The 71,737-nt window shown below is 38.6% G+C and overlaps 5 protein-coding genes across 12 annotated transcripts; 4 read left to right on the plus strand and 1 right to left on the minus strand.

Moving 5' to 3' along the window:
- Positions 1 to 3,509: 3,509 nt before the first annotated feature.
- On the plus strand, positions 3,510 to 7,229 carry LOC122650352 (chaperone protein dnaJ 49-like). 4 transcript variants are annotated; one of them, XM_043843759.1, is made up of 3 exons: positions 3,510 to 3,575; positions 3,768 to 4,993; positions 6,935 to 7,229. In XM_043843759.1, the coding sequence occupies exon 2, from the start codon at positions 3,898 to 3,900 to the stop codon at positions 4,978 to 4,980; it is 1,083 nt and encodes a 360-aa protein (XP_043699694.1). In that variant the 5' UTR covers positions 3,510 to 3,575; positions 3,768 to 3,897; the 3' UTR covers positions 4,981 to 4,993; positions 6,935 to 7,229. The 4 variants fall into 4 exon arrangements, with proteins under 4 accessions (XP_043699694.1, XP_043699696.1, XP_043699693.1 ...); XM_043843761.1 differs by lacking the exon at positions 6,935 to 7,229 and adding an exon at positions 5,214 to 5,297; XM_043843758.1 differs by lacking the exon at positions 6,935 to 7,229 and having other exon boundaries at positions 3,768 to 5,297.
- A 4,511-nt stretch (positions 7,230 to 11,740) lies between these two features.
- Positions 11,741 to 26,610, plus strand: LOC122652979 (4-hydroxybenzoate polyprenyltransferase, mitochondrial). 5 transcript variants are annotated; one of them, XM_043846880.1, is made up of 9 exons: positions 11,743 to 12,295; positions 13,302 to 13,437; positions 15,662 to 15,783; positions 16,463 to 16,532; positions 16,647 to 16,796; positions 17,217 to 17,352; positions 17,437 to 17,533; positions 25,954 to 26,026; positions 26,317 to 26,604. In XM_043846880.1, the coding sequence occupies exons 1-8, from the start codon at positions 11,850 to 11,852 to the stop codon at positions 26,021 to 26,023; spliced, it is 1,227 nt and encodes a 408-aa protein (XP_043702815.1). In that variant the 5' UTR covers positions 11,743 to 11,849; the 3' UTR covers positions 26,024 to 26,026; positions 26,317 to 26,604. The 5 variants fall into 5 exon arrangements, with proteins under 5 accessions (XP_043702812.1, XP_043702811.1, XP_043702814.1 ...); XM_043846877.1 differs by having other exon boundaries at positions 11,741 to 12,295; positions 17,217 to 17,533; positions 26,323 to 26,610; XM_043846876.1 differs by having other exon boundaries at positions 11,741 to 12,295; positions 17,217 to 17,533; positions 26,317 to 26,609.
- A 5,509-nt stretch (positions 26,611 to 32,119) lies between these two features.
- On the plus strand, positions 32,120 to 34,065 carry LOC122649792 (pentatricopeptide repeat-containing protein At4g21065-like). Its single transcript, XM_043843031.1, has one exon. It carries the CDS (start codon positions 32,151 to 32,153, stop codon positions 33,939 to 33,941), a length of 1,791 nt encoding a protein of 596 aa, XP_043698966.1. The 5' UTR covers positions 32,120 to 32,150; the 3' UTR covers positions 33,942 to 34,065.
- Positions 34,066 to 37,064: 2,999 nt separating this feature from the next.
- Positions 37,065 to 53,592, minus strand: LOC122652951 (signal peptidase complex catalytic subunit SEC11A). Its single transcript, XM_043846838.1, has 8 exons — positions 53,398 to 53,592; positions 51,679 to 51,791; positions 42,249 to 42,320; positions 40,506 to 40,541; positions 39,592 to 39,637; positions 39,124 to 39,211; positions 38,403 to 38,460; positions 37,065 to 37,347 (listed from the first exon to the last, which is right to left on the minus strand). The coding sequence occupies exons 1-8, from the start codon at positions 53,474 to 53,476 to the stop codon at positions 37,297 to 37,299; spliced, it is 543 nt and encodes a 180-aa protein (XP_043702773.1). The 5' UTR covers positions 53,477 to 53,592; the 3' UTR covers positions 37,065 to 37,296.
- Positions 53,593 to 63,847: 10,255 nt separating this feature from the next.
- On the plus strand, positions 63,848 to 67,196 carry LOC122653078 (pentatricopeptide repeat-containing protein At5g65560). The gene has a single exon (XM_043847009.1). It carries the CDS (start codon positions 63,959 to 63,961, stop codon positions 66,689 to 66,691), a length of 2,733 nt encoding a protein of 910 aa, XP_043702944.1. The 5' UTR covers positions 63,848 to 63,958; the 3' UTR covers positions 66,692 to 67,196.
- The last annotated feature ends 4,541 nt before the right edge of the window (positions 67,197 to 71,737 follow it).

Consider the following 71,737-nt stretch of genomic DNA (forward strand, 5'->3'; position numbering starts at 1 on the left):
GAAATTAAACTTTCAAAATATGTTAGAAGGTCCAAAAGGCTAAGGCAACAAACCCAAAAGAAGAAGCCCAAGACAAGAACCAAGCCCAGTCCAAAAAAAGTTAGACAGGAAGGGGGGAAAATTTTCTTCGCCATGTTAGGGAAATATATGAGCCGTAGTCTTCTTCATTTGTTCGGATACATAGATCCATAACATAGAGATTGGAACAAATCCATGGATTTTAGATTGAAACTTGTCTCCATACACAAACCTAGAACAAGAATGCATAGATCCATAATGTAGATATTGGATGTATCTTTCACCTTTCGTATATTGATGATGATTGGGCTATCGAATCCCTTGTCATAACAATGTGAACCATGCTTAGACTTGAGTCTTCCCCAGCCTTTCGTCACCCTACGAGTCTCTTCTTTGTGGGAGAAAAAGGAAAAAATATGACGAAGGCTGCAGGGACCCAAGACAAGTAATATATAATACTGTCCCAACCCTAAACTCAGTTCTACAGTGAATTGTGTTGGCCTATCTCAGTATGTAACGAATCGAACCGGTTTATGTGTAGACTATTACTAATTGACTAACCCAGTAATTAATTAAGCCCACACAAAAAACTTGTAACATAGTGAACTTCTAGTTGTGCACAACAAATCACCCAAGAGATATTCAACAACAGTTCTTAGTCAAATATAGTGTTCTTGGTCTCTTTCCTTGAACCACTAGTTCTCCATCCTTTATTTCTTCTTCATTTTATGTTTTATATTTCATATATGTTTTGAGTATTAACAATGTTTTTGGTCTTCTTCATTTGAACCACTAGTGTTCCTTTTGCTCTCTATGAGTTGAAATAGCTACTTCAATTTCTATACATGTATACTTGGATAGTTGTATGTGTGTTTACGTTGGTGTATTTTGGGTGGTATTAGTTCAAATTTGAATCTTAGAGAGAGTGTTCTTAAATTTGTAAAAGTGAATGGTATATTGATAAAATTATAGCTTGGAGTTTCAATCCTTCGAGTTGTGCATGCCTCTCCACTTTTGGAATTTTGGGTATTTTGATCCTTATGTAACCCTAGGTTACTTATTTTGACTTCAATTGGTTTGAATAATATTTCTTTTAATTTAGGATGTGAAGCTAGAGGCATCTCATTTTGTCACTTCATAAGCATGCACAACAATATTGATCGAATGCCTTTCGATAGTGGGTGGGATCTCGTTTATAGTTTTGGAGGTATTGTGTGACTCCCAATTCCCAACTAATGATTTCGGGTTCTCTATTGTAACCCCTAAATAGGATTCTTTTCACCTTTCCCTCATGGTTTGTACGCTATTGATCATTAAGGAAAACTATCTTAAAGTAGATGCGAAATTGTTATTAAAAATTATCAAAATACCCTTAGAAATGTTGACCGGACCATGTAAGTGTCAAACAACCACGCTACAAACTTCATGATTAGGTGACTTTTATCATTTAAATTCTTGTATTAAAAAATGGTTTTCAAACAACTTCATCATTTATGTAAGATTTAATTTTTAGTGTCGTAAGATCCACTTTCAAATGGACTTTTCAACATAATTTTTGGCTAAAAAGATTTATACTTTTCAAACCAGCGGATAGTAATTAAAAAAAAAAAGCCTGAAAAATGTGTGGAATGACCCAGACTAGGTTCGGGTCAACCCAATTGCCCTTCATACGGGATAGTTTGCAGCCCATCTGATCTGACACGGAGCAAGCCCATATTGGCGCCGGCTAAGACCCCTATGACGTTGGCCCAAGCCTGCTCCAGGATGTGCTAAACCCATCGGACTCTGGCCCAAAACATATTATTCCACATTTCTTCATTGTTTTGGTTGGTTTTTGGGATTTCTAGAGCTCCGTTTGAGCTCAAATTAGACTCTTTGCAACCATTTTTTAACCTGGAATGAATACTGAACTCTTAGGAAGGTTTTTTGATTGGGTTTTACGTGTTTAAGCATGATCAAACCTCCCTTGGACCCAATTGAACACATCATGCTATGTTTTGAGTCATTGATCTTATATTGGTCTTATCACATCCAATATCCAACAGATTCGGATGAGTTTGGTATCAAAATGAAGCTGGAAGGATAAGATACCTCCTTAGCTATAAAAACCCAAATCCTTACCAAGTTTTGGGGCATCTAAAAATATAGGGAAAGAGATTGCTACCCGGTCACGCAGTGCACACCGCCCCCGCACCCTGACACAGGGACGCACAAAATGATCGTTGCACCCCAAGGAACCCTGGAAATGACCAGAGGTGCGGCGATCATTTCATGAGTTTTTTTTTTTTTTTAAATGCAAATTCTCAAGATTGAGTTGTGCATACTCTCGAGACCACCATACTATCTTGTTTTAAAGCTCTTATGATCATAAATCATAAACATGTCATCAATTATCTATGAATTTCAATTTTTTTAAACTTATATTTACAAAAAATAAGGTGAGAAAATAAAAATATCAGTTGCTTTTTAATAAAATAATTTATATTTTATCATATTAAACATCTAAAGAAATATAAAGAAATCATAACAATAGAAATATAAATCCTCCCAACAATAACCATCCTAAGAGTTTAGCCTTTGAAAAACTAACATTGCATGCTTTAGGAGGTCATCGATTCTACTCCCCTGTCTTCACCCTGTGCCTTTAGTCACACCCTTTTTCCCTGATTCTCCCTCTCAAAAAGAAAAGAAAAAAAAAATCCCATTACTTCCTCCCCACTCTCTAGGGGTTATCAAAGGGATTTTTATCCTCTCAAGTGCAGTTCACTGCCCAGTGCATCTAGGGACCTTTATCCCCTGAGGTTCATTGATCGGTATGGTTGTGCGATTTCTCTCATAGGGGGTGCTGAAATGATCATTCCATCCCTTGACCGAACACATTGTCCGGGTAGGGTCCACTCTCCTCTTGTGAGAGGCACTAGAAAATCACAGACGATAAAAATGGGTGCACCTAGACGATGCACCACACAAGAAGAGTGATGGATTTTTATCCTCTCAAGTGTTGTGTACTACCCAATGGGCCACGTAGGTGCACTAGACCGCACTTGAGACAATAAAGATCCTTGTCAAAGTACCATGGAGCTTTTTATTTTGGGAGAAACCCCCCCCCCCACCCCCCCCACAAAAAAAAAAAAAAAAAAAAAAAAAGAAAAGAAAAGAAAAGGGAAGAAGAAAGTGAAAGGCAATCTGACCAGGCCAGGTCTGAACCCGATGACTTTGATTCTGTCTCAACCAGACCAAAACTGGACTGGACTTGATGCCTGGAGGGCGAGTTGAGGAGTCGCTTTCCTGTCCAACTCTTCTGAATAAAAAAATCTGGGTTTTACAACCCATCTTAACTATAAGTAGTGGGACTTGAGGCAATTCCGATATTTAGCACACCGGCACACCTTCCCCCTATCGCTCGTTTGGGCCTTTTGAGGACTTTTCTGGATTTCTTCCACTGGGACAAATTGGTTGACAAGGTAATCAGCCCTAATCGGTCGATCGATCGATCTATCGTGAAGACGGAGGAGTTCTGGGAGAAGAACCTCGTGGAATCTCCCAGTTCGATTTCGGTAATATTTTTGTCTCTAATTTTATTTTCACCAGTTTTTTTTCTCTTCAATTTCTTATTTGGGAATTTTTGAGTTTTGCTTTCTCGTCAAACTGTACTGAGTCAATAGATCGATTGATTATTGCAAATTTTTGTTGGAAATTTTAGTATTTTTCCCACAATTAACTGGAAATTCTCATTCTATTTTTTTTAGGGCAAATTTTCCCTGTTTCCTTGAAGAGAATCCGAGTCGATCGCTTCGATGACCAAAACCTAGTAATATATATGTTTTGTTAGGGTTTTTGTAGTGCTTAGTTCTCTTTCATTGTTGCAATTGTCTTGCAATGGACGGGAACAAAGACGAGGCTTTGAAGTGCCTGAAAATTGGACAAGAAGCTCTGGAACTCGGTGATCGAACTCGTGCGCTGAAATTTATCACGAAAGCTCGCCGGTTGGATCCGACTCTTCCTGTTGATGATCTCTTATCGAAGCTAGAAGGTAAATCTGGTGATGCTCCGGCTCCGGATTCATCTTCCCCAAATGGTGTTTTCCCGGAAGAAGCAAAGCCTCCGGCTAATTCTTCGGTTAGGCATAGAGGCTCTTCAAACGGGTCTTCGTCGACTTCTTCTGTGTCATACACAGAGGAGCAGATCTCGATAGTCAGACAGATAAAGAGGAAGAAGGAATACTATGATATTTTGGGGGTAGAAAAAGAATGCTCTGTTGAAGACGTCAGGAAGGCATATCGGAAACTGTCTCTGAAAGTTCATCCTGATAAAAACAAAGCTCCTGGTGCTGAGGAAGCATTTAAGGCGGTTTCAAAAGCATTTCAGTGCCTTAGTGATGAAGAGAGCAGGAAAAGGTATGATCTTGTTGGTTCGGATGAAGCCGTGTATGATAGACCCGCAGCTAGGCGAGCACCACAAGGTTTCAACGGTTTCTATGAGGCAGACGTCGATGCAGAGGAGATCTTCAGGAATTTCTTCTTTGGTGGGATGCCTCGGGCAACCACCCAGTTTGGTGGGTTTACTTTTGGTACCGGCACGGGACCAAGTGTACACACGGCCGATCACGGCTCTGGAAACTTCAATATCAGGGCGCTTCTTCAGTTACTGCCCATTCTTCTCCTGCTTCTGCTGAACTTCCTCCCATCTTCAGACCCCATTTATGCTCTATCCCAGTCTTACGCTTATGAACACCGGTTTGTCACTCAAAAGGGTGTCAATTATTTTGTTAGGACGGCAAAATTTGATCAAGAGTACCCTCCTAATAGCCCAGGACGTGTGGAGATAGAACAACAAGTTGAGAGAACCTACAGGTCGAGTCTTTCTCAATATTGCCAAGTTGAGTTGCAGCGGCGCCAGTGGGGTTTCACGATTGAGACACCACATTGTGACAGGTTGAGAGAGTTTCAGGCAATGGCTTGATGTACTTTTCAAGGTCCGGTCCAGTCTTGACTTATTTCTTCCGTTGGGCATTATTACATTTCTTTTCAATGAGTTTAATGAATAACAGCTATTACACAATGTTAACACATTTTGTGGTTTATTTTTGTTATTTTGATCCCTCTGTCCTCTTCCCCCCTTTCATTCTTTTGGGTGCATGGTCGAGAAGAAGAAAATTTTATTTGATTACAGCAACCATCATATCACTGTTTTAGTGCACCCATCTTTGCTGTGCATGGATATGGTGTAGAATTTATGCTTAATGGATCTGTGGATTGCTAAACATCTTATGTTGATTTTGATGAACTGAAACTATGAAGATTGGACATGAAACTTTAGTGTATTATATTCTGTAAAAATATTACATAATAGTGTATCTTGAATGTTGCCTAATGTTACACTCATTCCACTGCTTTCTGGGGCTTTTTTACTGTATATCTTCTTTTGGCATGTTGTACATAGCATGAAGGATGAGCATTGATTTTAGAATCCAAAAAGAAAGGCACTGACATCCATAGATTAGAAAAATTGAAATGGTTACATGGAAAATGTTCCTTTTTCCTTATTTTTTTTTCCCTTTAATCAGTCAACATGACATGAAATATATGAATTAGATAATCAAGGAAAACTCGTCAGGCCGGTTGTGGAGGGTTGCATCTACCAGTTTGGGGTACCCTTTATGGGAGATGCGTCTCTTGTAGACAAGATCATGCCCCTTCATTGAATGGTGTTGGGTCTGAAAATTGATTGGACCAAAAAATCATAGAATGCTTTGAAAAACATATATGGTTTAGACATACATCCATAATAGCTAAGAAATCATAGGTTATATGAACACATAGAACACATGTTGCTTCCAAATGAACATTGGAAACTATACCTAAATAGAAACAGATATCAGTAAAGAACCTCAAGGTAACTTTAAAATTATTGGGATTGACCATTGTATATAGCTAATGCCTTGGCATTAATTGGGAGGTAGGGCCACTGTAAGGTAAGCTTTTGTTGTTCAATGTTGGGCAGTAAAGAAAAAAAAAAACATTTAAATTAACTTAATCTGGCTGAAATGAGGATGTTCCTGTGGATGAGTGGTAAAACTAGAAAAGATAAAATAAAGAATAAACAAATTAGAGCAAAACTTGGTGTTTGTCTGAGGTAGCATGGACATGTGCACGGAGGCCTTTGAATGCTAAAGTACAGAGTAGTGATTGAAGGATCTGAAAGAGCTAGAGGTAGGCCTAAAATAATCATATAATAAGTGGCGAGGAAGGAATGTATAGCTTAGGATTGGAATCTTGTATGGCTTTGAATAGAACTGATTGAAGAAATGGCATCCATCTAGCTGACCCCATTTAGTTGGTATAAGGCTTTGTTGAGTTGAGTTGAAGCAGAAGAAGATTGATTATCACTTTTTATAGGTTATTTTATTTTATTTGCCATTTACCTGTTTGATGGAAGAGACCTTGCAAATACAAGATATTTATGTTTTTAGTTTTTTATGTGTTATTTTGGCTTCAACACTAACATTATATGGAATGGTTGTATGATTTGTGAACATTCTGGACTTGGGTACAGAACTAGAAAGGAATACTTCTGATACTTTTCTCATGGTGCCTTCTTCTCCTAAGAATTGTCATCGGTTTGTCATATGCTTATAAGTTTTCGATATATCATGCCATCTGTATTTTGTGGCTTTGAAGGGGGCTGATTATTTGGTGTCTCCTTTTCCATAAGCCACCATATTACTCGGCATTATACTCTCTTCTATGCTGAATGGTCTTTGTTCTGTTTACCCGAGGAAATCCAATCAAAATGCATTTTGATAATTGTCTGCAATTGTGAGATCAGAGATTTTCCTTTCAACACTCAACTTGTTTAATCAAGAACTTGCTTTCTTTCATGAGTTTAGGGTTTATGCTGTTTCTCTATTTTGCAGATTGATTGAATACTATTTATTTCGAAGACTTGCATTATTAAGATACCATTTGATGTGTGATCAAACTGAAGGAATGAAGAGGAAAGCAAGTTGTTTGATTGCAGAATACACCCCCTTCCTTTTGTGACCTGGTTCTTTTCCCCCTTTTTCCCCTTGAACTCCAGTCGTTATTTATAGGATAGGAAAATTTCTGTTACATATACGATGACTATGGACTATGTACAATAGTTTGTGAATTTCATGTTGCATTGTGGGAAAACATGAATTTATCACCAGTTTAGGTCTTTTCAATTTACATTTCATGCTTTCAGATTTAAATCGGTGCTTGTCGATTACTATTTTATTAGAGAGAGGGGTATTCATTTTGCCTCATTAGAATCTTTGAAAAAACTCCCATTACAATGACAGTATGAGAACCCAAATGAGCAACTTCAAGGTATTGATCACGAGATAAAGATTAAAGATGCATCTGAAACCGCCACATCAAGGTAAGGTGTAGATTATTAGCCCTGCGATTAATATTGTTCATGATCTTAAGAGCATCAATATGACAATGGAAAAAAAAAAGATACTAATTCCTTGAATGCCATAGAAAATAACAGGTGATGGCAAATATGAAAATTTATTACTGAAAAAAAAACAGATAGCTAATATGGAGATGAAGAGCAACTTATATCTCGGTTAATTCAGATGAGAGCAACATATTATTTGTAAAGAGATTAGGAAAACGTCACTGTCCCCAATCTCCAAAACCACATACTAATAGAATACAATTTCACAAAGATTTCTTTTGGAAATAAAAAACATGACATTAAATAGGTCGGAATAGAACCTAAGGCAGATTTAATAAGAATGGATTGACCAGCTTGGGATAGGAGAGGCAGGTTTCAACAAGCAAGTTTTTGTTGAAATCTATGGACAACACCAGTTTTAGTTTTGCATTTTGCTCAATTAACTAATGGGTGGGGGAGGAAAGAGATCCCAAATACGTTTAAGACAAAGGTATTTCTTTCATCCCTAAGGAACAGAAGATATCATGCCTAAGACCTGCAGGGGTATTTTTACTGAAAAAAAAGCCACTTTTTCTTTGATTTACTTGCTGACAAGCAATGACATGAAACAAATGTAGAACCGCTTGGAAAATATTGAGATCATCCAAGTTTAGCACGACAAATAATAAAAGTGTCATCTGCAAAAGGCAGATGAGTAATTTTAGAGGTTGCCCAAGCAATCTTAATCCTCTTAAACAAATTGAGATCTTTATTCACGACAAGGAGTTGTGATAAGTCCTCCATTACTAGGATAAACATGTATGGACTCAAATGACACCCTTGTATAGTAGAAGAAAAATATTAGGCCGGTTTCCATACAAAACCGTGTATGAACATGGTCCAACCATATTGATGGGCAAAAATGGTATTGCGCAATCACCACGTCATACCTTTCCAGTGGCTGAAGTGACGAATGTGTACAAAAATTTTTTCTAAAATAAATTTAATATAAATTAAAAGAAAAGAGAAAAACTCATTTGAACATCTCAGCTTTGATAGAAGTCTACCGACGTGGCCCATCTTCATTGTGCCATATTGAATTATAATTTGGCAATTCTGATCGTTGGATGTATATCATGGTGTGAATTAGCTATATCTCAAATGTCAAACTTTTAGACTAATAGGTTGTATGTTACGTCAAATGCGACCTTATAATTCAATCACATTTTTTTGTTCAATTGTTGTTTTTGTTTCTATATTCCTGATTTATCCACAATTAAGAGATTCATTTGAGCAACACATGGACTAATTGAAGTAATGAGCACCCAACAAGCAAGTTTTTGCTAAACCTTACAATGCAATCGCATTTTCTGGTCTAACTTGTATTTTTGTGATGTATCTTTTCGATTTGGATTTCCTCATTATTAAGTATGAGTTTTACTTATTCGAGATGGTTAATTTTTCAATTGTAAATTTTTTTCAAAGGATTTTTGAGGGATCTTTGTAATCTATATGCTTTTCAAGCATTATTAAGTAGGAGAACACGAGAATCCAATGCTTGATTTTCTGAAATATAGTGCAAGGGTTTTTAACTATGCTTTCACCCGAATCCATCCCCTTTCTTAAAAATTATATTTTTTTGCAATTAAATATTTAAAATTTTTTATTTTCTTTTGGAACCAAACAATAAGAAATTAAGTTTTTTTTTTTAATATTTTTTTATTTTCTCAGCATCCAAACACAACCTTAAGTGTGTGAAATTACATGCCCCTCAATTCAAGTAAAAACATGTTATGTTTGGGGACAATGAAAGTCCAGTTACAAATTCTATTTGTAAGGTCCCATAAATATATTATTGGGAAACACATTCTCTATCCGGAAGTGCGATCCCTATGCTAGTGCGAGGACCAATAAGAGTGTGCGTCGAAGTATCAGGGGGCAGGTCGATCATTTTGTCCCATCCTGTGTCTGGTCGTGGGCGTAGGAGCTCCATTCCCGGACATAGTTCTTTACTTCTTTTTCCCATGTATTATTATGTGGCGTGGTTATTGTTTCTTATTCTAGGAGCCTTAAGATGTTTCAAAGTAAGGGTGTCAATTTGGAACCGAAATCGAAACCGATCGTTTGAAATCGTACTATATCGAACTGAAGGAGAATCTGTATGATTTCGATATTCAAAAATACATCTTCCTCAGTTCGATATGGTATCGATTTCTAAGGCAAAATCGTTCGGTATAATACCGAACCGTACCAAATTATCTGTTTTTAACCGAACCAAGAATACCAACTACACATGTATATTCCGCAAAAATCAAAATCCAGAGTCCTAGAGACCTAACGTTCTAACCATTCTAATCCTATACGTGACTGATAAATAGGACCAAAATTTAATATGGGTTGAGATGCATCTGTGCTTTTTTGCCTTGTGGGCTAGGACCGTATTAAAAATAGTAAGATACTAAGATAATGCCTACTAACGAATTGAATCCAAGCCGAATATGGAAACGTATGTATACTGAATCGAAACTATACCAAGTCCGTTAGATATTGGCATTGGAAAACACAATGATGTTCTCGGTATGATATGGTTTCAGTATCTATATGACTCTCATGGTGATGATTATAACTGTCAAACACCATTCCGAATTTAGTTAGTAAGTTTGCAGATTATACGTGTACGTGAATATATATTTAAAAAGAATTCCGTATTAATCCATTAATACACTTTTATACGTGGATTTTAATGTACAGACTATAGAGTATTAAACGTTAATTATGTGCGGACGTTTTTTAAGAAAAAAAAAAAAAACTATGGATTGATTCACCATACGAAACTAAGCACTTGCAGATCACAGAACCTAGCCGTTCATTATTCGAAACCAGCCTTGCCCCCTTCTTCTCCGGCTCCATTCCCGGATGATTGAAGCTCCACTGCTCTAGATTGTAGAACTCCATCGGCAATTGCAACGGCTGGAAGGTGATTCACTGCTCTTCTCCGTCAAGCCCCTGCCCCGTTGCCCCCTTTTTCTTCTCTTTCTTCATCAAGTCAATCAGGGCCTCTCTCCTGTAAGTTTTTTCTCAGATGGATGTATCCTCTCTCTCTCTCTCTCTCTGACCAGCGATGCTCTATGCTCAGTTTTGCAGAGCCTTATATTTTTTAGAGTTGCTACTCTCTTTGTCAGTTTTGGTGAATGGATGAAAACTCCATGAATTTATTTGTTGGTTTCTCACTCTCTGTTATATATTAGTTAGAAAAAAAAAAAAAAAAAAAACAATTCATAGGTGATTGCAGAGGGGGACAATCTCTGTTCCTCTTCTTCTTCTCCGTCTCCGTTAGTCAAACTGTTGCAACGGCCATATACGGTGGTGAGAACTGGGAACACTCCATTTGATGCTCTTCCTTCTCCGTCTTCATCCAAAAGTCGTTTCTGCCTTTATGATCTTCTTGTTTTTTTCTCTCTGTTTACTCTTATTTGATATAGAGAACATTGAGGAAGGAATAGAAGGTTGAAATGGGATTCTATTCCTTGGATTTGTGATTAAAGCAAAGAACCCATTTGTGATACATCAGTGAATCTAACTGAGAATAATGTAATTGAAATAGGATTTTGTTGATTAAGGCAACGCCTATCTGTTAGATTCGCTGATGTATCAGGCAAAGAATGCTATTCTTTTTTCTGAGTTGATGGCATTGAATTCCGTTCTACAAAGTTGGAGATTATATCAATTTTGCTAAGTTGGAAATTTTATTTTCTTTATGTTGCTGTTGAATTCCATGGAATTAAGAAATCATATAGATTTGTTTTTTTTTTTTTTTTTGGTGAACAGAAATCATATAGATTCATTGATGTATTATTGCGTCTATTTCTGTGTTTTCTCTGTTTCCTTTTGAATTTATGGAATTTTCATGGTTTTAGAACATATTATGTCTTATTTTTTTTATATTTAATGAGAGATATTTTGATATGTTAAAAGATAATCTTAAGAAATGTAATAAGGTTTTTTTTTTTTTTTTAAATATAAAATTATTATCTATATGCCATTATATTGTTTATTAGGTAGTAAATGTCTATTAATAATAAATATATACCCGCATTTTTGCTTATAGAACGATTGTATTAAACATGTACTGTATCATTGTCATACACATTTTATTATGCTGAATTTTAAAAAATTATAATTGCCGTCTGATCTGTTTAATTCTTATATTTATCCGTACCCGTTTGATTGCTGTTGCCGAACTGTCTAAGATTAAAATTTGACTGCCAGGTGGACTGTCACGTGATAGATTTATGGGCAGGCCGTTTGTTCTGCTACCGCCGACTCAAATTCCAACCCCTTGACGGTGTTTTTGGTTCTTCATTCCTGTAGATTCCGGGTGCTGAAACTTTCAGAATTCGCGGGAGATTCAATTCCCAGAAGAGATGGCGGCGTTTTGGATCAGCCGTAGTTCTCGAAGGTTACGATCCTCTCCCTTGTCTTACTCACTCATTAAATCCTTTTCCGATCCCATCTCTTCGACAACTTCACTCATAAATCCCATTCCATCAGAACCCTTCCATGAACCTTCAGTCTTTCCTAGAACCCTAGAAACCAGATACAAGGGCTACATCGGTTCTGGATTTCACACGTGGAAATTCAACTGTTTCAATTCGAATCTTACCAATTTATCCATTGCTACTATTTGTACATCTTCTGGTGTAGTAGAGGGCACGAAAAATGGCGGGAATTGTCCCGGCGAGCGGGAAGGATCAAAATCCCAGGTGTCATGGATCGATTTGTATCTTCCTAAGGCTGTGCGTCCCTATGCTCACCTTGCTCGATTGGACAAGCCGATTGGGACCTGGTTACTTGCTTGGCCATGTATGTGGTAAGCTTGTCGTTCTTAATAGCTGTGTTTATGGTTCTGATTCTCAATTTAGCTTTGCCATTTTGAATCCAAGTTTTTTGAGGAATAAGTGCAGCTATTTTCAAATTTCATTGCTTTTATTGTTGTACTCTCGAGGATACATAGGATCTCATTATAGTGATTTAGGTGGGATATCGAGACATCAGCAGACTTATTGGTTTGTCACCCAAAGTGATAGGGCTTCTCAAGAGTCAAAATATCAAGTTCTGCAAGCGGACAGTGATTGGAGTATTGGACTGAACAAATAGTCGAAGCTTTAGTTTATATTACTGGTAGAATAGGACAAGTTGGTTGCAGAGGTTGTGTCCAAGATTGGAACATTCTATAGACTATCTGATCTCCAAGCTGGGTTTTAATAGGAACATGGAAAGGTCATGTGAACAACATGTTGCTATCTAGATAATGTAGACAACTAGGCATAGACACAAGTTCCAGACTTGGACAAAGTTGTGTGGTGTCAGATGCAGTAATTCTACTTACCTGATATACTGACAACAATACTCGAATTATATGTTGTTATGAGCGATATGTTTTCATAAAAAGCAAATTTTATCTTTGGAGGGCATATATCTCTTATTGTGCTTATCTGAAGTGGAGTTGTTGCATCATCTATTACTCCACTTGGTGCATCTTGCAGTCTTTACCGCTCACTGTTTTGTGGTCTATCCTAGCTTCAAAAAATTTGGGCAGATCATTTGGAACTTCATCTCCATTGGCTACTTTCAAATTTGCAACATTCGTAAGCAGATGAAATAGTTTTTTATGAATCTTGGAATTTTCTGTACAGCCTTTGCCCTTCTGACTTTATGCACTCATAGATAAAGTAGTAGACTAGTAATCCCACCATTTTCTGTATGGAGGCTCTCAACTCATTGTAGCCATGTATCATTTGAATCTATGATTGCATAATTTAGGGTTATAACTCCTATTTCAGTGCTTCTCAAGAACTTTTTAATCATCATTTTAGGTCAATTACCTTGGCAGCATCCCCTGGGAGCCTTCCCGATTTTAAGATGATGTCACTGTTTGGTTGTGGGGCCTTGCTTTTGAGAGGTGCTGGATGTACAGTCAACGACCTTCTCGACTCTGATATTGACAAAAAGGCACGTTATGCTGCTATCTGATCCCTCATGTCACGATGTGCATTTATTTATTTATTTTTGAATGATAAAATTGCAATTTTGCATATTTTATGCTTCGTTTTTTGATAGTTGGGCCCCAAGGAGAATTGAACTCGTGACCTCTTCTTTGTGAGGTGTTGGTCTTTGCCAACTGAACAACCCCCTTGAGGTCCTAGCTGTTTGTGGGTGGTCTATTTTATGCTTTCTCTAGAGTTTCCAATGATAAAGTGTTCCTGGTAATTGTTAAGCTCATAATGGAGGATGTCAATATGTAATAGATTGCATTTAGTGGAGTACTTCATGAGTTTTGGATGTCATAAGCTACAATATTGTGTATTATCCATATCTCACTTTTTTCTTTTTTCAATGATGGTAACTAACTAGGTCTTATTGTTTTTCACTATTTTTTTTCTTCTTTAAGGGGTGGAAGTTCAACTTGTCTGCAGCTAGTGAAGGACATAAATGTGATGTTTATTATATTAAAAAGCATATTGTTTGTTATTTGTTCAAATTTCTTCCTCATACTTTTCTTCTTTTAGTCATGTTCTTATGTTTTTCCCGTTGTTTGGGTGATATTTTTAGGCCTTCAAATATGTTAAGCACACAAACTGCCAAAAAAGATTGAACAAAATTATCCTCAAAATAATTTGTTGCTCCCCCCCACCCCCCTCCCCCCCAAAAAAAAACACACTAATGTAGAAGAAGGGGTTCAATTAAGAACTATTCTACAGTAGGATCGATAATAGTTGCAGCAGATCATCAATAAGGGAAGCAAATCAGAATTAGAAGGTAAACACCAAAATTGAAGGTAACAAATACTAGGCAAACCAGCAGTGGGAATGGGATCCAAAGCTGATCGAATGGAGTAGGCAGTGAGGAGAATCTTTGCTGAAAATCTTAGCCAATTCCAATGGCTAACTTGTGAGATATGAAGAAGATCCCAAAATAGAAGCTTAGGAGAGAACTTGCAAACCAGAGAGAATCTGGGCTTCAAGTCAGGGATCAAATGTAGCCTTTGATGGTGTGATTCAGCCCTCCAAATCTCAATTGATTTCAGCGGCTGGTTGGGGAGATATTCAAGCCTGAAATCTGCCGCAAATCCTGGGCAGAACAGCAGAGCCGCAGTGCATTTAAAGTCTCCCTTTGAATTGATGCAACAGAAACAGATCAGATCTTGATTGGGACTTGATTCTGATCTTCCAGAGGTCTTCACAGCACTTGCAGCAATCTCAGAGAAGCAGGAGGTTAAGGAAATCGAGTGGGGTAATAAGAGAAGATAGAAGAAGAAATGGAAAGGGATAAGGAGATTCGGCTCTCAACAGCCCTTCATGTCACACACTTGGACAGGAAACTTGCTCAAATCAATATTCAACATCATTAAAATCGTGGGTGGGGCCTCTAAGGGCATTACATATTTACATATTTATGGGCAGCTATGCTTGCCTTACAAGTAAATAGAAAATTAGAAACTTGCAAGAAAAAGGAAACAAACTAAAATTAGAAACTTCTAAATAAAAGCTAAACATACTTTCTAAATCTGAAATTAGAAACAAAACTGAGCTAAGGTTGCTTAATAGACAACCACAAAATATCTAAGAGAATAATTCTGAAAATAGAAACTAAACTCCTAAATCCCCATGCATAGACAAAATGGACCCTTCTAAAAAAGTCTTTACATGATCTGGTCTTGGGCCCCACAGGATCTTCTAGTAGCATTCACACCAGGGCAATATAGGGGCTGTGACACTGTTCAAGGGAACAGTATTTTGGCCTCTTTTTCCTCATGTTTTGTCCTACATCACTCACCCAACCATCACCCTTTCTTTGGAGGGTAAAACCTGCATTGGCTGCGACTAGAGGTCATTTCATGCAAATATCCATCTTGAATGCAATTTTTCTACTTATATAAATCAGACATCAGTTAAACATTTTTTTTTCATGATTCTAATTTTTGGTTGGTCAAGTCGTTTGCATCTCATACAAATATATGACACAATACTTGTGTAACAGTAGGGATCTCAATCTCCTCACATTTTCATGAATATGTCTTGTTGTCAACATCTGTTGGGGTCGGCATGTTAAACATTAATTCTTTTTATTATTTTCCCCAACATTTTGTCCTTTGATTTCTTTGCTTTCCTTAGATGCTCAAGGGTGCATTGGATATTGATTGCTTAATAATATAAATAAATCTTCTACACTGCAGGTTGAGCGCACAAAGTTGAGACCAGTTGCTAGTGGCTGTTTGACACCATTTCAGGGGCTTAGCTTTCTTGGTTTTCAACTTCTGTTGGGTCTCGGAATTCTCCTTCAATTGAATAATTATAGGTGAATGTCTTGATGTTTGGACAGTCTTATGAAAAGATACTGGCCTACCAATCTCATATGTCGATTCTCATTTTTTTTTTCTTTCCTTTTTTGGTGCTACTAATCAATACTCAATTGCTATATCTATTTTCGAAAATTATATTGTATCATCAGTCATTAGTTGATATAGTACCACTTCAGAGTTAGCTGTTGGATATGGAAACAATGGTGGAAAGCACTCGTGATATCAGTTTCATCAGTTACCATGAAAAGGACTTTCCATTTATTTTATTCACAACTCTATGATGAATTTCAGTTAACCTCTTCTTATGCTATCTGTCTTAGCCATATGTTTCTTTTTGATTAGTGGCAGTTAGATTCTATTGACTTGTAGAGGCAACAATAACAACTTCTTTATTCTTTTCAAATAGGACAGTTGCAGAATACCATCTGGTTTGTGACTTCTACATGTGATAGTAGGTGTATTAGTTTCGAGTTGGCCTACACATTTTTCTTGTTAATGCTACAAAATGGTGTTCAGTATTGTTCGAGTCTACTTTATCCATGAATTACTATTATTATTTTTTTTAATATATGATGAAGACTATGATCTGGCTGTACCAATTTTCAGCTCCCATGTCTTGCTGCTGCTTCTTTATGTCATTCTTTGGAGTTAAATGGCTTAACTATCATGCTACAGTATTGTTCTGGGGGCATCATCTTTGCTGCTAGTTTTCTCATATCCCCTTATGAAGAGGCTGACCTTTTGGGTAATGGCTTTTTGAATTTTTTTTTTGGGTACCTTCAGTTTTTGTTGTCCTTATTTTTACCTGAAGCATTTCCATTAGCAAGTTTACTGACGTTTGTTTCACATCTTTATGAAGCCTCAAGCATATTTAGGTCTAACCTTTAACTGGGGAGCTTTATTAGGATGGACTGCAGTCAAAGGAAGTTTAGATCCAGCTATTGCCTTCCCATTGTATATTTCTGGAGTCTTTTGGACACTTGTTTACGATACAATTTATGCACATCAGGTATGATTATTAATATGATGATACTGGTAAAGGCTTTTCTCTTATCCTCTAGGGGATCTTTTGACAGCAATAAACTTTCGGAGAAGTGAAGCATACTTAATCCATTTGCTTGGAAAACCTTGAGGCCTCCTTCAAATTTCTGGTTCCTTCCTTTTTTTAAAAAAAAAAAGTTAAAACTTAAAAAGATATGGAAAAATCAACACTGAGATCATGCAACATAGATGTCTTCTTATGAACTCAAATTCTTGTAATGTCTTAAATCTCTTTTAAAACTAATCTTATTGCATCACTAATGTTTTTGCAAAGCATTTTGATTTGAAAGGATAAAAAGAAAATGTTAGACATTACCTATCAGGGTAACATTGAAATGGGCATTCTTTCTTTGTTATTTTCTGAAATATATTGATGTAATTTCCTCAGGATAAAGAAGATGACTTGAAAGTGGGTGTTAAATCCACAGCGTTGAGGTTTGGGGATTCGACGAAGAACTGGGTTTCTGGATTTGCGATTGCATCTATTAGCAGTCTTGCTCTTTGTGGATTTAATGCAGATTTGGGTATTTTCTTGTTTTTGGCCTTCCATGTTTGCCAGCCTTGGCTGATAATGATTCTGACTTCCATAAATATATTTTGTTGTACAGGATGGCCTTACTATGCCTCTCTGATGGCTGCATCTGGACAATTAGCATGGCAGATTTGGACAGTTGACTTGTCAAGTCGTGATGACTGCAATAGGAAGTGAGTACACGTGTTAGAGTAAAATGTACTACTGCTACAGAGGTTTTGCAGGTTTTGACTGTTATCCTTACCTGTCGCTCAAGTTTACAGTTCGAGATGGCAATGGGAGTGGATAGAAGTGGTGCTCCATTCCTAGTTGTTTGGGTATAATATGTCCCTTACCAAGTAAGGGCCGGGTATGGTGTTTGAAAAAAATGTGTTCACCTGACCTTCCCCATCTCACCCTAGTTCTACTTGCCCTAATTACCTTGTTAAATTAGTGAGCCCCATGCATGATTTTCAGGGTAGGCCTATTATCGGAAATATCTTGAAAGGATTGGGTATGTTATGGGTACCCACCCCGTTGGCATCGCTATTGATGATGCATCTAGGCCTGCGCTTTAATCAGTGATTCACATTTTGAGTGGATGGTGGACCTTGGCTAAAAGATTACAACGACCTGAAAATATTTTTCTAGTCAAATCAATCAAGAACATGCATAGAAAACTGATGACAGTATGTAGCTTGTTGCTCGACATCTTCTTTCATATGTGCTTGCCTTGAATAGGATCCATTAATTCTTCTTGATACTGAATGCCTTCCAGTTAACTCGGGAAAGGCTTATTCTCGGTTGTTTAGCACTTCCATCTCTCATTTAAGTTTCACGGCTTAATTACATACAGTAATGACAGCATAGAGTTGAAAAATCATATCTTCTGGAATATGTCGAAAGAAACAATAAAATCAATTTGCAGTTCCTTTTTATTTGAAGTTAGAAAACTAATAACAGATGATGCATCTGGTTAGAGATCTGACCTGCTGGTAAGAACTTCCACATGATGGAGAAGCATGATAATGTTGCTTTACCCATCTTCAGTATAACTACAATACACCCAAATTTGTTGGTCTTGAAGGGAAGAATTTAAGAGAGATCCTATTCTAAACAGAGGTTTATGTCATATCTGTTTGCCCTCTAATATTTATTGGTAAGCTTTAATTTTATTAGTTAAAAGAAACAGTGAATTTTCTACTTTTATTGTTATATATTATCTCTTGTAGGTTTAGATTTTCTTGGATTTGGTCATTATTGATTAGGTTAATCTTGGGAGTGTCTTAAAGATTTCTGATTTCTTTAGAAGTAATTAAGAAAAATGGGAACTAAATCATATGAGGAAACCAAGAGAACAATGGGAACCCAAATATATTAGGTTTGGGATGGGAGTAATAAATCATAAGTACTCCTCAAGTATCTCATCTTTGAAAAGAGCATTTCCCTTCCATCTTTCTTCAGTTCCAAGGGTTTGGGGATCAACAGATTTTGTAGATTGAAGTTCCCACTGAAGGCAGAGTTTTGGAGCACAATTTTCTCAAAAAGCTCAATTAACTTGTGGGGAAGATCAGCAGTCATGAAAGCCTTGACAGCAGCAGATACTTGCTCTAGGTTTTTGCTTTCAGGCAAGGCAGTCGATACCACTTGATTGATTAGCTGCCTCCTATATTCATTATCAGGACTGAGAACTTTCTCCCAGAGGTCAACAGCCATCCTTTCCACCACATATCTTGCCTGAAGTTTGAACATTGCTGAGCTCATCATCACACTGCCCTCTCCGATAAGCAACAACCGCCAGCGTGGAATCACGTTTCTCACAATATTTACCCACAACACGTGAATCATAATATGGATTTGTGGTGAGGAAATGCTCCGGATTGTTGTTGCTGTCTATGATGATTTTACCTAAAGCATTGTGAACATGTACATCCTAGCTTCCCTCACTCACAAGATGCTCCAAGAACTGAGAGAGCAAACGGAGGCAATTTCTCTTCTCACATTCCTCAACAAGAGGCTCCACTGGAAGCAGGGACCGTACGGGTAGAATAAGGCCTTTAATGAAATCTTCAGGGCACTCATCATCTTGCAGCTGCCCCACAACTAGAGGAGCATTCCCTGGGTTGACCTTTTGAACATAACCTTCAAAATATCTCAGCATGTTGTTAGAGCTTAGAGTATAGGTAGTGGGTCAGGCTGAGATCTGGAACAAACCCAATACGATCACAGACATTAATTAGGGGTCGTGCATCAGGAAGTTTTGGTTCCATTAGAAAGTTCTTTGTCTTCTCAGGGTTATAGAAGTTCGATTCCTTTGTCACACGCTCAACCTCTTTGATTTGTCCAGTTTTAGCAGCTGCCTCAATGTACTTGAAGTGAATGTCTGGATCCTCACTGGAGCTCAAATATGATCTCAAGAAGAAGTATAATGCTTCATAAGACTTGAATTGCTCAAAGAGTTTTATACATGCATCAACCCCCAACTGCTTAGAATATTCTTTGGCAGTTTGCACAATTATCTGCAGATGTTTTCTCAGATTCACAAGTAAAAGGTCTTTCATACACTCCAGTGCCCAATCTTTAGATAGGGTCCCAAAGAACTCTACTAGGGACTGTGGCTCAATGGCATGCGTATTCATAATGTCTTGCTTGATATCCGGCAATGCAGTATAGTGCTGAAGAGCACGCACGAAAAGACCCGCTTTCTCACAAAGTTGTGCAATTCGAGGGTGATCTTAGTGTCTGAACATCCCATTAGCTAATATGGCATCGACTACATTTGGAAATGTCACTAGATTGATCTCCAGAACCTTGGTTTGAAGGTAACCATGTTCTGGTAAATTTGGCTTCAGAACATCTAACAGAAATGCTGTTGCCTCACGGATCAAGTTCCTTTGAAGGAAGAGATCTGTTATAGATGTTGTGTTAATAGGACTACCTCCCTCCATTTGTGACATCATTAAAGCAAAATTAACAGCACCCCGAGGATCTGATCGCAGAATTGTTTGAAGAAGAAAGAGATAATCAGGTGTGTAGCCAACCTGCTTCGAGTAGTTGACAATCTTGTCAAATTCTCTTCGTTCCACAAAAGCTGTGATAACTTTTGGCGTAGCTCGAGCCTTGATGTATATTTTCAGGGCAAGATCATTAACCACAGTTTGTTAGTGGCAGCAAGCTGAAATAGATCTAATGTAAGACTAGATTAGGGTTAACCTAGCCCCAAATTAAACCCACAACACAAAATAAAAGAAAAGGCTGAAATTAGAAAGTAATCAAATCTGAGCAAACCAGCCGCAGGAAGACTCCAAATCTGATCGAAGACTAGCCTTGGTGGTGTGAATGTCTGCTCCAAATCTGGTCCAACTCTGATGGTCAGAAGTGGAGATCTGACTTGGTCTTGAAAATAGAAGGTAAAGCCCAGAATTAGAGGGTAGTCTGTAGAAGATTACAGCCAGCAGAAGAGGCTGAAACTGAGGTCGAGTGAAGGCCCAGACAGCAGTAGAAAACCCTCCAAATCTCAGTCAACTCTGTCCAAGGGTTGCTGAGATATAGGACAGATTCAAAATTAGAAGGTTGATGGAGATCTTGCAAACCAGAGGGAGATTTAGACTCCCAAGTCAGGATCGAGTGTAGGTCCTTGTGCACGTACTTTGTGTTCCAAAACCCAGCAGGTTCTGATGGCTGGTTGAGGAGTTATGAAGGCCTGAAGATGCTGGGGAATCCAAGCAGGAGCAGCAGGCTGCAAGGTACTTAAAGCCTTCTCTATTTGTGTTACAGCAGCAACTGATAAGGATTTGACAGAGGTTTGATTCTGGTCTTCAAAGTGTACCCTCACAGTGGTTAATTGCAGTCACAGAAACAGCACAGCAGTATAGACCGAATAGGGAAGGGAGGAGAAGCGAAGATAAAAGAAGGGGGTAGGGGGATGGCTTTCTCAACCCTGGGTCTCTCACCCACAACTATTCCAGCTGTTCAAACAAGGATTTTCTCCCATAACCGATGGCAAGCATGGCCTGAAAAATTCCATTATTCAAAATCTGTTCCTTCCTTGCAATATGGGCCTATTAATAGCTTAGGCAAACTTACAAAATAGAAGGTAGAATAATAGAAACTTTCTAAAATAGAAAGTAGGGAAATAGAAACTACTAAGGCTTTATAATCCAGCCTTCTAAAACAAAAAAGGAAGAACACTAAAATAGTAACTAAATAAATTAGAAACTAGGCAGTTGGAGATTTGACTGGTCAAAGACCAGATCTCCTTTCAAAATCGTGGCCAGCTGGCTGGCTCGAGCTGGACCAGAACTTGAGGCTGGCTCGATTCTCCTTGGTTCTTCTTTTTCTGGCCAGTTGGGGAATGTGCATCAAGAACCTTCAAACTTGAAGAATAGTAGTAGCAGATGCAATAAAGTAACCAAAACGAACCACCCGGGCTTCACACCGCAAGGTGTCAATTAGATTAAACACCGATCCTACTAGCCTTGTAATCACAAGACAAATCTTCAGAGGAGAAGAAGAGCAACAAAAGTTTTTCATTAATATCAAAATTTGTGTCCAATGCTTGACCCCCCCCCCTTACAACCTTATATAGAAAACTCAAAATTAGACTCCTACACTAAACAAGGAAAGACCTAACTCAATCCTTAACCTACTAGGTTGAGTTTGGTTGCGTAAATCTGTTAGAGCCGTCACTGATTCCGGATGGTCATCCATAGAGTTACCATCTGTGGATTCGTTATTCCAGAAAATAAATTGTTTTGTTATCATGATTCTGTGACATGAATCTTCCTGAAAAACTATTTGGTGACCCTGAGTCTGTCAGTTGGATTCACCCTGAATCTATCTGAAAAAACTGTTTGGTTACCCTGAGTCTGTTAGTTACTAAACCTTAAATTTAAAAGTACAAGACACTTTAACCAATAATAAAAAAAATAATGCGATTACCATATTATTAGAGATTCAGGAAAATAATTATAATTGAAAGCAGAAGCAGAATACCTAATTTTCAGACACTGACTGATGCAGCACCATGTGCCCACACCCGAAGGAAGAAGAAGCAGCCCTGAAATTAGGGCTTAGTTTGGAGTCATAGCTTAGGTTTACATTTAGTAGGTTCTATGCTTAGTTTTATTTCAGCTTATTTGTAAACTTAAATTGAACCGGTTCAAACCATGGTTCAATTTAAGTGATTTAATTAAGTGTCTTTTGTTTTAAGTTAATAGGGATAAATAGGTCTTTTAACCTTTTAAATTTTTAAGTTGTTTTAATTAGGTCCCCCCCTCCATGATTTAAGTGAGCGAAGAGTTTAATTTGTATTAGGATTTGGCCTATGGCCTTTTATTATAAAAGTTCAAATCGTGGGAGGCTCCCCCACAAGTTTATGAGTTTAAAAAAATTGTATTGCTGCCTTGTTGCTGCTGCTGCTCTTTGCGAGTGTATATCCTTGTGGTTCTATAAAGTAGGAAAGGGTAGGTAGATCTCCTACGACTCCTTATGTTGTGACGGCTGAGAGGATCTCCATTGAAGGTGGTTCTATCCTTCTCCATTGCTCAATCCAGTAAGTATTTTAATTTTCTGCATTTCCCTTCTTCTCCTAATCCTCTACAGCCTACCCTACAGCCCCCCTTTTATTTTTATTTGAATTCCCTAAATCCTAGTTTAGTTAGAGCCTCAACCAACCATCAAAACTCATTCATAATTCAGTCCCAGCCCCTTTACATCATCCCCTCCACTCGATATTCATCTCAGCCCTATCCAACCATCTAAACCCTAATTCCCCATTAACCTCCATTAAACCTAAAACAGCCTAAAACCTGTTCAGACCTAATCTGCCATCAGAACCCCACCATATTTGGATCGAACATCCCCCTCCCTGTTTGGGAAACTCGATCCCAACCTTAGCCCTAAACTCCCAATAAAAATCCTAATTTTAACCTAAATTCTAAAACCCAAAATCTGAAACCCTAACCCTAAATTTTCTGATTTTAAATTTTTATTCAAATCTAACCAAACCTAGCCCATTAAATTCCCTAAAGCCTGCCTAGTTTTATCATATAAACTATATTCTCATTACCCTACCCTAAACCCTAGAAATTGACTTAAAACCCTAATTCTGCCCATTCGAACCAGCAGCCCCCTTTTAGATCCTGTTGCTTGGCCTCTAGTAGGATCCTTCTCCTATCTAGAGCTACATTACTGACAGAATAGCAGATTGAAGATAGAAATTAGTGTGTGGTAATTGAGGAATAGAGCACCGAAGTTCTACCTATTGTGATTATTTTCTGACCTAGAAAACTCGAGCAACGTCACTTGAACTTGCATTAGAAAAGAAGGGAATTTTCCAGCTGGGAATTCACTCTAGTCTAAGAGAAATTAACATCTTGAGAGCTACTGTGAATCCATCTAATTACACCTATTTTTTTAATTAACAGTCCTCTTCAGGTTTCCAATTTCAACTACAACTCAAAATTAGAAGCTCTTAACTCTGATAGAAAATCGAACCTTCATAGATCTTTCTCTAACTGAAAAATAGAAACTAGAACTCCTCATTACCATAGGACAAAGAAAATGGAAACTAGAAACTCAGCGAAAATAGAAACCAAGATGAAAAGAAAAGAGAAGTTTAAATCTTATAGAAGATGCTGACAGATAGACCTCAGAGAAGGCTCTAGGAACCCCACAGCTAGGGTTTCTAGCTCTTTTTCTGAAATTCCATACTTCTTGTTGCTAGTAGAAAAAGGAAGAGGTTTTATAGTTCTAATTGATGTTTTTACCTCATGAAAGCCCATTCCTTAGTCATCTAAAGACAAAAATGAAATTTAACCAGCATTCCCATCTATAAAAGACTTAGTTAACAATACTATACTTGATACAAATGTCCATATAAAAAGAGCACCACAAGTGCCCAGAACAGAACCTCTTGAATACTAGCTTGATAGCAATTACAGAACTATATCAATTCAATAGAAACTTCAATGGTTTATTCCCACTGAATCAAGCAAGAATCTATATCAATTCACTACCTTGGCCTCAACCTGCAAATCGTTTGATCGATTCTCCCTCTCTCTCTCTCTTCAAGGTTAATAATTCTTTTTAACTCTTCTGAGTTTTCATCCAATTGGGTTTAATTCTTTGTATTCTGCTTTCTTTTTCGCTACTTTGTGGTGGTTATTTTGATCAGTATTGGATTTTTCAAAGAAATGGGGTTCTTTAGTGTTTGGGTAGTTCATGTGGGTTTGATGACTTTGATCTTATTTTCAGGTTACTTATTCTGTGAATAGTTACTGTGGACGACAGCGTTTCACGAAAAGGGTCGACGGTTTTCTTGTTTTCGATTTAGGGCAGCTGATATGGCTGCTTCCAGGTTGGATGAGGGTATTTAAATGGAGGCTAGAATCATGTCATCCATATCTGAGTTCATCTATAGAGGTGAACTCAGGAATGATGCAACTTTAGTACAAAAAGTGGAATCATGTGATTCTTGTAATCCAGTGGAATTGCACAACCAAACAGTTTTAGAAATTGAGAATCACGATTCCACAGAGTTGCCATCTGTGGATTTACGCAACCAAACACAACCTTAGGTAACCTAAACTGACTAGGAAACTGAAATGGACTCAAAACAGAGTCCTAATCCAACCCAACTTACATAACAATTAAATAGTCACATGACCACTTAACCAAGTCACATGATCACTTAGGTGATCACATGACCTCTAATTACATAAAAATAAAACTAAATATGGAATGAAAACAGATAATCCCATATACAACCCTATTACCCAAACTTTAGGTCCATAAAAATGATCTATTACACAGAAAACCCATAGGATCAAAGGCCCAACATGTATATAACCCTACCCAACCCTAGACTTATTCCTAAGCAAAGAAGTCCAGTTTGGTGATAAATCTGCATCATTAAGTACTTTATAAAATAATCTTATTTGTATCTTGAGTTGTATTAGGAGTATTAATTTGCTTATTGAGTTGAATAGTCAAGTTATGTAAAGACAGTTCTTGACTTAAGGTTCTAAAAGCAAAATTATCAATTTTGGTTACTTTGGACATGGATTTTGGTGTCTGCGCAGAAAAGGACATGGAAATTTTTTACATGCATGGAAATGTTGAGATGATAATTGGAAATGATGGGAATGTGTAATGGAACTCTAGGAAATGATAGAATGAACACCTTTACTTAACATGCTTATGAACCATTACATAAGCTAGCCAACCATCTCGTGGTTTAAGGAGATTAGTACTTGGTATTATTTGTTGTTCAGCATCTCTAGAATGCTAAGGTTCATTACACACTATTTATATGTGGTCTATAATGTTGTTAATTCTTTGGTCAGCATGACTGAATTTATGACATGTCATGTATACCAAAATGTTTTGGTATACCCTGAAGGGTATTGTATTCTTATAGTGGGGGTTCGGAGCAATTTGGTTCAAATTTGAATTTCATTCGACATTATTTGTTTCCTCATTTTGACTAAAACATCACTTAAGGTGGTTAGTTATAGTTCTTGACATCCTTCTTAGGTCGGGTTCTATAGCCAAACCACCATTAAAAAAAAAGAGGGGTGGACTCTAAATAATCTTTGTTTTCTCTTGCTAGGTTTGTGTCAAATAAGTGGTTTGGAGCCATTGTCTTCAGCGGGATCCTAGTTGGAAGACTAACATCATGAAAGGTATACTTATATACCTCTGAAGTACAATTTTGTTTTTTGTATGATGTTAATGGTGGTTATCATTAGGATAGTACCCAGAAACTTACTTTTTGGACTACATAAATAATGAACTTCAATGCTGAATCTAAGAGACTAGATATACCCTCTTTTATTGCATTGTAATGATTTAGTTTTTTCAATTAGATTTTCAATGATTCATAACTTGAACTAGATTTATGACACTCGTTTAATTGCAAAAGCATAGTAGGCTAATGCATTTCCTTTTCTGATTCTCAATTTGGGTTGTGCAGGGGCAGCTGCTTTTTGGTACTGGAAAAGGAGCTCAGTAGCTTATCATAGTGCGTAGGGGTGGGGTGGGGATGCAGCAGAGGCTTTGAGTTGAAGAATCAAGGGTGTCATGCTATCAAAAATGAGTACCCAGTGAACTGCACATTTCCATTTTTTAATGACAGTTTCTATGAATCTCCTTAATCTTTGCCATGGTGCCGGTTCCCCAATGCTGGATTGCCATCGATTGACATGCAAACAAAAAATATGGACTCGATACTCAATTTCAGTGGAAAGGAGTTAGCTACTTGGAAGAGTGTGCCGAACTTCCTTTCTGAAGTTAAACCATTGACAAAGCGAGGATGGTTTTATTGTAGTTTCTTCACTTCCATTGTTTTTTCCCTCGATCACGGGTGCATTGATGTTGCCATTTTGACCCAAAGCAATTGTCACTGTTGAATAATGAGTGTAAACTTCTTGAAGCAGTTGCTAACACAATTATATATACAAATAGTGATACCAAAAAATTCTCAACTCTTCTTGAAGCAGTATCTATGATTCAAATATAAAGATTGGCGATCCCAAGAAATAGTGGTCATGCTGGGAATGTGCCTGAAACGAGACATACTTTGGCTGGAAAAAAAAAAACAAAAAGAATCCTATCCACGGTGAATGGCTCGGTCGTACATAATTTGGTTCAAAAGGGTTAAAAAAAATTATGTCTAGTAGGTAGATTCAGTAATGCTTTGCAAGCTACAGTACCAGCAAAGTGCAACAGGTTTGGCTCGTTTTTGCATCTTCAATGGCTATGAAAGAAAGCACCTATAGAAAACAGCAAATAGAAGCCAACTACTAATTACTGGTTTTATTTACATTGTTCACCTAACAATCTGTAGATTACTAGGAGGTAAATAAACCTTTTGTTTTTTTTTTTTTTCTGGCTTGCATTTGTTAATTTTCCTTGTTCCATATATTTTTCTCATTATAGCTTTAGCTTTGGTTTCATCCAGAATAGGAGCTTGATGGGTTCTCCAAACATATGGCTTCCTTGTGGTGTCACCAGCAAAGAAGAAATCATGGGCATATGAGGGTTCCTTGAAGGCTCTCTCTCTCATTTTTGGGGGTGTTGGGGGTGGGGAGAAGACTGGACATACGTGGGCCCTTTTTTCTGAATTGAATGTGTCGTTTGGGAGCCCTACTTCCTACATGACCATGGGTAGGAGCCTTTTCCTACACACCCAATTTAAATGGCAATTGCTACATAGATTCCATGAGGGATTAAATTTTATGGATAGGTTAGAATGAGACCCTTAGGTTCTCTGCTCACATGTCAAGTTTTTGCTAGAGTTTTTCACATAACAAAATAAAGTTTGAAAACTCAGAGTTACGGGAGAGTTGGAGCATCCTTGGTGTGCATAAACATACTTGTTTTAAAAATAGGAGGAAAAAAACCCTACTTGCGAAGCAGACCAATCCATGGGAGCTCTTGACTGAATTAGACTTTCAAATTTGCATGTGGTTAATACGAACCATGATCTCTCTATCCAATAGGTTAGAACACGTTTCAAGGTCTTTGTTTTGTTTATGATACATTTCCCTTAGGATCGTAAATCAAGAGAGACTGTGTGGTATCTTCCTCCCTACTCCAACCACATTAGTACAAAACCTTTTTTTTTTTTTTGGTAAAAACATAAGTACAAAACCGTGATTCCCCATTAAGGGTTCGAATTATAAATTATAAATAGAAACCGTAAATCAGAAATAATAAATCGTTCACTAAACGGTTTGGCAAGGAAGTGAAAGTGTCACGCCCCCATCCCAGACAAGGGATAAAATACATTATAAGGGGTGACTAGGACAACGCTTGTCATCCTATTAAGCTGCCAGGATCATCGACACGGTGTCCCGCGCCGATCATAACTAATATTAAAACAATATAATATCGAGTGCGGAAAGGGAAATATTACATTCCAAATGATCACTAGTTTTGCAAGCGTATAAAATCAATAATTACAAGATGATCAAAGCCTAGATGATAAATACGTAGTTAATCCATTTTTCATTACCATCTAATAATGATTAACAAGGGTATAACATAAATGTTTTTACATGGGCCTACGCCCTAAAATAAAAAAAAGGAAACAAGTCCCTAGAGTTCTCATGGCCCGTAGGCGCAATTGTCACAAGGACACCGTTGCCATGTTCCTCTAACACGACTTAGGCTCCTCCGTACTGCATCATAATCTAAAAATTGTGTACACGAGGGGTTAGCTCTCACCGAGTGAGGGGATGGGGATGCACAAACACACAATTCACATAGTCCAATGATGCATGCATATGTTAAGTAAATTTTCCACCTAACATCACAACTAAGTCAATGGCATATGCTCTGTGACAACTCGGGAGACACGTGGGTCACTTAACTTATCGCCACAATGAAACCTCAATTGTCACCCGGGACCTACGCCGATCGAAGCCTCCAAGACCACTCGGTGGGACCACCGATAACCAATACTACCATGATGGCCTCTCCCACCTCCACGGAATCCGGTGTACGATTACCCAACACCTAAACCCCTGTTGGTAAGGGTCGTAGCATAAGGGTGTAAAATCCTAGCCACGCTACATGCAAGTCCTATCGTCCCGAGAGGTAATCCGGCGCATCAACTTTTCATCCGGTTTAGTGCCCGGTTACGGCGACGACGCAGCGCATACGAGTTCAACATGACATTCAACATAATTTCTTCATAAATATATATATTATCCGGGGTTTGCACCGCACCACCGCCCGAGACCCATCAAAGTAAAGCATCTCCATTAACATCATAACATTCATATATAAAAGTATGCAATATGCGCAAGCATGCTTAATAATTTATAATGATGACATAATATACAATGCAATAATATTATCAAGCCCAAACAACCAAACCCACTCACTATTTGTGTTATGTCCCGATGTTATGAGTTGTCGCCGCAATCAAGTAACACGTCACAAGATGAAAACTTTAAACCTAAATAAAGAGTGCAAACAGGATTAGTTAAGTAAAGGACGGATCCCCAAAAGGTCTCCCATTAATCATTTAAGTATAAGGTTTCGAAGTGAAGTGGTTGCGGTGTGGTTTCATGCCCAAATTCTGCAACCACATGTAAATCCTAGGAAACCCGGGGCCGGGACGCTTTTAGTCAAGGTCGGATGCGAGATGTGGTTTGAAAACGAATCGAGTGTAAATCCTAGGAAACCAGGGGCCCGGGACGTTTTAGTCAAGGTCGGATGCGGATGTGGTTTTAAAATCAATCCGAGTGTAAATCCGAGCTTCACGGGGCCTTTTCGGGAGGTAATTTGGGGTGGTTTCTTGCAGTGTCCGAAACCACATGTAAATCCTAGCTAACCGGGGCTTAGGATAGTTTTAGTCAAGGTCGGATGCGATGTGGTTTGAAAAATCAATCCGAGTGTAAAACCACATACCGCAGAATCGAAAATTGAAGGGTTTCTCACTAGGGATTCATTTTCCAAGGGGTTTAAAGGTAGGGAGGCTTCAAGAAAGCTTCCTCCTAGGTCCATTAGGGTTCTAAGACCTCATTAGGTCCATGTAATCCCATGGATTTAAGAGAAAACAAAGAGAACCTAAATTAGGACATAATATGGTAGAAACCTTAAATTTCTTAAATGGAAAGAGATTACTTAGGCTTAGGGCTTGTAATGGAGTGAAATAACTCCACCATAGTCTAGGTTTAGAGGTTCCATCGATTCCTTAGGTTCCAAGAGAACCCTAGGTCGAATTTCTCCCATTTCCCAAACCCCAAAACCCAAAATAGAAGAAAAGAGATGGGATTGAATGGCTTACCCACCCCAAGGTAGAGAAGGCTCCATGTTGAGGCTCCAAGAAGTGATCTTCAAACCTCCAACCAAGATTCTCCACCCTTCTTCCTCCTTTTCTCCTTCCTTCTTTCTTCTTTCCTTCTTTCTTCTTTCTTCTTTCTCCTTTCTCTCCTCTTTCTCTCTTCCACGATTTAGGTTAGATGGGAGAAGAAATGAAAATGAATCCTTCTCCCCCCCCTTTGTCTTATTTATAGAAAATGGGCTTGGGTCCTTTAAGTTAAATGGGTCAAGAGGGCTTAATGGGTTGACCCATGGTCTTATTTAGGGTACAGGAATGGGTTAACCCATCTTTGGGTCAAATAGAGTTAAATGGGCCTGCCCACAACCTTAATTAGGGAAAAGCCCATTCTTAGATGGGTTCATAAGAGATGGGTATAAGTCCCCAATGTACTTCCTAAAGGTACGTGGGACCCGAACTTAAATTATTCCCTTCTCTCATGAAATAGCTCGAGCTGTTCAAGCCCGGACCCGCACTTGAGGTTACCAAGGGAAGAATAATTAATAAGACTTGAGGCTAGAACTTACTTTTCCATTGCCATGGTGAGTCAATGGTAAGCCCGTATCATGATCAATAATTTGTAACTGGATTTGACCACCATATACAAAGATGATATGATTGCAAAGTCAAAAGATAGAAATGAACATATACAAACCCTAAGGAAGGAAGTGAAACCGTTTAAGATTTCTTGGAAAAAGTTTTCCTTCACCATGTGGGAAGGGTTGAACCACCATCCTAGGATCCTAAAACATCCCCGCATTGGATGAAGTCGATAGTACCTTTCCCCTCTTCCGCAATACCCTCTCTTGCCCATCCGAAAGCTGTAGTCAAAGGATTCCCCTTCATCGTGGCTTAAGGAAAACTTGGTCCAATTGTATATAAATTGATATATCACAAAATGTTCAAGATATGGATGATTGACACGTGGCAAGATTTAAGGTCGATCCTTAGAAGTCTTTGGAATCAACGTTCAGTGACTCATCAACTAGAAGAGTATAAAGCCTATATCTGACATGGATATTAAGATGGCATAAACCCTACATTTGACATAGATATCAGGACGATGCAAGCATCAATCATTCGTTGTCGGGAAACGGGGAACAGATAGGTATCATCCACGTCCCGTATACATCCTTCCTCAACATATCGGGTCATGATATAAAGTAGCGACATTTAATGCAGACAAGCTCATAGTGATCCAATATCCACCGAAAGGGTTTATCATTCTTTGACAGACCCACGATGCACTTAATGCTTGCTCACATAAGCCTATTTTCCTTGGATCGCAAGTGACGGGCAACCACATCATGTCAGATCAAGTTGCACCCTCTCGATCGTCTATAAAGGTTAGTTGAAAACATTTGGTACAGACACAAACAAATACAAGGAGAGAACAAAATCTCCATTTAGAACCAGTTCCGGATGTAATTCGACTGCAGTCGATGAACCTTGATTTGGTTCTACTTTCTCCCTAAACTCACTTTTGTTCTCACTCTCTTGACTTGATGCCCTAAAAACTGACTTAGACATTGGAGGACTAACCCGGAGCATGCTCTGGTCATCCTCTTGTGTTTTCCTCTCATATGCAAATTGACACATCTAACGGCCTACGATTGACACATCTAACGCCTACGTCCATCCAGTTTTCACCCGCCCGCATCATAAATGAGGTAGTTCAACTTTGAACCAATAAACCGTGGTTTTTGAACCGATTAAAATCAGTATGCTATTGAACTAATATACATACTAAACCGATTCCGATTTCCACCAATCTTAATCGCTACAGCCTACAGCTTGATTCGGAGTCGGAACAGCGATTCTTTATATTTTCTGATGAATCTAATCGAATCGGATTGGAATCGGTGGCTCATCGATTCCACCACCGATTATGAGTTTTTAAACCCTGCTAAGATCAAGAAGAGCAGGCGCGCGAAAGAGGATTTTCCATCCATGAAGATCTAGGAGCTAAGATTACTATGCACTTTTCTTCTATCAAAACCAAAGCCAGTCGCTCATTCAAAACAATATCCACCTTAACACAACCTTCAACAACGGGAACATCTGGGCTTCACTATTCAGACAACAACAAGTGCAGCAGCAAGAGAGCAGCAGAACAGAGCTTCTTAGCTCTGCTAGAGACCTGTAACTCAGTCCCTAAACTCACTCAAGTCCATGCTCACCTATTGAAATCTGGTCTCCAAAACAACCCATTTGTTCTCACCAAATTCGCTTCCACATCCTCCGACCTCAACATTATCGACTATGCCGTCTCGCTCGTTTTCTCTAATGCTCAACCCTGTTGCGACACCTTTCTTTTCAATACTATCATTCGAGCCTATGCTCAAACCAGCCAAGCCAAGCATAATGCCATCTCTTCTTACCAACTCATGCTTCGCTTGTCTGTCCCACCCAATAAATTCACCTTCCCCTTCCTCCTCAAAGCCTGTGCCGGCATCCGCGACCTGAATTTGGGCAGACAAGTTCATGGGTCCGTCGCTAAACTTTGGTTCGATGCCGACCTTTATGTTCAAAACACCATGGTTCATATGTACTCTTGCTGTGCTGGGGGAATTGAGTTTGCTCGCAAGGTGTTCGATGAGATGCCCAAATTGAACCCGGTGACTTGGACTGCGATGATTGGGGGGTATGCACGTCTGGGTAGGTCTACAGATGCTGTTGGACTATTTCGGAGAATGCAGATTGCTGGGGTTAGACCCGATGAGGTTACTATGGTTTCGGTTCTTTCTGCATGTGCTGATCTGGGTGCTCTTGAACTTGGGAAGTGGATTGAGTTTTATGTTGAAAGAGAAGGGGTTACAAAGACAGTAGAGCTCTGCAATGCACTCATTGACATGTTTACCAAGTGTGGTGATGTTGATGAAGCTGTGAGACTATTTAGAAAGATGAATGAAAAGACAATCGTGTCTTGGACTTCTGTGATTGTGGGTATGGCTATGCATGGTCGTGGTGCAGAGGCTGTTGCTTTCTTTGAAGAGATGAAGAGAGATGGGGTTTGCCCAGATGATGTTGCCTTCATTGGGTTACTTTCAGCCTGTAGCCATTCTGGGATGGTTGAAGAGGGTCAACGTTATTTTGACTCGATGAGGTCTGAGTTTGCCATTGAGCCTAAGATAGAGCACTATGGTTGCATGGTGGATTTGTTTGGCAGAGCTGGGCTTGTCAGAAAAGCCCTGACTTTCGTTCAAGAGATGCCTATTGAGCCAAATCCCATAATTTGGCGAACCTTGGTTAATGCTTGCCGGGTTCATGGGGAGCTTGAACTTAGTGAGAGCATCACTAAGAAGCTGATAGGAACTGAGCCTATGCATGGATCAAATTATGTCTTGTTATCGAACATCTATGCGAAAATGTTCCGGTGGGAGAAAAAAACAAAGATTAGAGAAGTGATGGGGATGAGGGGGGTCAGGAAAGTCCCTGGATGCACCATGATTGAGCTGAACAATGAGATCTATGAATTCACTGCAGGAGATAAAACTCATAGTCAGTACAAAGAGATCTACAAGATGGTGGATGAAATGCGGAGGGAGATGAAGAGAGCTGGGTACATCCCTACAACATCTGAGGTGTTACTAGACATTGATGAGGAAGACAAGGAAGATGCATTGAATAGGCACAGTGAGAAGCTGGCCATTGCTTTTGCACTTATAAATACCACACCAGGGACCCCAATCCGTATTGTGAAGAACTTGCGTGTTTGTGAAGATTGTCACTCTGCTTCAAAGTTTATTTCCAAGGTCTATAGTTGAGAAATTGTGGTGAGAGATCGGTACCGGTTTCACCATTTTCGTGATGGGTCATGTTCGTGTAGGGATTTTTGGTGAGCATTTAGTATGTTGTTAACTTCAATACCATACAGATATTATCTGTAAAGGAAATCCTGACAGAAGAATAAATCAAAGGTTGTGATAGGCTGCAGCATTATTGAACTTTGTGATGAGATACTGCAAATTACTTCAGGTAGTAAAGCTCATTAATAAAAGGAGATCCAAGATGTTGAGCAAGATGGAAACAAAAATGCAGAGTGCCGCATCATTTCTCCGACTTACTGGATATGAGCAAATAAGATGAGGGAGAGGTATTGAATAGGCATAGTAGAAAAAGGTGGTTGTTTGTAACTTATAATGCTTTAAACAACTATTGCTCCATGACCAAGTCTGTCTTCATGGTTGATGCTTAAGAAACTGTGGTGAGGCATCAGAATCATCTTTCACCATTTCAGGGACAGTCATCTCTGAGTAGGGTTTTTGGGTGAGAAATTAGCTGTATCGTTGACTTCAGTATCAAATTATATGGTAACATCATTCTTTTGGAGGGTCAGAAAACGACCCACAATATACAGAACAAAGTACACTATTCATTCTAGAGTCCCATGCTGTCATTGTACCATGAATTGTGCTCATGAAGTTGAAATCAGCTGCAGTTTGGATGGATGGCCAAGAATAACATTAATCAAGTGCCAATTCTACATCTTTGTCTCTAATGTTTCATGTGTTTGACCATCTGAGTATGCCATTAGATTATCCCATATCTGTTAACACTTTGGTTTCCCAGTACCTGAGTCTGGATAGATGACTATCCATTTATATTCTTAATTCGGCTTTGGGGAAAATAGCTGCTATCAAACAATGACGGAAAATATGAGAATCCGCACATATTCATGATTAGGTGCATCTCATTGAAATTTAGTTCCTTATGATCCGTCACTTTTGGAGATCCTTTGGTGTCAATAGTTTCTTATGGATTGCCATACCTGTTACTAACCTGGTTTCTAAGTGATATATTGTCTAATGGGATCTATCCCATTCAGGATGTCACTTGGTATGTTATTTCCAAACATCACAAGACATCTATTCGACCACATGGACAAATGATGTTTCCCGATCGTTGGATAGAGATGGGGCATGGTCTAAATTAGCCATGTGTCAAATTTCAGAGTCAAATTCAATACATATCCTCTGTGAATCGGCATGCATCCAGTGTATGTCCATGCATGTATACCAATACTTCAGCCATTATTATGCGCTCCCCCAACCTGAGCCCAGGAACAAATGGTTTAGATAGGGGGGAAATGAAAACAAACAGCTCAGATCTATCTTGATTTTGACAAACGCTTGTGACACCAATAACTACCCCTGATAGGCTCACACGCCGCTATGGTCTACCCCATAGGAATAGGCGGGTAATTATCAGGGTTAGTTACAACAATGTATTTAGCTCGTCTCCAGGGAGGCGTGCGCCCAAGGTGCTGCTAGGGGGCATCCAGTGGTTGAGTTGTGCCGCACACCTAGGGATGTGTGCGACACATCCCAACAACTAGTAGTACCCTGGGCGTTCCTTGCTCCCTGGAGACGATCCTAATCCTGCAACAATGGGAGATACGAATTGAGATTTAAGAGAACGACTGTGGTCAGACTTCATCAATGCAAAACATTTCATCACATTTGACCCCATAAGCGGGACCAGCACCCAATAGCATGTTGTTGCTCATTGGAATCTCCCTTTGCTACTTCAAGTTGGGGAACCCGGTATAGAAGAAGTTGAATAACTCTTGCAGCGGATTCAATGAGTTCACATACAAAGTAGGTTAAATATAAAAGTGAAATCAAATTGTTTGTAGTGTCTACCTACAACCTCTATGCAACGGCTTAGAGCCGGTTCATCTAATTCACGTTCATTGAATCTTTCTTGTGCGGGTTCTTGTGTTGTAGTAGAATTGTGCTATCCACCCCAACACCACCACACCCCCCCCCCCCCCCCCAAAAAAAAAAAAAAAAACCTAGAGTGAAAGAATTGCCCAATGATCCCAAAGTTGGAAAGCTTCCCCGCTAAAGACTTGAGCGTGCTTACCCCCAGCAACCCTATTTGCCAAACCAATTGAGTGCAAGGAGGTACAATCAGAGGAGCTTCCCAGAGAGAACAAGCATTGCGTAAAGAGCTATAAGAAAGAATGGCATTCCTTGTGCCGTCAACACTCATGAACTTATCTTGAATCGGGATCTTTTGCTTCAACTTTATCCCAGTTTTGCTGGGGGTGGGGGTGGGGGTGTTTTAGTATAAACACCAAGCATGAGGACAAACCTGATGGGTCACCCAACTCATGCAGTTCAACTTGGATCATGAGAAATGGTAATGGTTTATAGGAGCTGGAACCAGGTTCTTCACAGGTGGATCACTGCTTATTATGGAAGCCTAGGCTATTTGGCTTGTACTCCACAATGCAAAAAAGTTGAGTATTGGTCTACCAACAAAATTTGATATTGATAGGGTTTTGATCTCCTTCAGCATCATTCAATTGAAGAATGACCATGGTCTATTTTTTCCACTCAACCATTTTTATCCAACTCTTTAATTTGTGCCTAGGTCATTCAATTGGTTAAGTTCACTCTTTAGCTTCCTTGTCAGCAAGTGTAAGAGTCAAGTATGGATTTAAGTGGATTCTCCATTCAGGTTAGAAAATAAGGTGGGAAGTCCAACAGTCTCAAGTGCTCATGTCAATCCTCATGCAAGTATTATGTAATTTTCAGTTATAACTACCAAATAGTATGATCTTCCAATCAAAGAAAAATCACTCAAGAGTTCAGTTGGGTTAAAAGTCAGGTTTACATCCATTCTTTTTCTTTTTTTCCATACCTATAAGACATTCATTATACTGTTAAAGCTAAATTTGGTAATGAACAAATAATTTTTTGGTCAAGAAATTGAAATTGTTTTGGTTGCATCAATCTAAAATATTTCAAGAATAAGAAATCCATTTGGTAGTTTAATTTCTGAGAATAATTTCTATATATTTCTTTGGGAGTGGGTGGTGGTGCAGGAGGTTCAAAAAAAAACAACAGAGGAAGAAGAATTAGAGGATTGAAACACAGAAATAAGTCCAGAACACACGGGATATATATTGTGAATTTGACACATTCAACATTTCCAAAGGTATGACATTTCATCCATATTGTAACCCCTATTCTTTTTAAAACTAGAAATTCACCCTTTCACCCAGTCTATGGAGGCCAGATCAAATGGGGCAGAAGTGTACAGCGGCCAGTCATCAAAGTGAAAAGGAATTGTGGAGGCCCAAGCCAACCAAGGATGGAAACTTTAAGTCACTCAATCCTTTGAAGTTACAACCAACAACCCCAGGGCACCAATGAGTAAGTACTGCAAAAAATAATAACACAAGTTAGAATCAATATATATAAAGTTAGAGAGAGTTTCTCTTCACCCACAGGAAAGAGAATTGAAGGTAATCATTCTTCCCCCCACCCCTCCTTTCCCTGTCCTTACTCACATCCACCCTTAATAAAGATGGGTAATCTCTTCACTAGGGGTGAAGAAAAACTCAGTCATATAAAGTTTCTGACATAATTCATTGTATTGACTAATGATAAACCAGGAACAGATAAAAGCTCATTTGTGATGTAGTGCCGACTCTGAAGAGATTAGATCATCTAGCACAAATTTTTGAATGGCAACGTAGCCAATTACTCTGTATGTGTGTGTGTGTGTGTGTGTGAGAGAGAGAGAGAGAGAGAGAGTCTATTGGAATTAGTTATGCAGATTGCAGATAAATGATTTTTTAGAATCACACGCAAACACAAAATGTAATAAGAAAATATGGTCAACCACCGACAAATATTTCTCGCTTTTCTACCATTTTCTACTGGAATGGCAAAAGATTTCCTGGACTGCACAATCCACCATGGAATGTAAGGACTGCACACCTATGTGACACATGGAAGAGTAATGTTACAATTCAACCATTGGATATCTAGAGAAATGGTCTGGGATTAGCTGCATGTCAAATTTCAGACTCAAATTCAATCATATGCATCCCATGTATTGGCACCCAGGCTCTGCAGTCCATGCATAGTGTGCACCTTCTTCACGGTAATCTTGCATATTTAACACTTCACCTTATCACTAGGCCTGCTCCTTTTGGGTTGAAACCTGACAATGGAGCAGGGAGGTGGGGGGGAGGAGCTTGAGGTTTACCTGCCTACAAGATTTCAGCCCCATCCAACCTACCACAGGGCAAATACTTTCACCAGTAGAGGTACCCTCAGGATTGCACAGACCAGGAAATCCATTCCCAAAATTATTAAAAAGAATGTAATAGATTCAGTGATAAGACCAGCTTCAATCATATAAATCTAGCAAAGAAATCAGACGTCTATGTGTCATAAAAAAAAACAGATATTCTGAAAAAGAGTAACCTTTATGATGGGCTTCTCCGTCATGATTATTGTAACCCAGCCAACATATGGTAAGAACCTGCAAGATATTAGCACAAAGTGAATAAGGCAGATACACAGTTGCCCTTCCCATCAGCACCATCAAAATATGAGATAACTAGACCATTTAGTGATGACTGGACAACACCCTATTTCCTGCTCATTATAGATGTGCGGACACTTGAAACCAATTCAAAATTAGAGGCAGGCTGTTGGACATGCAGATCTGACTACCCCAGTATGCTACATGTCCATCCTAAACACTAACAGATTGGGGATATTCATAAAAATGTGTCTGCTATTACAACTTAAGTAATATGATATTCAATGTGTATAGCTTATGGGCACATGTACAGTATAGTACATAGGTTTTGGGGCCACATACAATCCATCATTGCCTTCTTTTACCAACCAACACTCGCATATTAATAAAGGTACTTCTTGCTTATTCAAGAAGAGAGAGAAATTGTATGCCAGTGAACTGAACATTCTAAAATGTCATATGCAGTCTACAAACTTCAGATAAAACTATGAACATCATCCCTAAATAACATATACTAAATATTAAAATAGAGGGGAGAAAAAGATAAATTATTAACTGTACTACCACGAGTACCAGAGCATATTTAACATGGAAATCCTAGAAAAATTAGAATGTAGCATTCCTATGATTATCAAAAAGTTAATGCCAAAAAATATTTACCCTACAGCTCTTCCCATTATATGGTGACGCTGAAGCCAGAGTTGACCATGAGCATACAAAAGCCTGTCATCCCCAAAATTATTATCCCCTGCAAGAGAAAAGGCACTCTAAGATGGGAGGAATTAAGCAAACATTCAAAACCTTTTTGAAACACCGAAATCAAATTCCAATAGTGTCACACACTATTTAAATTATGGGAGAGGATTCTCTGAGCAAGCAGGGTACTCTACACCCTCTCACATTGATTATTGTAATCATTATTTCTCTTTCTTTAATAAAATGATGATAATATAGCATGTGAGGAGGCACAGTGTACACCTTAGGCTCAGAGAGCCTTTTTCCCTTTAATTATAAATAATCCTCCAATGCCCTCCAAAAGATTTCCTTCATAAAGAACATTACAGGCAATATTTGCCAAAATTAAAACTTTTTGCTTCCTAAGATATCTACTTTCTAAGAGTTTAGTACCTTTTGTGAGAACATCAACCTCACCAGTATCTTTCCGTTCATGTACCTGCCAAAAAGTACCGCATCAATCAAATAACCAAAATATAAACTTATTAGTAAGATTAAAAGAATTCCAATAAGAATCGTTTGATACTAAAGTCAAAGCAGCATTCACAACAAACTTGAAATAATCCAGAGACCTAAAATAAGATGCTTACCATGATCTAGCACATAGGAAAAAGTAATCCTCAACATTAGCCTCCCATGCTAGAATGATGAAGAACTTGGTGAACCGTTTGCTTATCCATAGTTTTTTTTTTTTTGAAACAGGTAGATTTTGGACAAGAATACAAATTCGAAATGTTTGCTCATCCAAAAGATTGATCTGATATTCTATTCTGTTCAGCTTTCCAATCTTATTGGGAATTTTCAATCAAAAGTGGTTTTATTAATCCTTTGGTTTGTCACTATTTCTGTGGCTAATTGTTCTTCCATACTGAAATGATTACCCCTATCTTTATTATTTAGGAAAGCATCTTTGATAAAGCTTGCCTTGGAGATCATGGAAGATTCCTACAAAAGAGGTCACTTTAAGGTTTTTGGGAGAGAGCATTTCTCTATTTCTCCTCATTCTCCTTGTAATGATGGATGTGAAGAGAGATCTGTCAAAAAGGCTCATCCAGACTTGCCTTTTATTGGAGTGTTTTGCTCAGAGGTATGTCACATTTCAAGAGAAAAAGTAGGGAGACTCACTACATCATTAGGGATATTAACTTAAAGATTATCAAGTGGACACTTACTCCCAACGCTTTTTCCAGGATCATAGGATGGAAATTGAATACAAAGTTTTGCACAAAGTGGGCATTAAACAAATGTCTCCATAATAGAAGATAATCAAAAAGAAATCGGCAGAGAATGTTGCCTGAGGAGATTACCTTAATTACTCGATGGACAATTGGAATTTCACGTCCCTGCAACAAGGTAAAGTAAGTTCAGAAGGATACATCAGCAAAAGTATAAATATGAAATATATAGACTCTGGAATGCGGTAATCAACGGAATGGAAAGAAAGATAAGAAGAATACCTTCACTTTTTCCAGTTACTAGAAAAGGGATTCAATAGAGAATAGATAAGAAGAATGATGTGCAAAGCAGGGCCCCAAGGGTGAAAAGCAAGGGGCTAAAATCAAAACAACAAATTGAAACCCATTCGAAAAGGTAAAAATAGACATAAAATTTAAACAAAAATGCAACATGTATGTTGTTTAAGGACTTGAGGCCTTTTGAGGAAAATTGGAAAATGTTCTTTCACAATGGAAAGAAAAGTAACCTTACTAAAAAGTGTCTTATGAAGTGAACTCGGTGCTGACACTGGTTACGACCAGCCAGAAACCGAGTTCCCAACCCTTGCTGGGCATAGCACACGATTTTACCTTCTTATTGTGAGCTTTTTGCTCCATGGTGTTTAGTGGTGATTCAACAGCTGGTTAGTGGTGATTCCATAGTTCATATCCTTCTTATTCCATCTTTTTCTTCAGTTCACAGGTCAGTTACTTATATCAGTTCTGTTCAATTCAAGTCTGGTTGCAGAGATATATTCTGTAGTTCCTGTTGGGTATTTACTGATCAATATCATACTAGTTCATCTTCTGAAATCTGTTTTAAGATCAGTACAGTATTGGTGCCGGATTCTGTCCAAGTTGAACTTTCCTTGTACAACTTGGATTCTCTAATATCTTCTATCATAACCATCAGAAATTGCTAAGATTTTAATGCGATATTCATCCTACTTATTAAACCCTTCAGTTTGTTTTTGAATCAGTTCTTAACTCTGGTTATTGAACTGACTGAAGTTTTGGGAAATCTGGCCTTACGGTTCTGTTAAAGTAATCCTTGATCTATCCATTAGATAATCTTAGATTTTGGTATCATGTTTATCTCCATTAGATTAATCTTTATATCTTTCATCCCTCGTTTTATTTTGTCATCTCATTTCCCATCTCTTCATTCCCCTTTTTTGTTTAGGCCTCAGTTTTTCCTACTTTTCTTGTTTGGATCCATGTAGCCGACCCCATTAAGTTGGGATAAGGCTGAGTTTGTTGTTGTTTGTTTATCTCCATTAACCTATGCTTTGATCAGAATTGTGTTCTAATCTGAGTTTCTGAATTAGTTTGGTGGGATTTCTCTTGAATTCTGGAAATTTCTTAAGTCTGACTCTGGGCTATTGTTGGTTTCAGAATCCTACTTGTTAGTGGATCTAACCCCATCAGTCAACTTCTTAGAACTCTTCGCAACAGACTTAATTCCTCTGATTTCATGGTAAATTAAAATGCTCACAGCAGGAAAAGTAATACTCATTTAATTTTTTCATAGCCATGAGCATGCCTAAAAGGCATTATCTTCCTCCATCCAAGTCCTTCCACTGCATCAACAAAATATTACATGCAAACATCAAATCTGCATTTAATTTTGAATTTGATCAAGTCCCACGACCCTAAAACCAAACAATTTTAGGCAACAACAAGAAAAAGAAAGATAGAAATGTGTATTTAGTAGAAGTAAACAAGTTTGCTATTGTGGATATTGAACAAACTTAACCACATACGTAGAAGATAAATCACATATGCCACTATATAAAAGAAATCAACATACTAAGAGCCCCAAAAAAAAGCACGTACATCGACATTAAACACAACAATTTCTCCCGCACGAATAGGGTCCTTGCTCATGTGCAAAAACAAAATATCCCCCTGCAAGAGCAATAAATGGTTATGCGCTAAAGCTATGAATAAAACCATGCAAAATATTAAGGAAAACGTACTAATTCTCAAGTTAACACTCTATTATACAAACTTAAAATTGAAAAAAGTGATGGCCCAATATGAGGAATGTTCTACTTGCAATAGTGAGGAATTACTTAAGGCAATTTATACAAAGCTAGGCATAAGGAAACTTAATCTTTGCAGGGGGGGAGGGGAACTCAACTAGATGCGTAAAGACTTAAAATTAAAATTCACCTCTTAACATCCACTAAGTTATTCCCATTTTCACACCACATGCTAAAGTCCGTAGCATACAAAGCCTGTTATTCACTTAGTGGTTTGATGGCTCCTTATAATAGATTGTCGAGTGTGGGAAGGAATGGGGTATACAGACTCGGGAACAACAGAAATTTCATAGAGAACAAGCACCTATAGATTTATTACGAAACAACAGTAGCTTGTATATCAGGATGAAAGCTATTCATTGGCTCATTGCTATATTAATAACTACATGAACCCAAAAAACTATATAGTTAACATAAAATAGATATAGGCAATGAGGAGAATGCATATGTTTACACAGTTGAGAAAGAGAGAGAGAGAGAGCATGGGTCTTCTAGTTGCAGCATCCTACTCCATAAAGCATAGATGGTCTTACAGTCATCTCATGAGTCTATCTTCTTTTCAAATTGAATGTGTCAATCTACTTGACCCAAGATAGTGAAAATGGTCACTCTGAGGTATGTCCATACCATCAATTTTAACTAGCCATTGTTTCCCCTGCTATTTCATCCGCAATCAATAACACGTTACTGAAACAATTCCCCAGGGCATGAGCTAAGAACTTGGGATGTTTAATTGAACTGTTAAGTGACTTAAGTCACATGCTCTGCAACACGGCATAGACTCTCCCTAAGCCCAAATACCACACTTTAATTTCTCCACCAGAATATTTGAGATTTGGCCCGGGGTACCTCAACCCATGGGGGAACATAAATATTTGCCGATTTTGATAGATCTCAATTGAAATTTCAAAGATAGTCTCCACCTCAATCAAGGATATAGTGGATCAATCTAGTCAAGAGATTTACCTAGCAATCAAACCAATGCTCACCCTCCCTACAAAAGAATATATATTATTCTTTTCTGTCTCTTTCTTTGAGAAAATAAACAAACCCATCATAAAGCACGAGTGAACAGATTGAAGCCTTCAACAACCCTCCAATAATCAAAAGATTATCTCAAAATAAATGTTATCATAAATCTATTATAGGATAATTGATTTTGCAGATATATTTTCTTGATAGATAACCAAATAATACATGGATGAATATTTAATAGTCCACTCACAAGTGCATGATGATGTATCAGTAATGTAAGACTAGAACCAGAATAAGGTCTAATACCAGGCAGGATCAAATAGAAAATCTCCAAAGAACAAGAAAGAGAGCAATGGGATCTCAAAAGAACAAGAATGATGAGATCTCAAAAGATAACCAAGAGACAAATTGGTTGGAGGCGAATGAGATGAACACAAATTGGTAACCACAAGACAAGTAGTAAATAACTAAATATAACCCACAAATTAGTAACCTGTTGAAGCAGCAATCAAGAATAAATAATCTCCTGAATAAAGAGAAGCCGCAACAATCGAACTAGTAGTGTTGAATGACTCAAGGATCTCAAAACCTTGATGCAAACTCCAGAATTCAAACCCGATGGCTTGGTTGCAGGTTTTAAAACAACAAAAAAAAATAAAAGAATGGAGATCAAGTAGGGAAGACAAAGGGGGAAGGGTTGGCTATCTCAGTGATGCAGATTCATCAGCAAAATAGGCTTGTTTTATTAGGAATAACTCTAGAGTTGGGTTCTATACATGTTGGGTCTTTGATCCCATGGGTTTTCTATGTAATAGGCCACTTTTATGGGCCTAAAATATGGGTAATTAGGTTGCATACTGGATTAGCCCTATACTTAATTTATTTTCATGTTTTTAATGTTTTAAATTGAACCAGTCCAAAGCTGGTTTGAACCAGTGGTTCAATTTAAGTGATTTTATTAGTTTTCTTTTAGTTGATTAGTTGGGCTGGATTAGGACTCTATTTTGAGTCTATTTTAGTTTCCTAGTCAATTTAAGTTACCTAATAGGTTAGGGATAGGGTTGGGCCTTTCTTTTTTAGTGTCTAAGTCCATTTTTGAATCTTCTATATAAGTTTGTAAGAGAGGTCAGCATTGAAGACGAATTTGATTAATAAAAACTCAACTTTATGCTTGCTGCCTTTGTTGCTGCTGTTGCTCCTTGAGAGTGTTGCATCCTTGTGGGTTTATCAAGGTAGAAGGGATTTGGTGGATCTCCAATCGACTCCTTGCATCGTGAAGATCGGGAGAGCTGCTACTTATCTCCTTGCATCGTGAAGATCGGGAGACCCCATTGTTCATCTTCAAAGCTGCTGCCATTGAAGAGTGTTCAAGTTAGTACTTTACAGTTTCAGCAATCACCCTTCTTCTCCTAATCCTCTAAACCCGGCCCCATCAATCCCCATTGCCAATACTCAATCATTATTACTTTCCTCATCCACCATTAATACCATAGATCCATTAGAACCCTAAAACCTGCAACTATTCTTCTTCCCATCTAGAAGGTCACATGCAAGGTAATTTTCGTGAGAATTCTGCCCAGCCAAATCTAACCGTTAGAATCTGCTAAAAATTTGAACAAATCTTCCTCAAATCCTAAGAGAGACTCGATTCAAATTTCAGCACCATCCACCCAGTCGATTGTTTGAAATTATAGTTTTACCCCTCTCTCCTACTTCTACTAGGAAACCTCCATAACTCCAGATTTAACCATCTGATTTAGCTGTTACTTTCAGCATATATTCCCCTCCACCCTACCCACACTCGACCTAAAGCCGTTGCCCTAACTCAACCTCTAAACCCTAGATTCCTATCACTTCCCTATTTCCCAAAACCCTAATCCTGGTGATGCAGAAGCCGAAACCATGATTTAATTGGCTGTTCTTTGATTTTCGTTGGAGCCTTTTTACTGTTCTTATGATAGGGTTAAAACAGTCTTTTTATATTTAGTTTCTTAAGTTCTCCCTCCACGATTTTAGAGGGATAGGTGTTTTTTTTATTTTGAGTATAAGTCTATTATGTTTTATGTTTGTGATTAGGATTCAGATTAGGAATTCCCACTCCTAATCTGACTAGGATTTGCTTTTAGGTTGATTATTTGTAAGGCCTTTTGGCGGGCCCTTTTATTATAAATAGCTATTTCGTGGGAGGCTCCCCCACCTATTATGTTTTGAAATTTTGTTTCTTCTTGTTGCTGCCGCCATGACTGCTGCTGCTTCTCTGTCTTGTGTGTCATATCAAGACCCCTTGTGAGTAATATCAAGGGCTAGGGCTGGAGTAATCCGGCGACTCCTTGCATCTTGCAGATCGGGAGGTTCGTCTTCTTCTTCCTTCAAGTTCTTCAAGGTTGCTGCTGCTGAAATTCTGCAATTCCAGTAAGAGTTACAATTTCCTGCAACTTTATCATCTCTTCTTCTTACTTCCATCTAACCTAATCGACTTCCCCAAACCCTAGCTTCATCTACATTCATCACAGCCCTATTCCCTCATCAGATTACACTCAAAACCTAACCACAGGTCCATCACAGTAACCCTCCCACTCGATCTCAGTTGCAGCCTCACCTATCCACTAAAAACCCTAAATCCCTCCCTCAACATAAAAACCCAGAAACCCTAAAATCTGCCTAGACCTAACCAGCCATCAAAACCCCACCAAAGTCCAGCCGAACCACACCCTCCCTGCTAGGAAAACTCAACCTAAAAGCCCAGCCCCTAAATCTGCTCCTAAACCCTAGTTTCAGCTTAAATCCTAAATCTGAAAACCCAAAACCCTAACCCTAATATTTCTGAATTTCTATTTCTTATTCAAACCTCATTAAAACCTATTCTAATAGACTCCTAAAAATCTGCAGACCATTACCCAATAAAACCCTAACTCAATCTCCCATTCCTAACCCTAATTTTGCCCTAGTTACCCTAAACTGCCCATTCGGCCAATCCTAAGACACAACCTGGTCCTAAGTGAGGTTTATTTTACCTAGGCTACATCACCTGGTTGCTGCCCAATTACATCTAAACTACTTCTACCCATCCAAAACTCATAAAACCTAGTTCAATAGACTCCCCTACACCTGCCCAGCTTTACCATATAAGATACCTATCCATTACCGTAACTCTAACCCTAAACTTGACCTACAACTCCAATTCTGTCCCATCGAACCAGCAGCTCAACAGGTCCTGGATGTCTGGCTCCTAGTAGGTCTCCTACCTATCTAGGACTACATTACTCAGCCTGGGCATCTCATCCATCCTATCTCAGGATTTTCACAAAGGCTCAAGCCAATATTTCATTAATCAAATTTGTCAATGCTGGCCAATGGCCTCCCCTAAAAACTTATATAGAAGACTCAAAAATAGGCTTGGACACTAAAAAGGAAAGGCTTAACCCAATCCTTAACTAATAAGGTATCCTAAATTGACTAGGAAAGTGAAATAATAGAGAAAACAGAATCAAAATAGGACTCTAAATAAACTAATGAAGTAAATCCCGTTTTCCTACTTTCTACCCATATTTTAGGCTCATTAAATTGGTCAATTACAAAGTACACCCATGGGATGATGCAGATTCATCACCAAATAGGGCTTGTTTCATTAGAAATAAGTCTAGCGTTGGGTTACATACATGTTGGGCCTTTGATCCCATGGGTTTCTAATGTAATAGGCCACTTTTCTGGGCCTAAAATAGGGGTACATAGGTTGCATACGGGATTAGCCCAATACTTAGTTTTTATTGTGTGTTTTTAATTGAGCCGGTTTAAATTGGTTGCATCCAATTGGTTCAATTGGTCTAATTTAAGTGAAGTGATCCTATTGGCTAAGAGGTTCATAGTGAAGATATGAACAGAGGATACAAAGATTACAGGAGACGCCATAGACCTCCAGAGGCATATGAGTTGAGAGACTATGATGGCAGACCAGATCCACAGGTATTCTATGATTGGTTAGCTGCTTTAGATGATTATTTTAATTGGTATGATTTGCACTGAGCATAGGAAAATGAGACTAGCACATACCAAGCTAGTGGGACCAACACATAATTGGTGGAGAACCCGGATGGATTATTCGACTACCGTGGTAGAGAACCTTACATGGGGAGATGAAAGAAGATCCGAGTAAGAAATATTTCCCACGGACGTTGAGCTCTACAACAAGGTAACTTAAATTCCCATCGACAACATCACCACCAAAAGCCTTCAAATCGAAGACAACTTGAAGCCTCCATCAATGAGATTCCGTTTGCAAGTTGCGAGTGTTGGAAATCGACATCACCAGTGTTAAATCAACGGCTGAATACAAATGTACATTGCCAACGGAAATTGAGAGAGCACAAGTTGAAGACAAAGTGAAGTGATCACGGTGAATTGTGATGAAAAGAAAGAGACAATGCTGGAGCTTCAAAGATGGAAAGTCAACATGCGGAAGATTCTCATGAAGAGGTCTACCTTGAAGAAGTCAAAGTAGACAAAGCTGAAACATGAGAAGATGAAGAGGTGGTTGAGAATATTCCACAAGAGATCAATGATATTCAAGATGTTGTTCTTGAAGAGGTGGAGCTTGTATCTCAAGTATTAGATGAGAAGGTTGCTAACATTAAAGACTCTATGGATAGGGCATTCAGAGTTGGTCTTGATTCGGAGGTAGAGCACATAGAGTTTGTTATGCCACCATGGTTCTTGAAGAGAAAGCTCCACGCCTTGAAGACTATATTCTTAATGTTCTGCTTTATCGGAATTCTGTTTGGGGATGGTCAAAGTCGCGATCACATGTTGATTCCCCTCATCATTACAAAATTCGAGGACGAATTTTTCAAGTTGGGGAGAGTTGATGCGATTCATCACCAAATAGGGCTTGTTTCATTAGAAATAAGTCTAGCGTTGGAGTTACATACATGTTGGGCCTTTGATCCCATGGGTTTCTAATGTAATAGGCCACTTTTACGGGCCTAAAATAGGGGTACATAGGTTGCATACGGGATTAGCCCAATACTTAGTTTTTATTGTGTGTTTTTAATTGAGCCGGTTTAAATTGGTTGCATCAATTGGTTCAATTGGTCTAATTTAAGTGAAGTGATCCTATTGGCTAAGAGGTTCTTATATCCTATTGGCTACTAGGGAATCTTCTTTATTTTAAGTAGTTTAAGTTGTTTTAAGTCATTAAGACTCTATTTTGAGTCTATTTGAGTTTCCTAGTCGAGTTTAAGTTGCCTAATAGATTAGGGATAAGGTTAGGCCATTCCTTTTTAGTGTCTAAGTCTATTTTTGAGTCTTCTATATAAGTTTGTAAGGGAGGCCAGCATTGTATACGAATTTGATTAATAAAAATTAGCTTTATGCTTGCTGCCTTAGCTCCATCGTGAGTGTGCCTTGTGAGTAATATCAAGGTTGAAGGGATTGGTGGATCTCAATCGACTCCTTGCATTGTGAAGATCGGGAGGGCTGCTACTTATCTCCTTGCATTGTGAAGATCGGAGACCCCATTGTTCATCTTCAAAGTTGTTGCCATTGAAGACTGTAACAAGTAAGAAATTCTGCAACTATTCTTCTTCCTTCTAGAAGGTCACATACAAGGTGATTTTCGTGAGAATTTTGCCCAGCCAAATCTAACCATTAGAATCTGCTAAAAATTTGATCAAGTCTTTCTCAAACCCTAAGAGAGACTCTATTCAAATTTCAGCACCATCCACCCAGCCGATTGTCTGAAATTACAGTTTTACCCCTCTCTCCTACTTCTACTAGGAAACCTCCATAACTCCAAATCTGTCCATCAATTTCAAACCAAACTTTCAGCATACATCCCTTACATCATTGTTGACACTCGATCCAAGTTTCAGCCCCAAACTCCCACTTTATCCCCTCCATTCCTTCACTCCATTAAAACCCAAAACTTGCAACACAATTCTGTCCAGAACTGCAGAATTTTAAAACCTTCCCAAATCCTATTATTTTTATACCATATTGACCCCCTAGACCTGCCCATTAATACCCTATAAACCCCTTTCCCAATATCCAACCCTAACCCTAGGAATTGACCTAAATCCTAGTGCTGTCCATTCGAACCAGCAACCCTTTTTGTTATTTGATCCTATTGTTTGGCTCCTAGTAGGCCTCCTACCTATCTAGGACTACATTATGGGATCAAAGTCCCAATACATATATAACCTAACCCGAAGCTTATTTCCAATAAAATAAACCCTTTAGGTGATTTATCTACATCAATCAGTGAATTACATGTGGCAGGCTTACGAGGATATGGTAATAAAACGGGCCTACAGAAGTTGTTCATCCCCCTTGTAATGTAGTTCTAGATAGGGTAAAGCCCTACTAGAAGCCAACTAAACCAGGACCAATAACAAGGAACTAAGGGGCTGTTGGTTCTGCAGTTTCAGTAGGACAGAATTGCAGTTTTAGGTCAAATCTACGGCTTAAGTTAGGATTATGGAAGGGGGGGCTTAGGGGGTATAGCTAGGCAGGTTTATAGGACTCTAATAATGTAGGTATTATAGAGTTTTAAGTGTTTTGAAAAAATTCTGTAAAACTGGGCAGTAAGTCAAGATCGACTATGGGTTTTGGGTTTTAGAAATTAATGAAGGATGAGGGGATTAGGGTTTTGATGGACAAATATGGCTGAGTAGCAAGATCTAGAGTTTAATGGAATTCAAGCAAAAATAAAGGGGGATCAATTGGGGAATGGAGTAGAGGATTAGAAGAAGAAATTAATGAACAAGTTGCAGCAGAAATCCACTAGCAGCAGCTTGGACAGAAGTGAAGGATAGAACAACCTTCGAATTGGGATCCTCCCAGCCGTCACGGCGCAAGGAGTCGATCGGATTCCACCAATCCCTTTCCACCTTGATAGAACCACAAGGATGCACACTCACAAGGAGCACAGGAGCAGCAACAATGGCAGCCAACAAGCAAAAGCCTTTTTCATTAATCAAATTCGTGTTCAAGGCTTTGCCTCCTTACAATCTTATATAAAAGACTCAAAAATAGACTTCTACACCAAAAAGGAAAGGCCTAACCCAATCCTTAACCTATTAGGTAACTTAAACTGACTTGAAAACTAAAATACTAAAAGAAATAGGCTCCAAACATGACTGGACTTATAGAGTCCTAATCCAGCCCAACTTATATCACATGACCACTTAACCAAGTCACATGATCACTTAAATTGAACCAATTTGAACCGGTTCAATTAAAAAAACATAAAAATAAACTAAGTATTGGGCTAATCCCGTATGCAACCTATATACCCTTAGTTTAGGCTCATTAAAGTGGCCTATTACATAGAAAACCCTTGGGATCAAAGGCCCAACATATATATATCCCAACCCTAGACTTATTTCGGTGATGAATCTGCATCACCTTGGATGTGAGGTTAGGGGATTGGCAAGCAGGCCGTTAGATGGTGAAGGCCTATAGAGGTGTCATTCAGACACTCCCTTTAGTGATTAAAAGTAACACAGATACTTTTATTTGGAATACCGAAAGCAATAAAAAAAAATCGGCATTCATGAGGCCCGTAAAATTCATGAGAAGTGTTTTACTGAATTGATTTAAAGGTATTCCAAAAACCAAATAATTGTTAAATCTGGTTAGAAAGTACCTTTAATTGTTTTATTCATTTAATGATTTATCAATAATTTAATTTTCATCATTTAAGAAGTTTTTACAAGTTCAGACTAACATAAACACAAATCCCTTTAGGGCTCCTTGCCTTTCAAGTTCCACCCCTCTTGTTCCAATACGCCATAGAACTATAATCATGAATTGGATGAGTTAAAGATATCATTGTGAATCTGCTTGGAAACATGTTAAACTTATAATCAGAAATACTAGTGTCATATCTTCAGATCTATGACCAAATTTTACACTAGCTTCGTATCTACAGATCCATGACCAAATTTTCCCTTCATTTTCAGTGGCAGTACCACTACTAAAGGTAATTTTGCATAAGCTTAGATAAAAGCTAAAGAAATTTTTAGCGTATCTAGTGCACCTTAATCTTTTCACAGCATATTTTAATCACGAGAATGCATCGTAGTTCCGTTCAACTCTAGACACACTCATACTAATTGTTCAAGCCATGCAGAATTTAATTTTGGATAAAAAAGTTTCACATTTTAGTTCTCAAGAAACAAAAAGCAGTAGAGAACAGTGAAATTGTTGACAGGACGGCATAAAAATTTTATATTGCTAAATGCACTCACCCTCTTAAAGCCAGGTTCCATGCTTCCAGACAGAACAACCACCACAGGAGATTCACTGCCAGTAATACACATCAGGCCTTTCCATATTATCAACGCTGATGTAACAATCATACCTGACACAGATGAGAAATTGGAATCTTTAGATGAAAATACAAGCGAACATTCAACAACAACAATAGTCTTTGTGTACAAGTAAACTTTGTGTACAAGTACATTTAGAAAATTTTAATTGAAACAAGTGCACCATGAAAGATTTTTGGCCTTTTGATTATAGAATTCACAAAATGAAGCACCATTAATCCATTTAAATTGGGAATCATAAATGAAGAACATGAACATATATACAACTTAACTCAGCCTTATCCCAACAGACATATGCAGAGTTTTTTTCTTTTCAGGCCCCCTTACTTCTTAACAAAATTCTCTTACTTATCAAATAAGCTTGTACATGTATAATGTAATAGAAACACAGTATATATTCCTAAGGTGAAGCTCAGTCCCTCATCTTTCTTAGAATTTAAAATATAGTTTCTTCCACTTTGATGCAACATTTTGTAGCAAAGTTGCCAGCCAATGCCAACAACATCAGTAAACAAGTATTAAAAAATAAAGACCCATAAAATGAAAAGATAAATGGATAAATCGGTGGATAATATGGACTTAGAAAGTTAAATTTGTATCACTGATATTATCCTTGTTTATGTTATTGTTACTTATCCAGGTTAAAACTTTCTTAAAAAGGTTTAGCCAGCATATTGGGCCTAGTTATTCCACATTGGTGTCTCTCGAAGAATGCCTTAGTTGGAACCATCTACAACACCTTAACTAGAAATTCCTCATTTTTCTTATGAACACCAGCTTCATTAGTAGAAGAGAAGAGGGATGGGGTGAACTGAATACAAATTGTATATTGGTATATCCAGATAACATTATGTATGTTGTTCTCAACCAGTAAAGATACATAAAACAAGTGCTTAGTGCTTCAAAGCGTTCGAGCATAATTAAATTTGCTTTCAGAAATAGAAGGAAGTTGCACAAAACTTCATTGTACGAACTTGAGAAGCTTTTCTACAGAAATAAGATAGAAGAATGGTTTTATCCCGGCAGTAACAATGGACAAAATAGCTGTCATTACTTGGGCATCCAATGATGAAGGTCCTTGAAGGTTTGCAAATGTCATTAGACGCATGAAGCACCTCTCTTCACATAGTAATTGCCTATTCGATTGGAAGCCAAGGGCAACAAATAATATTGCTGACCTGAAGACCAAACAAGGAGTTGGTAGATTACAAAGAGGAGTACAAACGTTCCATAATTGTAGTTAAAGCTTCCTTCGCTCCATCACTGTGTGGAATAGTTTACTATCCATGAAAAAATTTACTAATATGATCTTCAAACCTCAAATCATAGAAATGCATTACCCCGAAGGATCATTCACATTCTATATGGTAAATTTAAAAAGAACTTTCACGAATTATTGAGAAAAACAAATTTGACGAACTATAATACAATAACTAATAAGAATCTAGCCCTCAAAAAGTAAACAATTTTAAGCAGCGATTATAGTTAACAGATCAAATACAATACGTTCAACACAATGGGGTCGGCTACATAGATCCTTGCTCTCCAATCAACAAATACAACACGTTAACTACGTAAAACAACGAGATCTTTCGGGCGTGAGAGAGAGAGAGAGAGAGGAGGAGGAGGATTACAAACCAAGGCTAACGGCCTGCGTGAGAACTTGTCTGATCTGAAGAGATTTGATGGAATCGACGGCATCTCCAATCCATCCCATCTTTTTTTAGTTCTTTCTTTCGTATCGTTTTTAGTTTCTTCTTCTCTTATGCCCACCCCCTTTGGCCTTGCCCTCCTTTAGCCTCTCCTCTGCCGCGCGCTGCAAGTGGAGTAATTCTGGAGGGACGACGTCTAGGGTTTAGTTGAAGAACAGAATCGAAAATTGGAAGTCGGAATCGGTATCGGAATTGGGATTTAAAATAATTAAATTTATCCGTTTTTTGGCCGTATCTTCTGATAAGAAAACACGGAAAACGCTTTTAAAATGAAAAAAAAAAGAGGGAGACCATTCTCTATGCGGGAGTGCCATGCGCCACGCGGCAGCCAATGAGAGCATACTGGCATTTGGGGTTGGAAATTCCACCTGTCAATGGGGGCGGGGCGGTCATTTCAACCCCCACGGTGTCTCTGTGTGGCTTGCACCTCTGTGGCTTGCACCTCCCACAGAGAGAACATTTTCCCCAAAAAAAATGATATTTAATAAGAAGAAAGGATAAAGTTCTCTGTTCAGGAGTGTGACCTACGCCAACACTCTCATGAGTCTATCTCTCTCCTCTCCATTTGAAAAGACATCTCAACCCCCTTTTTTGAGGAGAGAGATAGATACATGGAAGTGCTGGCTTAGGCCACACTCCCAGACAGAAAACTACTTCCCTAAGAAAAATTACAAGAATACTTACAAATGAGTTTTAGTTTACCAATTTACTTATTCAGTACAAAATTATTTACTATATATGTTATTTTACATGTTTGCCCCTAGCTTCTCTCTCTCTCAGCAACACATTTGTCCCTTTTACCAGTAGCGGTGCTCGAGTACTATTCATTCTCTCTCCAACAAGTCCTGCTGGTTTCGAAGACCCATTGTTGTTGCAAACTCCCACGGAATTAGAGAAATAGAGAGAGAGTACACAAAGGGACTAAGAGTAGAGATGGATGGCTTATCGGTCGACTCATCGGCCATGGAAACAAGTTCGGATGCGGTTCTCTCAGTGTAAGTGGAACACCGGTAGACCCCATTCTATTAATATTGACTGTTGTTGGCTATTGCCGGTAGAGGGAGTGGGGAGTGGGGATTGGGGATTGGGTAGAGAGATATTTTCAAAGAAAGTCGCACATATAGAGAGGGTACAAAAGCACTATCCGATAGGTGGGATAACTCGGATCCGGCTCCTCTCTAGGGAGCTTAGCACCCAGGGAGTGTCCAGGGGCCATCCAAGGGTTGAGTTGTGTCGCACACATCTCAGCGCACGCCTAGGGATGTGTGTGGCACAACCCATTGGCTGGATGCTCCCTAGGAGTGTTGGGCTCCCTAGATAGGAGCTCAATTCGGGACAACTCTGGTTTGATATTTTTTTGGGTCAATGTCAACTGCGGTGGTCAAAGGAGAGAGGAGGAGAGTAGAGAGAAGCAATGGTCTATTTGTCTCTCCAAGACAAAAATGTACAATTCGTATGCATACAGTGATACAGAGGATCGTATACAAGCCAACACCATTTTGGTTAGTTTTGTAATATCTAATTTTGTTTTGAGTAATAATACTATTGTGGGTGGGTAATTTGGTAAATTGAATCCTATTTATTGGTAATTTTGTAATTTTTCCTATTTATTATGCATTACATGGTTACATATAGATTACCTCTTTAACTGACTATGCTTTTGACCTAATAGACCCATATTTGACCTCAGGATAGGCATGCATGAAGCCTCTGCAGTCAATTCTCTATATTTTCGGCCCATTTTTTAATGTCTTACTATTGGTTTAAAATGTTTTTTCTTTAAAACATAGTAAAATTTCAAATACCTGGTGGTTTTAAATGTTTTTCCCTTAAAGAAAAGTAAATTTCAAAATATCTATTACTTTCTTTTTGAAAAAAAAAGGAGTTTTGGTTGATATATCTTCCACAAGGTTTGAACTCATAAGATCTCTAAAGATGCTTTTAAGCAAAACATTTATATGTGGGAGAGTTTTTATTTTTTTGGTAGAAAGCAAGGCTATATTCATTCATGCGTGCCCAACGCCAAACAAAAGAAAATGAAATACATAAAACAGATAGAGAGCATGATAAGCACACAGTATGGATATACGGTATCCAAAACCAAGGAGTGAAAATTGATCCGGTCGCACATGCCATTGACTGGGTCATCCAGACTAGGAGTTGGGTCACTACCACTTCCCTAGATAACAGGTTGCAGCCATTGTTCATTTGAAGCGCCTGCACACACGTGTCAATAGAAAGGGCCCCAAATGTGCCAAACAGTCCATGACCGATGGCTATAGCATCAGAGCCGACGTTAACCTCAATGCCACAAGCACCTGGGTCAGCAACATCTACAAACACACAAAAAAAGGAAAAAGAAAAACTGCCCTTGACAAAGAGCCCAGACATTGATACATATCCTTGGAGCACAAAAATTATAATTTTTGGCCAACGATGACCAAAAACCCTAATCACCCACAAAAAGGGCCCACTAAGCATTGTCTCCTCCTTTTTTGCATTTATCGATAATCCTACCGGAGCCAAAGGCGGAGACGAAGGCGAAGGCTTCGACACCGCTCCAAGCGATGTCGCAAACCAGGCCGTGTGCCTCCATGGTGGGAGCAGGGCGGAGATGGTGTGAAAGCAATGGTAGGTGGAGCAATATGGGATGGGGGTGTATCTGCTGTTGTTTCTCCTTATGGGAGTCTCGGATTTGTGCTCTCCTCACAAAAAGCTCAGTTGAGATCTCACTGAGTGGCACCATCGACAAAACCGAGGGATACCTGCTAGATTCTGACATCAAAAGCCCAAATCTGAGTAGATCTGAAAAGAGGCGAGGGAAAGTTGGAAAATTGAGAAGGCTAAGATCATGAAGAGGCGGGTGAGAGAAGGAAGAGAAAGGGAAGGGGAAATGAAAGGAAATCAGATCTGAAAGATCTAAGAATAGGCGAGTGATACAGAAGGTGAAGAAGAAGTGAGTTTGAGATTTCCAGAAGGCCAGAAACCTGGAAAGCCCTGAAGAAAATCCCATTGCTGGTTCTGGAAATACGAGTTTTTGAACCATGAAAAATGATTCTGGAGGCCTAATGCAGAAGGGGAAACAATGGGTTGGAGTTGGTATTTCATGCAAGAAAAAAAACTACAATAATAGGGTTTCATTAAAGGAAGACTCAATATGTTTTGTTGTCTTTGGGGGATCAGGGATTATTTGCACACACGAATCGGCTAGGTCGAGACGAGATGAGATGGAGATGTGGTGTTGTATTTGTGTGGTTTCTTTTTGTTGGTGATTGGGCCAGACTAAATTTCAAATTTCCTTTTGTCGATGTGAGATAAGGTTTTTCGACAATGGTTATCATTTTCCTAATACCAGATTTTGTTCGTTGAACGTCGGACAAAATGCATTATGAGTCAAGGTTTATAAGGGACCATAATGACATTTACTATTCATTGTTCGATGTTTGACGATGTCTTATCGGCATTGCCGATCTTGCATTGCACACCGTCCAAAATGTTTTGAACATCGGCAATGGCTAGTTTTTGTGTCTACTCTCTTAAAAGAGACACATCTTTTGGGCTCTTTTGGAAAGGTTTTTCCAAAGGGTATCATCTCCTCTATGAATAAAAAACATCTCTAGCACTTTAGAGTATTATTCTAAATCAATCTCTCTCTCTCTCTCTCTCTCTCGCCTCTTATGTATATGTACATAAAAAAAACACACATGTTTTTCTTTGTTTTACCGACTACTTTTTGAAAGTCATCTTTGAGTTTGAACACAACTTTGTAGAACTTGAAGGAGCGCATTAGAAGAGTATACTATTATTCATGGAAGTCAAGGGTTGTTTTATCTTGGAGATTATTCACAGTCTATGATCTTTAGGACAGCGTTAAGTAACATGACTTAGCCCACATCTACAATTGACAAATCAACATATGCAATACCATCAATTTCGTAGTTGCAACAAGGCTTTGGAGTGTTTATTGGGATAGCGTAATAGATAAGTTTTGGTTCTCTCTCAAGACATTATCATTGTTATCATTACAACAATTCTAAATACCCGATTGTTGAGAGAACAAAGCTTCTAGATGGCTAGACTCTTTTATTGGCCATGGAAACCTGAAATTAGTTATTGATGTTGATAAGATTAAACCATTTGATGGTTCAAATTACAAGAGATGGAAGTAGAGAATCATGGTTCCTTTTAAACAACTATTTGTCTCATTTGCTTTGACCTCCCTCATTCCTACTGAAAATGATGATCATGTCCATAAAACCCAATGTTACTCTTGGGTTAAAGTAGGTTATCAATGCAAGAACCACGTTTTGAATGGCTTGTCAAATGAGCTCTATAATGTTGAGACATTCTATATTCATATAGGTTTTGGTGATCGCTAACTATGTCATAATGAGAAAAAACTTTATATACTTGTATTATATAACTTTGTTCTTTAAGTTTCATAGTGTGCATGATGGTTACGTGTGTGATGGTTCTTGGATGGTCCAACTTCAATCAATGAGCTTGGCCTTCCATGTGTGGCAGCAAGTAGAAACCTCAATGGTTAACATTAGGCATTGTATAAGTCCATACGAGACATGACACTTCAGTATGTCCATCATCGGATTTTTGATGACATCTACTTTCGGCATCATCAAGAGAACCTCAGTTAGTCCACCTTGTGGCATGATGAATGAAAACCCAAATACACATAATCAACCTTCCATCAATAAGACCAACTCGGAGATTGTAAGAACTACAATTGGGTCAAGAACATCATTTGGATATTATTCAAGAAGACATACATAAAGACGATGTTCTCAAGACTTAGGAATTAGTTTTATCTTGTATTGCATTTTATATTCCTAAGTTGTTATGTAATTCTCATAGCTCCTAGATCCACAGGACTTAGCTTCTTAAGTACTTAAACATAAGATAATGGTTTAACCATAGTTGGGTGACTTTGCCTATGAATGTAGGGGAGCATTTTTGGACCTATATTGGTATATTTTACTAGGTATATTGACCTAAAAGCAATGAGAGGGTATATGCTAAAGAGTGAGGCCACTTTTGCCCTAAAAAAGTCCAATAGGTCGATGCTATCAGAGGACAGTGCTGTCTTGTACCTTGTTTATGCACATCCCACTAATTCAAGTGAAATTCAAGTGGTCTTTCAGTTGTGGATAGACTTATATCAAAACATGAAAGTTATAGCCCTTTGAGTCTATTATCATATAAAAAATAATTAGGTCAATCTGAGCTCTAGAGAGTAAGTTAAATTCATTTTACTAACCGGGATTTGGAGCAGTCTATCAGGCATATGTGCTCTTTTGGGCACTATTTTGGGTCATTCCTTATATAAGAAAGGTCTGGGGGAGTTTCACCTAAGACACTTGGACTTAGTTTGCACACATTTTAATTTTGGTTTATAGGTTTTATAGGGATCATATTCTTCTGCTTTCATCTTACATATTTTACCTTTTGAGATTTTTCGTGTCCACTTGTATATCCGGCTATTGAGTCATTTGTTGTAATTGAGTGCACACACTCCAGTCTATTTAAAGAAAAGTTATTGTGGGAGATTGAGGAATCTCCGGAGTTATAAGGGTTGTGAGTAGTAATCTTGGAAAACTATCTAAGTTTGAAACACTTGGGTTTATTGTGAGTCTAGGAAAACAATTGTGAGAAAGCTTTAATGCCACTTGAAAATTGGCCACATAGTGAAAAGTTCAAGTGTGTGAGCATCGCTTGGTAGTGGATGTAGGCAATGTTGCCGAACCACTCTAAATCTTATTGTGTCTATCCTTTTTCCTCCCCCCCCCCTTCCTTTTCTCACTTTTGTTTATTGCATTTTCTTACAATATTGCATTGATTGGGTTGTTAAGTTTTAAATTGTCATTCATATTCCGTCATATCCAATTCACTCCATATTTGATTGCCTATAGTCATAATATATAATGTTTATGCATAATTTAAATATTCTCTTTTTATTTGGAGTGCATTGAACAAAATGTTTGCACAAGAGGACGTGGAAGCAATAAGTATTTTGTTGCAAACTCCTTAAGTTCATAGTAAAGGACGACAAGAGCCATGGGAACAGAAGGGTGTGCTCTTATGTATAAAACTATTCCGTTGCACCTCAAAGGGTGTGCTCCTCTATACCGCTTGCTCAGAGAACCATTTCCTAATATATTATTCCATTTCCATTCATCGGGGGTGGGGGGAGGAGGAGGACAAATTATAATATGCCTCGGTTGTAGATTTTCATTATTACCATCTTTCACAATATTACTCATTTTTGAAAAGTGCTAGTACAACTCAAATGTATATAGGATTCCAATTTTATAATGGGACCTACCCCTAAATGTTGTGAATTTCCTATATGATTGAGATTCCCAATTTTTTTAGGATATGTAAACTCCTATGTCTCCTACCCACCAGTCAAGTTTTAGTCCAAAGACAATTAAAGTTGACCAGGTGGCAAAATAATGAAAAATTAATATTCAAATGATTATTGAATGATGCATGCAAATACATGGATAGTTAAAACAAGATCCTGCTCCTCTCCAGGGAGTGCCCAGGGGGAATCTAAGGGTAGAGTTGTGCTGCACACATCTTGGCACACGCCTAAGGATGTGTGCAGCACAACCCACTGACTGGATGCCCCCTGGGCGTGCTGGGCTCCCTGGAGAGGAGCTCAATCCGTTAAAACATATATGGGTGCAGGGACGTACACGAGAGTGGTATTTGGGACATGGACAATCAAGACATTGAGGTTTCTATGCAGTACTTGGAATCATCACAACCTATCTATCTCGAGTTACCATGTTTCTCTTCCAAACTTTTTTGCCATGTGACGTGCTCTTCCATCTATTAGGTCTCGTTTGTTTAGTAGGGTTCTAGTGGGGTGGGATTTAAGGAATGATAAAGTCGTACCAGAAGGCATTTGTGCTCCCTTCTCCGAATGAAGGAGATGAACCCCAAGTCCACCTATCTAGGCACCAACCTCTTCCATTCTAAATCTATATGCAAAGATCTTGGTGCATTGGTTTCTAAAGTTCGGAAAAAACTTGCCTCTTGGAAAGCACTTTCTGTCTTTTGCTGGTAGACGTGTCTTGATTCAGTCGGTTCTTGCTTCCACCCCATCTTACCACATGTCTTTTTTCCTTTTCCCCACCAAAGTTTGTGAGGAGCTTGACTCCATCAACCTCAATTTTTGGAATAATGACTGCTCCAAGAGGAAGTGTCACCTCATTGCGAGGGGCAATACTTGCCGACCTCTGAGTCATGGAGGCTTGGGTCTCCATAAAAATGAAACCCATAATAAGGCCCTTATTCTTAAACTCGGATGGAGATTTCTCGCTGAACCACAGTCTATCTGGGCCAGGGTTATCAAGGCCAAATACTATCCAAGATCCTCTTTGTTTGAAAATCGTATTCTTGCACGAAGGGGATCATGGATTTGGAATGGCATTGCTAAACTTGTCCCCACCCTTAAACGTGTGGTTATTAGGAAGATTGGTAATGGATGTTCTACGTTTTGTTGGTTTGATCCGTGGATTCCAACAGACACAGGTATTACCATCTCCCCTTCTACTTTGAATCCTATTTATTCTTATTATCTTGTTTCGGATTTCATTGATAGAAACTAGTGGAATACTAACAAGCTCCATGAATGTTTTGGTTAATCTGTGAGTAATGTCATTCATAGACTACCTATTTCTTTAGATGATGATACCTAGACTTCCTCTCTTACACGTAATGGCAAATTTTTTGTTAAAATGGCTGCCAATTACATATCCAATTTCCCATCTCAGCAACCTCATATTTCTAAAGGGTGGAGGTTTTTTTGGAAACTTAAGTTACTTCCGCGATTTAAAGTTTTTTTTTTGGCATCTCTTGATTGCAGGGCTCCCTGTCAGGGCTACCATTGCCAAATGGATTACTATCGACCCATCTTGTGTTCTTTGTGGCAATAGGGATGAATCGATCTGGCATTTATTCCTTGCATGTGATTGGTCTAAACATATTTGGGCTTCTGGTCCGCTTGGACTAAGAACTGAGCATCTCTCAAGCTCATCCTTCCTCAATCTCTGCACTTCTCTTCATGCATCGTTGGCTATGGACAAGCAATCTATCATTTGTTTTTTTTTCTATTTTTGTCGTTACTTGTTATTTTCTTTGGTATGTAAGGAACAAGGTTCTAATGCAGGCTGCTAAGGCAGACCCCGTGGTTGTTATGAAAAATGTTATTAAGTGGGCTCCGGATCTTCGGATCTGCCCCCCATCTTTATATCCATCTGTTTTTTCTTCTAGTTTTTCTCATCCACTGACTTTATGGTATCCTATTAACTTTATGACCAACATGACTGGTTTAATGGTCGCAGGCCTCTATGAACCCGAACTTAATTTAGCCAAGTGGACATTTAACCTTTTGATAGATGGCAACAGTTTTGTCACAGATGCAGGTTGTATCAATGTACAGGGGTCAACTACTGCAACTCTCTATGGGTTACTACAGGGCTGGAAGAAATCTCGACAGGAGGGGATTGTTCTTCATCATGTCTAGCTGCAAGATAAGGAATTATTTTCGTGGCTGAACAATCCTGATGATGCCAACATCTCCTGGCTTTCCCTACCCCTTTTTTTGCATATAGCTGAAGTCTCACACAACTTTATGAACATTACTTTTCACTACTTACCGGAGAAGGAGATAACTACTCCTTTTCCACCACCTGGAACTCTCTAACTTACTATTTTTATATAATTTTCTTTATTTCATCCAAAAAAAAATAAAAATACAAAAATTATACTTTATGTGCTCCACAATACCTCTCTCGCTCTCTCCCTATGGAGCCAACCAAACATTTACACTGTATCCATTTTTGCTACCACCTCCTTTTTCTGTCTCTCACCCCACCAACCTGGAATCCATTTCTCAGGTCTCATTCCATACTCCCCTCTAAATAAATTGGGACTAAGTAATTGAGTCCCATTCTAGCCAACCACACTCTCCCTTGAAGGACCTCTAGTTATTCCTTTAGTATGTGTACGACAAGGCTAAGCTTTGCAATATAATAGTAGTAAGGAACTTGGATCTTAGTGGTTAATTAGGTATTGGGCTCAAATCCCACCTTCACCATATTCTAATCTTCCAATCACATGCTTTTCAACAATTTTTTGGTTGGTTCAATATTGGTTTTAATATTTGAAAACCGATAGAAGACCGAAATTGATCGGATTGACGGATACGATCGAGTGAAATAGTTGTTTGGGTTGGAACTAAAAAAAAAAAGTAAATTAAAAATCCTAATAAAATCGAGAAATTTCTATATTTTTGTGCACTATTTTTATTTAAAAACATATATGAAAAGTTGAGATCGAATCAAATTTTTTTTTGGTAAAGAGTAATTTTATTGAGAAGAGCGTGACGAGGCTTAGGCTTTCACAAGTACATAGCTCCAAAAGCTAGGGAGTGGAAGATGGCCATATGGTCTTGAACGCTAAAGACCTAGTTTTCCAGGCAAGGGAATTAATAAATTGGTTTCGATCCCTTGGGACAAAGGAAAAAGAACATTCTTCAAAAACAGGAAACTAGATACAATATGTCTTGATATATTGGAAAATCCTCCAACACTGGTGAGCGACGCAACTGGAATGATGAAATGATCTCCTTGTTATTCGATTCCACAATAATTTGAAAAAGCACTCTAATGAATAATTATCACCTCCAATTTGCGGGCATCTCCAATTCTTCATATGGGGGCTGAAATAATTACCCTATTCCTGCCCGAAAACACAACCCAAGGTGGGATCTACTCCCCCATATTAGAAGAATTGAAGGAATTGGAGATGCACGTGAATTGGAAGTGATAATTATTCCAGATGGCATGTAACATGATGTTCGAATTGCAGCAGCTTCTCCCACTGATAACTATTAAATTCGATTTGATTTGTCTAGACCGGACAACGTATATGTTCGGTTTCGATCTGACCCGGTATAGGCAAAAAACCAGAAAATCGACCCAAACGGACCAACTCTACCGTTGACACCCCTACTTCACCATGTTGCTAGCAGAAACAAAGACCGTAATATTCTTTATCTCTTCCCATCTGCTGTAGGGCGGACGACGGCGATGGTGTCGCCGATGTTCAGGAACTGACGAGGACGACTGCAGTAACATTTGCCCTAGGCTCCTGTTACATTTTTCATATCCAATCTCTCAATCTCTAGGGTTTCTTCTCTCTAGGGCTATATTTTGATCGATCTGCACTTTCACACACAGGCATCAGATTCGGATTGGCCCGGTGCTGACCACAACGACGATCTTTTCATTTTCTTCGGTTTCGTTCTATATAACTCAACGTCTGAGGCTTCTCTCAACATTTTTTTTTTCACTGTGATTCTTTGTGGATTTTTTGGAATTGGAATGGGAGACAACTCGAGCTATTCGAAACCCTGAAACAGATTCGTGCATGGATTCCACACCAGCGTTCGATGCCCCAAGATGAGAAGATTGACACCCACTATTAAATCAGGTGAGTTCGTTGTCATTCTTCTAAGTCCATTCTCAAAACTATCGTTGTCGAGGATCGCTTCGCTTCCCGAGTCTTTACCTCTAGACACCGAACCATTGGAATTATCGGCCCAAGTTTCCGCAATCATTTCTCGCCCTGGTTGGCAGAAGAACCCCTCTCTGAAGAGATTAGCTCCATCTCTGACCCCATTCCATGTCTCCAGGCTCTTCAGTCTCAGCCTCGATCCTAGAACTGCATTAGAATTCTTCAACTGGATCGGGCAAAGGCCCGGTTATAAACACGACGTTCAGTCTTATTCAGCTCTCCTCAATATCCTCATTCGTGCTCGATTCTTTGGCGTTGCTGAAAAGATTAGAATTTTGATGATCAAGTCTTGTGATTCGGCGGAGGAAATGCGATTTGTTTTGGATGCGACTAGAACGATGAATCGAGATGGTGAACAGAAGTTTAAGCTCACCCTTAGATGCTATAATGCTTTGTTAATGTCATTAGCGAGACTCATCATGATTGGGGAAATGAAGGCTGTTTATTTGGAGATTTTGGATGATAAGATATCTCCGAACATATACACCTTCAACACGATGATCAATGCATACTGCAAACTGGGGAATCTCATTGAGGCCGGATTGTATGCAAGTAAGATATCGCAGGCAGGTCTGAGCCCTGATACTTTTACATACACTTCTCTGATACTAGGGCACTGTCGGAGTAAGGATTTAGATGGTGCTATTAGGATTTTCCAGTTTATGCCTCAGAAAGGTTGTCGTAGGAATGAGGTTTCTTACACTGTACTTATCCATGGATTCTGTGAAGCTTCACGGATTGAAGATGCATTAAAGCTCTTCTCTCAGATGGCAGATGACAACTGTAGACCAACCGTCCGTACTTATACAGTTCTTATATCTGCTCTTTGTCAATTGGGTAGGAGCTCTGAAGCGTTCATTTTATTTAGAGAGATGACAGAGAAAGGCTGTGAACCTAATGTCCATACATTTACTGTGCTGATTGATAGCTTGTGCAAAGAGAGCAAGCTTCAAGATGCACATGGGATGTTAAATGAGATGTCTGAGAGACGTTTGGTTCCTAATGTGGTAACCTATAATGCTTTGGTTGATGGATACTGCAAGGAGGGGAAGATGGATGCTGCTTTTGAGATGTTGGATATGATGGAATCAAAAGGTTGTAAGCCGAACACTCGTACGTATAACGAGTTGATATGTGGACTTTGTAAAGAGAAAAAGGTTCATGAGGCAATGGCATTATTCAGCAAGATGCTTGAGCTTGGCCTCTCCCCAAGTCTTGTCACATATAATTCTTTGATCCATGGGCAGTGTAAGGTGGGACATGTAGACAGTGGGTTTAGGTTGCTTCATTTGATGACAGATAATGGTTTAGCCCCTGATCCATGGACTTACTCAATGTTGATAGACAGCCTTTGCAAAGAAGGGAAGGTAGATGATGCTCAGACCCTACTTGACTCTCTTACAGAGAAAGGCATAAAACCGAATCAAGTGATTTATACTGCTTTGATAGATGGATACTGCAAAGTGGGTAGGATTGACAGTGCCCATTCTCTGCTTGAGAAAATGCTTGCGGAGAATTGCCTGCCAAATTCACATACTTACAATGTACTGATAGATGGATTGTGCGAAGAAAGGAAAATGGATGAAGCATCTCTGTTATTAGGCAAGATGGTAGAGATAGGGGTGAAGCCTACAGTTGTTACATTTACCATTCTCATTGATGCGATGTTGAAAGAAGGTGACTGTGACCATGCTCATAGGGTTTTCAAGCGAATGATTTCTTTGGGATGTCAGCCTGATGTTTGTACTTACACTGCATTTATCCGTACATACTGTCTTCAAGGAAAGTTAAAAGAAGCAGAGGATCTGATGGTTAAAATGAATAACAAAGGTATCCTCCCAGATCCTGTGACTTACATTGCACTGATAGATGGGTATGGAAGATTGGGATCCCTAGATTGTGCCTTTTATATTCTCAAGCGCATGTTTGATGAAGGGTGTGAGCCTTTGAGGATTACCTATTCCATTTTAATCAGGCATCTCATAAATGAAAAACGTATTCAGGAAAAAGGCAACGAGGTAAGTCTCCACCCAGTTTCAAGTGACACCTCTCTTGATACCACAAATGAATGGAAGATTTTCGAATATGAAACAGTTCTGAAGCTCCTTGAAAAGATGGATGAACATGGTTGCACTCCTAACATTGGCACTTTTCATGCTCTCATTATGGGATTTTGCAGCGAGGACCGGTTGGAAGAAGCACAGGGTTTGGTTCATTATATGAAAGAAAGAGAATTATTTCCCAGCAATGATATTTATACATCTATTCTCAATTGTTTCTGCAAGCTGGACATGTGTGAGGAAGCATTGCAGCTGGTGGATACAATGGTGGGATGTGGTTATCTACCACATTTAGATTCTTACAAGCTACTTGTTTGTAGGCTTTGTGAGAAAGGGGATATTGAGAAGGTTAAAGTAGTCTTCTGTACTCTGCTTCGGTGCAGGTATAATTATGATGAAGTAGCTTGGAAAGTTCTGATTGATGGTTTACTTAAGAGGGGCCTTGTGGATAGATGCTCTGAGCTATTGGACATAATGGAAGAGAAGGACTGCAGACCTAGTCCTCAAACATATTCAATGTTGATTGAGGGGCTTCCAGATGGAAAGGATGGGGCATAAGCTGTTTATTGTTGTCCAACTTAGTTGCATAAATTATTTACAGACACTTGTTTTCCCTCTGTTTTGTGCAAGTTAAAGATGGAGGTGAAGTAATAAACTTGGAAGCTCTGGTTCTTTTGCACAGATACCCATAATGAAGGTTGGCTTTCTTGGTTTGTTAAAGAAGATGTTTTGGCGTGTCAATATAACGGGCATTTGGTTGAAGCTGTAAGGAAAACACTTCCGACCTTCGAGTTTTCTTGGAGGTTCAGAGGGTTGGTTGTCACAGCTGCACCGAACCCACATAACAAATTTTTGATAATCAACAAGAGGAAAGTAAGTTTGCATTCTCAAACCATGCTCTATTCTTTTATTATTTTAAAATTTATTCTAGCATTTACAACCTGGATCTGTTTTACTAGAAATTTACTTGTTGGACTGTGTGTTCTACAAAATGAATCTCTTTGATTGTGCTTTTTCTAGTTTTAATTAAATCTATATTATGGTTCTCAATTTATGATTATGTGAGTTCAAAATTTCAAGAAGAAATTGCTATTTTTCAGTTTCCTTCGCTGTTAAGAAAGCAATACAGTTTTGCTTTTAGAATCTTTTTTTCCCCCTCCAGATATTTCATGAATTTTTACACTTTTCACTTTGTCTTGCGAGGTAGGCTTACAAATGAGCAATATTGATCGTACATATGTCATTTATTTACAATATTATATATATATATATATATACACCTCAGTTTCAGAACCAGAGAAGTGATTAGAAAAGAAAAAGAATGATATGACCTGGATTTCTCACTCAAGGCCTCAATCAGTATCTCGCCAGTCTGTCCAGCTTCCCACCAGATCTCCTGCTGTCTTTCACAGCTCCTGCTCCACACAGTACATTGCAGCCATAGCAACAAAGATTGTAGTATAAAAAATCGTGGGCTACTACTACAGCCTTCTTCTCTTACTAAATAGAAGTATTCTAGTGACTTCCAAAATAGTAACTACTAGTAATGTAACAGCAACAACTTATTACTAAACAAGGAAAATAAAAATAGAAACAAATAACTAAAAGATTCTGGTAGCCTCCTACGCAAGACATAAGGAGGGGGTCCTTAATGGGTCCAAACCTGTCCCAAAAATTGGGCCTAAAGTTGTACCGCAAATGGGCTCAAGGACTGGGCTCAATAGGGCTGCTGCTGGACCTTTCTTCTACTCCTCCTCCTCCTTCTATCTACATCAATATATCTCACATGGATTTAGTTGGAAAACATCCTGGATTTCATGCAAAATGATTACTGAGATAAAACATTTTTGGTTTATAAATCTGCAAAGAAGATTTCAATCATTTGGAAAGTAGGTGCGAGCTGTGGTTCCTGTTTTCCTTCTGGAAAGGTTTGGTGCTTGTGGTACTGTGTTGGGAATTAAATTTATCTATTGGGAGCAGAGAAATCACGTAAGACAAGTTCGGTTTCCAATCTCAGCCAAATGTTGTTGCCTTAATTTATCTCAATGGGTCAGTGCGGTACTGTGTACTGAATTTGAGGATTTTGTATTGTTGATTTAAGCTTAGTTGCACGTTCAGGAAGTGCTTTTCAAAACTTGGTTTAGTTGCTATATCATGCTGTATTGAAAATTTGATTTTACTTTTTCTTTTAAAATATTATTATTAGAAGTAATTCTACTAATAAGAATTTTATTTATTAAATAGATAGAATCCAAGAAAAATAATTTTGTTTTCAATTTTGAAATCAGTTTTATGGTTGGATTAGCTAGATTGGCATCTCACAGCTTAAAGGTATGATGGTAGGGAAGAGGGAACTATTCGAAATTCTGAAGGAAGAAGTTTGCAACTTTTATGAGTGCTTCTATGCATGTGGGGCTTGATGAAGGATAGGTTGACAACTTATTAAGCGCTGTGGGTTATGGGCTAAGGATATGACTCATAGGTGAATTAGAGTTGGATTGATGTTAGAGGATGAGAAAAAACATGGATGGAAAGCAATATGAGACTTCAAATGCAAGATGGAAGGTTAAATGGAGGGGTGGGGGTAGAGTGGGGAACCAAGGGTTTGGGGTTAGGAGAAATAACATAACTTGATCAAGAAGCACATAAATTATATGAAACTTGAAATGCGGGTGATAGAGTAAAGCACTACGCCACAAGCTATCATTGTAAAATTGTTTCTCTCAGCAGACTCAAGGTTTGGCTGGACTGGGGATGGATTTCTAGGAGAAGCTCAGTTCTTGTAATGAAAGATAGCCTGACAACAAGAAAGTGGCCTCCTTTGAAAATGCTGGAACTATGTTTACAGTTTCTGATTGTACGCTTGATTAGATTCTACTGTTTGATTGCATAAAATACAAAAGAATTGACCTAATCTGTTTGTCTGTCATCCCCCCCCCCCCCTTGTTTTTTTTGTGGGTAGGGGTTTATAGCAGGATGCCAAGATATATGGTCTCTTCTTCCCCCTCCCCCCCTCTTAAAAGAAATGTCCTCTGTTGCCTACTTTTGTTCTGATAATTTCTTTTTACATCTTTACAGGTTGTAGATGAACGCATCCATACCCTGCGAGCAGGATGGCCATCTTCCCACAATTTTCCCTGGTGTCCGAGACCAAAGACATGCTTGTATATATATAAAGTCCTGCGGATCTTAATAATTCATGGAACTGCCAATACCAACCTGGTTGCATCGGAATATAGGTAACCAAGCTTCTTTTGTAATAATTCCTTTCCTTATTTATCTTGTTTCCACTGGACCCCTATCAATTTCTATGCACACAAATAATAGCGTGATTACCACAGTTTTGCTGTTTTGACGTAACTCTGGCACATGCCAACTGAGTTGGCACCCAAATTGTGTTTTGAAGTTATCTCCTGTTATCATGCAAGTTTTAGTGATGTGGCAAAAGCAGCCTTGTAAGCTGCTCTACTGCTTAATGGGGTTTTCTAAACACCAAGGGATTAGGGTTTAGAAAACCTCAGACAATCTAGAATCACAAGGATTAGGAACAAACCAGAAGTAGAGAAATATTAAAACAGAATAAAGATAGATCTGATTAGGCTAAAATTCTGATTGAGTGGTCCAATAAGCACGGTGAACAATCCAGCAAAGTTTGAAAGAATTCTGAAGGTTAGATTTTGAGATGTGGAAAAATCCTACTATTAGCCCCAAACTCAGACAGAAAATAGAAATCAGAAACCACAGTTAGTAACTACCAAATTAGTAACTCAGATTTAGAAACTCAGAAATCTAGAAAGTAGAGTTGAGAAGGATTTAGAAACTAGAACCAGTTTTCAGAAACCGATGGAAAATTAAGATTCCGAAACTGAAATAATTATGGAAAGCAAGCAGAATCAAATAAAAGAGAGAATAATAGCATGCATACGATAAGAGGAAAAGTTCCGATTTGACCTGTTTCAATTGGAGAAAAGGGAAGATAGATAAGAGAGGGTATCGATCAGGAATCCACCCGATTAACCTGCTGAATTCACAAGAGGAAGCATGAGATCCACAGATCAAAGTAGATGCCAAAGCCTTTCTTCATTCATAAATTTGTTGTTTGGGCTGTAGCCCCTCACATACTTATATAGAATAGTGCTAGATAGACTCGGACTCAAACAAGAAAAGAATAAACAAAATACCTATTGGAAACTTCCCAATCGCAGGCTGCTTTGGTAGTTTCCAAACACAACTATGACTTTGAGAAGGAAAATAACCATAAAGGAAATTGACTCAAATAAGGGAATTGATTCAATTAAGGACAGAACTTCTATAGATCTAATCCAACCTGACTAATAACAATTAATAGCAATTAACTAAAGAAAATAAATTCAAAACAGAACCTAAATGAACAGTAACCACTGGCTGTCATGTCATGCCTAAGGTTATGTTTGGATGCCAAGAAAAGAAAAAACATGATGAGACAAAAATTATGATGATGCAATAATTGATTTATCTGTCTATCTCTCTCCCCAGCAATGATTGATTTATTAAAATTTTTTCTTTTCTTGCATCCAAACATAGCCTAAGAGGCTGTACTGGTGGCTAACTGGCTGTCACACAAATTGTGACAGCTATTTTTTACAGCCGTTTTCTTCTCTTTCTTCTACTGACATGGCTGGAAATCTGCATCGCTTCTATATGATGTGGGTATGTGGATGACATTGACAAGGAAGTTGTACAGGTGGCTAATATGGTTTGGATGGTCTGTATCTGCCATGTCAGCCTCCTTGTGTCTGTAAGCCCGTCATTGCATGCTTTGATGCCTGTTGACGTTGAAAGTTGTAACAGAACTTCTGTGTCCAGTCACAGTCGTACCTTTTCTTTTAAAAAAAAAAAAAAATCAGTAAAAAAGGGATGGTGTAGCAGATTTAGACTATATGGGAACTTTTGGATTGGCCCTTTTTTTCAGTTTCCTTGTTGATGTCCCTGCCATCTGTTGAACTTTTCCCACCTAGTCCTGAAGTTTCATTGTTTTTTTATTCAAAGCTCCAAAAAAGAGGTGTTTATGTGCCCTGTGACAAAATGGTGCTGTTGGCTGAAATTTACGTTGAGTGGATAATTGGACGACATTTGGAGCCCTTTTGGCTGCCAACTAAGCTGCCCGATTGAAGGTTTCTTCGTCACCACATTCTTTTTGCTCGGTGAGTCACATGGCAAGCCATTCCATATACTTATTTGGGTTAATTTCTATCACTCCCCTATACTTGGCCTATAATTACTCAAACTCCCCTACTCAAAGCTTTTTTGATTCCCTTAGAAAAGCAAACTTCCACCTCTCTTTCTCCCCTGATACTTTCAAATCCCTAAATTACCTGTCTACCTTGTCACCTTTTTCCGGCTGCCCTTTGCTCTCTCTCTCTCTCATTTCAGCGATCCACCTTAAGGGTTTCGAAACCCGGGACTGCATAAATAAGGGGTGCTTTGCTCTCTCTCCCCTATCTCTCACTCTCTTTCTCCCCTCCCATAGCACCCCTTATTTATGCAGTCCCGGGTTTCGAAACCCTTAAGGTGGATCGCTGAAATGAGAGAGAGAGAGAGAGAGAGAGAGAGAGAGAGCACCCA

The sequence above is a fragment of the Telopea speciosissima genome, chromosome 2 (genome assembly GCF_018873765.1).
Source record: "Telopea speciosissima isolate NSW1024214 ecotype Mountain lineage chromosome 2, Tspe_v1, whole genome shotgun sequence".
Lineage (NCBI taxonomy): Eukaryota > Viridiplantae > Streptophyta > Magnoliopsida > Proteales > Proteaceae > Telopea > Telopea speciosissima.

Bases quoted from the DNA above. Each gene is read 5' to 3' on its own strand.
- LOC122649792 (XM_043843031.1), top strand. From the start codon at position 32,151: ATGCACTTTTCTTCTATCAAAACCAAAGCCAGTCGCTCATTCAAAACA.
- LOC122652951 (XM_043846838.1), bottom strand. From the start codon at position 53,476: ATGGGATGGATTGGAGATGCCGTCGATTCCATCAAATCTCTTCAGATC. The intron at 39,212-39,591 runs GTACTAAACTCT...TTTCTCTTGCAG, and splicing joins GGTTGATGTTCTCACAAAAG to GGGATAATAATTTTGGGGAT. The intron at 37,348-38,402 runs GTTACTCTTTTT...TATTTTTTGCAG, and splicing joins CGGAGAAGCCCATCATAAAG to TACTTACTCATTGGTGCCCT.
- LOC122652979 (XM_043846877.1), top strand. From the start codon at position 11,850: ATGGCGGCGTTTTGGATCAGCCGTAGTTCTCGAAGGTTACGATCCTCT. The intron at 13,438-15,661 runs GCACGTTATGCT...TCTACACTGCAG, and splicing joins ACTCTGATATTGACAAAAAG to GTTGAGCGCACAAAGTTGAG. The intron at 16,797-17,216 runs GTATGATTATTA...TAATTTCCTCAG, and splicing joins ATACAATTTATGCACATCAG to GATAAAGAAGATGACTTGAA.
- LOC122650352 (XM_043843759.1), top strand. From the start codon at position 3,898: ATGGACGGGAACAAAGACGAGGCTTTGAAGTGCCTGAAAATTGGACAA.
- LOC122653078 (XM_043847009.1), top strand. From the start codon at position 63,959: ATGAGAAGATTGACACCCACTATTAAATCAGGTGAGTTCGTTGTCATT.